The sequence below is a fragment of the Anolis sagrei genome, chromosome 3 (assembly GCF_037176765.1).
Source record: "Anolis sagrei isolate rAnoSag1 chromosome 3, rAnoSag1.mat, whole genome shotgun sequence".
Classification (NCBI taxonomy): domain Eukaryota; kingdom Metazoa; phylum Chordata; class Lepidosauria; order Squamata; family Dactyloidae; genus Anolis; species Anolis sagrei.
In genome coordinates this window covers 78,413,944-78,486,032 of record NC_090023.1, presented here as the reverse complement: position 1 = coordinate 78,486,032, position 72,089 = coordinate 78,413,944, and the positions used below count along the sequence as shown (strand labels likewise).

Below are 72,089 nucleotides of genomic sequence, written 5' to 3'. Positions count from 1 at the left end.
ATGTTGTTGTTCATTCGTTCAGTCGTCTCCGACTCTTTGTGACCTCATGGACCAGCCCACACCAGAGCTCCCTGTCGGCCATCACCACCCCCAGCTCCTTCAAGGTCAGTCCAAGTTTTATTACTTAGTTTTATAAGTATAGTTTGAAGTTTTCTATTTGGTTGGTTATTATTTGAAGGGGTTTTAGGCATTGAATGTTTGCCGATGCTTTGTTGTACACAGCCCTGAGTCCCTTTTGGGAGATAAGGGCAGTATAGAAATAAAGATGATGATGATGATGATGATGATGATGATGACAATTCCAGTTCAGGGAAATATGTCATTAAAGTCATGGTGGCTAGAGAATTCCGGGAACTGTATTTCTCCAAAATTTGGTGGGAATTATTTTGTTGGAATTAACTTTCTCCAAGATCTGACTATAATTCTAATCACCCACAAGAAGAATGTGCATAGTAATTGTAGACCCACACACCTGGAGGGCAGCAGGTTGGGGAAAAGTAAACTGACAGGAGAGTGGATTGGTGCAACTTTAAAAGGCTGCTGCCCCACTTTGGGAGCCTTTCTGCTGCCCTTCCCTCAAGGTCTTCTCTCACTGGCTGAATTCTCTGATGTTGAGCTTGAAGTTAAAATAAAACCAGGAAAAACTCTTTACATACACATATTCTCCAATTGCTCTTCTCAAACTACGGAAGAAAATTAAAGCTATGATTAGAGAGCCAGAAAAGAGTTTTATAGCATGTAAAAGCCCTTAGCAGAGATGATTTCAGCGCCATTCCAACAAAAGAGTATGGGGGAGTATGGGCGGAATTTACAACGAAAACAAGCAATGCAAGCATTGCATATTATTTCCCTAGGCTTCTAGATAGAGAAGCAGCACCAACTGACTTCCCCACCCACACACTGTGCATTTCCATAAAACCATTCTTGTGGGATGGCCAGGGGGACTGACTCCTGCTTAATTGTGCGTCATCATTACACCGCAAGAACTCATTGAGTCGGGAAGTTTGATTATTGGTTTTTTAATCCTGATGCCGTTTTTCATCCTGATGGCTCTTTTGCCTGACACTAAACTACCTTCCTGCAAATTAAATACAATAAAATTGCTAATAAGCCTATTAGAATATGCTGACGGTGGCGAATATGTTAGCTGGAGAATAGTACCCGCCCCTCAGTGCCTTTTTTTTTTTTTTGCACTAAACCTGCAGAAACATCAAGTGAATCCAAATGTCTCTCTTGTTTATAAATGCTGTGAGCACACCTGTAGACAAACAAAAACAGATCACCCACTTTGCCCCACTGTCACTTCATGTCATATGGTCTGCAGTTGATGGTGGTTGGTGATGGAAGGGTTAATGTGAGTATTAGTTCTAGAGAGTTTGGTGATCTGTAAGTGGGAGTTCATGGGTGAAAGCAATTAGAGGTGGAGGTGTGCACGAGATGGGTTGCAGCTGGGTGTTACTGGATTTAAGGAGCTAACCTTGGGACTGATCTTTGAGAGAAAAGTATTTGTTGCATTTTGGTGGTGGATGTTGCTGGTTCCCCCCCCCCCCCCAAGTCTGTTGGATTTTTCGGTGTCCTGACCTGTCTCCTGTAATCTTGGAATCCTGGAACCTTGAACCTTTGGACTGGCTTTTGACTACGGTATAGACTCTTGATCCCTGGACTTTGTTTATTTAACTCTCGGCATTTGACCATTGGACTGGACCCTTTTGACTATGAAGTTATTTTTGCTATCAGTTTTTGTTTATTCTGTGGCTGTGTGCTATCTTTGTGTTTTATATTTTGGGCTATAAAACAGCCAGCAAGTAAGTACTCTTTTAATTAAACTGTTTGTTAAGACTGGGAGTTTCGATTCATCTCTACCTAAACAAGGTAGAGCCCTGGTGACGTGACACTTCACATGGAGTGTACAGTCGTCCCTCCACAGTTTCAATTTTAATTTTTGTGGATTTGATTTTAAAATGTTCTCTCTAGGAATCTCTAGGTCATAAAATCATAGACTCACAGAGCTGGAAGAGACCATAAGGGCCATCCAGTCCAACCCCCTACCATGCAGGAATACACAATCAAAGCACTTCCAACAGATGGCAAAACCTCCAAAAAAGGAGACTCCACCATGCTTCAAGGCAGCATATTCCACTGCAAAACATAATGGTCATAAATCTAACAGATAAGTGAATTTTAATATATATTGAATATTTGATAATTACCATGAGTCCCTGAGAAATGAAAAATTATTAATGTTACTAATATTGAATATTACAGAAATCGATCCTCTTTTGTTGTTTCCTTTTATTTATTTTATTTTGGGAATGCTTTTTCCCTCTTTGGCAATGAGTATTGGCACCTTAACTGCTCTGTGTGTATGCCAAGCAGTCTTACTTGCCTAACTCTGCCACTGCTGAAGATGAGACTTCAATTGAAGCAAACACTCCCCAGCAGTCTGTGCAAGCCACTCTAGAGGAAGCTGAAGCAAGCATGTCCAAGCAAACTCTAGAACATTGGATAGAGCAAGCTAAGTATTGCAGATCTCGGAGATTAGCTGAAAAATGCTTCTTAATCAAGCAACAGCCTAGATCTTAAGTTATAAAGCCCTTAGTGTGGTGACTCTTTTGCAACTGACAACATTGTTATCTGACTTGAGTCTAATGCCCGTTTGTTCCTGATCTGACTCTTGCTTTACCAGCTTGACTTCAAGGAATTCTGACTTTGGCTACGTGGACTTTGGATCTTGGCCCTGGCTCAAGCATCTCTGCTTGTGGTTTGTACTTGTGCTGCTGACCTCGGATTCCCGAATTTGTCATCTCTGACATCGGACTCTTGATTTTTCCCGTCGTTTGTTTAAACAAAGCTTCCAATAACATGGCCGTGTTTACAACATGGGGAAAATAGCAATTTCTTTATTTACCTTTTTTTTACTTTCAAAAGAGTTCTGTATCCTAAGCTCAGCATATGTGAGCTTATATATATTGTATATATTTTCCTTAGTTGGTAGACTGCCTAGTATTCTGTTGCTCTGGATTTTAAAATAGCATTTTCATACAATCCAATCTTTCACATATGAAAATTGGAATATGTGTTGGCCAACATCTGAGTGTAGTCAAAATGGCAGAAATTAATGAGAAATTAATGAGCAAGCTAGGTCAAGCTTCAACAAACATCACACTTTTATCTGACCCCACAAGAAAGGGCAAGATCCCACCTGTTCATCCTCTCCTTTCCTTCTTTCTGAATTAAATTGAGCACAAACTACTTTTACACTTCAAACTCAGTTTGTAGCAACTGAAGAAAGCTGAAGACAAAGGAGGAAAGTGAGAGGAACACAGGGAAATTGGGAGATTTTTTAAAATAGCTGGAAAAGTGGGAAAGAGAATGAATCAGCACTGTCCCTATGAAACTAAGACAGTTGGAGTCTTTGCATACTTTATTTGGGACTTGATGTGTCATGCTTAAAGATATCACCAGGGCTGCCCTTTGTAACACCACCAGAACTTGTCCTTAAAGGGACAATTTCGCCGTGCCTCATGGAGAAAGACAACAATGGATTTCTAGAGAGTTCAGGTTTTCTGGTTAGTGTAGAGAAGTTCCAACATGACTTTGTAGTCATTGATTTGAAAACATCAATTCCCTCCAACAAGGGCCAGTGAAGTTTGCACAAAGGCTGGGAGTGGGTAGGATCTAACTTTGGGCATCCTCTGCCAAGAACTTTCCACCCTTAGAGAGAGAAATCCAATCTATTCCAGATGGGCCTCCCAGAGGCAATAGGATTCCACTGTTATTATTCCATAATGTTTCATGTCTAGCCTCAAATTAAGACAATTCATTAAATTTACTTTCAGAAGATTTTACTATAGTGCAGTGGTTGCCAACCTGTGGTCTGTGGATGGCATATGTTCTGTATCAGAAACTAGAGCTGATGTGGTCTATCCAATGTAATTTTCTGAATCAGCACCTCAAATGACCAAACTGAATCTAAAGTTGAGTAAAAACTGATTCATAACCCTTTTGGTACTACAATGTGTCACCTCTGGTTGAGAAAAGTGGTATACAAATGTGCTAAACAAACAAATAAATAAATGTTCCCTCACTTATTGCGGGTGTTATGTTCCAGGACCACCCACGATAAGTGAAAATCCGCAAAGAAGGGACTATATATATATATATATATACATATAATCTCAAGCTTGACACCTCTCCTGCCTTTCTTTCCCTGCACACTTGGTCCCCCCTCCCTTCCAACTCCCGCACACACTCTCCTTCACTCGTGGCCTTCCTCTTCCAGGCCAAGCTCCTCCAGAGGCAGGGCAGAGTACAGGGGCAGCGGCAGCAGAGGGGTCGCTGAGACAGGGCCATGGGTATATCACCTTGCTCCTCAGGCCCAGCACTGCTATGGCAGTAGTAGCAGCAGCAGCAGCAGGGAAGCATGCTTGACCCGGACGCGGAAGCCTGGGCCTGGGGCAACACGTTGGAACCCGGCAAGAAGGCCTCCTCCTCTTGCTGCTGCTATTCTCCTCTGAGGCGCCATAGAGAAATGTGGGATAAGCAAGGCCTCGTCAGGGAAGGAGGAGGAGAAGGAAGAGGAGGAGGCAGCATCTGTACTAGACAAACAACAGGTATACAGTGTTCCCTCGCTACTTGTATATTTTAATTTTAAAAAAAATCATGAAACAACGAGTCCGCGGAAAGTGAACCACAAAGTAGTGAGGGAACACCGTAATGTTGGAGAGTGGTCCCTGGTCAAAGTGGTCCCTGGTCAAGAGTCCCTGGTCAAAAAAAGGTTGGGAACCACTGCTATAGTGATTGCTTCCTTTGTTTTTAGCCACACATCTTAACTGTGGACTAACAACATTTAACAATTCCTTAGCTATTGAAAAAGTTAATGAACTGGGAATGTAAAACTGAGCCTTCTGTTTAACTTGCAAAGCAAGGAGTCTCCGTGGTAATCAGAGGAAGGCAATATATGTGCCTTTCTCACTTCCGTAAGGACAAGCTAATTGAAAAACAATAATTTTTGTAGTGGAAAAAAACCCTCTATCAAGAATAGCCAGAGATATAATCCTCTTATATAACAGATTGAATAATAATGTACAATAAAGGTGCTTAACTTCATTTGTAAAATTTCCCTCCATAAATGACATTTTAATTACATTATTAGATGCAGATCTAAGGAACTTATTCCAAACTACATGTCATTAATATTCCTAAAATAACAGGATGAGAGAATGGAAGTAGTAAATAATATTTCACTAAGCATCTTCGCTACTCCGATGTCTCAAAGGATACTTACTTGAGTATCATTGCTAGGTATGCATAATTATTTTCAATATTGTTCTAAATGACAGGATGGGAGAATATTAACACAAGGAAATCACCAATTCAGTTATTTTTATATCATGGCCACAGTCCAATTCAGGCTTTAGTGTGTTTTTCCCAATTGGAATTAATGGGCTTTAACTCTCTATTATCTATGACCCATGCCTTTTGACATTTCTGTAAGCTGATACAGCTTGCAAACATAAGAATCTGAACTTACTTAAAGTCTTGGCTATTTGACAACTTGGCCTCCTGTGAACATAATCTTTAGTACTTCTGTATTTCTGAGCACCAGGCTTCCCCAGACTGCCCAACATCTTTGAGAACTATCAGGGATCCCCTTTTGGGATTTTACCCTTGTAACAGTTACTCCTGTTCCTCCATCTATTTGTACCCTAGGGGTTTGTCCCTGATTTGTTGCTGGTTGTAGTGATTTTAGTGCTATTCCCAGTCAGCACATTCCTGTTCAGTCTCTCTTATCTTTCCCTTGAGGTACAGTTGAGGGATGATATGGGTATGGCTTCCCATCATCTCCCCCTTTTGATGAACCCAATGCCCGTCCCAATGCTCATTTGGCATCTTGCTCATTATATTTATTTTCTATTTCTTATTTTCCATTCACTTATTTATTTATTTATTTATTATTTACTTTACTTATATACCGCTGTTCTCAGCCCGAAGGCGACTCACAGCGGTTCACAACCAATAAGGACAGCAAAAATTCAATGCAACAGTATAAAAACAGTTAACAACTTAACACATTACACAATTAATAAACAATTACTACAATAACCAATCACTAAGAAATCATTTATTTCTTTATTACATTTTGTAGTAGTCTAAAGTGATTGAATTCCATAGAAGGAATGATGGAAGCAAGAAGCAGCAATGTAAAGCAATTAGTGAGAGAGGAGAGTCGGTCTTTTTGTTTTCACCCCTCTTTACGCTATTTTTAGTCTCTGTGCTCAAGCTTTTTTGCTTCTTTCTTGCATCACTTCCATCTTCTCTCAATACTTCTGTTTATCTCTTTGTCCTTTTTATTTTGAAGGGGCATTCATGAGGCTCCAGTCCCAGCAATGGATGTTAGCTCACATTCACACACGAGAAGCAGCATTTGGGGCTCTTCCAGCCCAGTAAAAGCAGTCCCCAAGTTGTATGTAAGTCAGAACAGGTACAATTTTTATGTGCAACTCCAACCAAATATATATGTATGTGTGTGTTCTGGATAGCATAGGAAAGGATTAACACCCCTGAGGTGTTTGTTTTGCCTCCGGCCCCTGTTCAGAAGATTTCACTTTTTGTCCCTGTGGTAACTGGTTTTTGAAAAAATTGGCTTGTTGTGGAAACAAGGATTGGTGATAAAAACTTCAGTGGAGATGCCTCTTCCCCGTGATAACTCTTTCAGGAATGAATTTCCCTTTCGAGAGGTAGATTTCTCTCACTTCCTATTGTCTCACCCCATTCTTAACTAGGCTTGTTCGATTTTAAAAAATGGTTCAAATCTCATTTTGGATGTAGGGAGTGCTGGTGGTTCGATTGCAAAATTAATTCCGATTTTCATAGAAAAAATGTTCTAAACTTTTCGAAACTTCCGAGACTTCCGAATCCTTCCTTAATGATTTGAAAGTGTTATTTCCTGTTTCATTGGTCTTTACTTTGAAAGTAGTTGTTTTACTCCAGAAGCATGGGGGGCGGGGGGGGAAGCAAAGGGAGGAAATTCATCCACTCTGCTTTAAAACACTTCCCAGGCTCCAGACAGAAGCGAGGGGAGAGGAGAGGGAGGAAATTAATCCACTCTGGTTTAAAATGGCTCCCCAGGCTTGAGCCGATGCCAGGGACCAGAAGCGGGGAAACGCTGAATCATTTCCAACTCACTTACTGCTTTGTAACAGAAATGGCGGAAAAAGCTTCAGAAGGGCAAAGGGACTTCCGGTTTCTTTAAAACTTTGAAATCATTTCAAAAAGCAAATCTTTCCAAATTTATTCTGAATTATGAAGATTCCGATCGAACCTAATCATGCCTATTCTTAACTATGCGTCATTTGTAAGTTGCATGTTTGTAACTTGGGGGCTGCCTATATAGATCAACTTCTTTTGCCTGTCTCCTTTCTTTTTATAACATGGATTTCCTGAGACAACAAACATAATTTCTTTGTTTTTATCTTACAAGGACAACCAGGGTTATTTATTCTGTTCCTAGCAGAAGCTCAGGCTGCACCCTATTCAGTATGGATACCAAATATTCCTATAGGTAAACCACTAAAACTCTGAACCTTTGCTAGCTAGCTAGTCAAAGAGGGGTTGGTTCTGGCCCTACTTACCTCTCCGAATGCATCTCCTCCTATGAACCGACTAGGACACTAAGATCATTTGGGGAGGCCCTGCTCTCTGTCCCACCTGCATCACAGGTGCACTTGGCAGGGACAAGAGACAGGGCCTTCTCAGTGGTGGCCCCTCAGCTCCAATCCAATGAGCCTTTATTGGCATTTAATGGCCCCTCAGCTGTGGAATGCCCTGCCTGCAGATATCAGATTGGCCCGCTCCCTGCTGGCGTTTCAGAGGAAAGTGAAGACCTGTCTGTTTGAACAAGCATTTGATTAAACCGTGTAATTGAACATAGGAATACAGAATAATGGATGATGAGACTGGATTCTGATTTTACTGTTGAGGCGCTAATGATTGTTATACTGATGTTTAATGATTTATGTTACAATTGTTTTTAATTGCCCTATACTTGTCTCGTGATGTTTTGTATCGATGTTGTTCACCGCTTTGAGTCGCCTGAGGGCTGAGAAAAGCGGTATATAAATAAAGTAAATAAATAAATAATAAATACCCAATAGGAAGTAAATCTGTTTGGCAATTAGTGTGGGGTAGAATGGAAAGGAGAGAATAAGGGCTGTAGTGCATGGAAATGCTGGGTGATAAATTAAAAAATCAGTAAATTCCCCAAACGCTACAGGCAAAAAAAGTGGACAGCATTGTACTGGATAGTTAGAAACAGGAAACCATGGGCATAGCTGCACTGATAAAATTAGTATAGAAGGAAGTGGTTTTACTGTAAAGATTATTGCATTGCAAGTCAAGGAACTGGTATGCGGGCAGGATGTTGCTTACACACACTGCAGAGACTGGACTCAAAGAAGTTACAGGAGCTGCAGGAGCTGCCACTGCCAAACCAGATAATGTGTGCCTGTTTGAAATTCCCCCACCATAATGTGCATGTTTGACTCAACGAAGTGTTTGCACAGCAATTCACATTCTGCGGGTTCCCTTTTGCCATGCAATGTGGTTCATGCTAGAGCATGCTGATGCACTTTAAGGGCTCTGTTTTGGAGTATTCCTGATTCTTCTTATCCTGATTAAAGGTCTTAAATTGTGCTGAAGCACATGTTTACAGTGTGTGTTACATAACCACCAAACTGTCAAGCTGCCTTTAAATGCAATAAATGTTATTGCATTGGGTATTTATTATTTATTTAAGTGCAGATGTGCCCCAAGAGGGATGCATTTATGAGAGCTTCATATTCATATCCCTTCATTTAGGACAGTGTTTCTCAAACTGTCCTACTCCAGGTGTTTTGGACTTTAGCTCCCACAATTCCTAACAGCTGTTAGCTGGCTGGGATTTCTGGGAGGTGAAGTCCAAAACACCTAGAGGAGCACAGTTTGAGAAACACTGATTTAGGTGATACAGTGAGTCCTTGCTGGGGTTTGGTTCCAGAAATGAATACACACGCACTGGATACCAAAATACATGGGTGCAAAGAGTCATTATATACAATGGGATAGTATAATTTTACATAGGGACCATGAAAGTCCCCTAACCTCTACTTACTGACCTGCAGTCCCTATGATTAACTGTAGTCTCATGTCATTTAGGGTTCCTGACACAAGCCTACAGTGATTGGGAGGAAGCGAGAACATCAAGTAGTCAGTTACTACCTTTTTTATGTATTTATTTATTTGCGATATTTGTATACCGCCCTTCTCAACCCTGAAGGTGACTGAGGGCAGTTCAGAGTGTTGGCAACAATTCAATGCCATCGATAAAACCAGTATAAAACATTAAAATTGACCCTCCCCTAATAAAATATTAATAATTATATTTTATTATAACACATCACATGAAATAACAACACCTATCACACAGAGACATAGCCATTGTCATAAACACTTTCAACTTTCATGAGTCACTGCACTTTCAACTTTCACTTTCACTTTAAATATTCCTATGATGGGCCGAACAATTGGTTCCGCAGCCAGGTCTTTAGCTGTCTCCTAAAGATCAGGAGGGAGGGGGCCAACCTTATCTCACTCGGGTGGGAGTTCCACAGCTGTTGGGCCACCACCGAGAAGGCCCTGTGAGGCCAGTGGAGCCGGGAGTAAGACCTCCCCGGAAGATCTTAATCTACAAATTGGTTCATAGAGGGAGATACATTCACACAGGTAAGTTGTACCAGAGCCATTTAGGGCTTTATAGGCTTAAGCCAGCACTTTGAAATGTGATCGGTAGCTAATAGGCAGCCAATGGAGTTGCCACAACAGGGGGCTTGTATGCTCCCTGTGCAATGCCCGAGTTAACAAACAGCCCAATGGCTGCAGTGCATTGGACTGTTTGCAGCTTCTGAGAAGTCTTTGAAGGCAACCCCACATAGAGCGTATTGCATTAGTCTAGACAATAGTGTGGACTACCGGGATGTAACAAGAGCATGGACTACCGTGGCCAAGTCAGACTTCCCAAGGTATGGGCGCAGTTGACGCACAAATCTTAGTTGTGTGAATGCCCCCCTGGTCATCACTATTTTATCCGATTACAGCAGAGATCACATCCTGTTACAGCAGAGATCTCTCATGAGGTGGAAATGTTAGTAAACTGCTTCCCAACTGACAGAAGAGAAGCTCATTGGCGGCAGTAGCTGCTGTGGAAGGGGGCAGGGAAGTAAAATCAGGATTCACTATGTGCCTGTGTAACTACTGTGGTTATGTAGCAACACAGTACATAGAGGATTCCAGCCATAATCATCTTTTCTCCTTATGGGGTGGGTCAACTAGCCTCATGCCTTCCAGGGAGATAACTAGTACAGTACTATAATTCTAAGAAGAAAAGACTTTCAGTCTACACCATGCCCACCATTGTCCTATATTGTGCTGGTTACCAAAATGTATAACTGGAGAGACCTCTTGGGGTCATGTCACAGCCATTTATATCAATGCACTCTGCAACTGGGAGAGCACTGGAGTTGTCATTTCCCACTGCTCCAAAATGCCGCAACATGAAAAACCTTTAGTCGGGGTGTTGCCAGGCTTAAGAAGTAGCTTTTTGTGGTTTTATTAACAACTGTAAACATGACTACCAAAAGCTACAAGTTTGCAACCTAATGCATACTGAACATGATGTCAAGTCAGGAATAATTGCAATCACAGAATCAAAGAGCTGGAAGAACCTACAGGCCATCCAGTTCAAGTCTCTGCCATGGAGAAAAAACACAATTAAAGCAACCCCAACAGATGGCTGTCCAACCTCTATTTAAAAGCCTCCAAAGAAAGAGCTTCACCACACTATAAGGAAGTGAATTCCACTATGGGCTCTTTCAGGTTGATCTAAAAAAACACAAGTTCTCTTTGATTTTTCCAGTTGTTGTCACCACAGTGTGTCTTCATTCTTTTGGAGAGCTATTTATAGGAATTTCTTGCATTTGCATTAGGGCTCTTCCAAAGATTTTTTTTAAAGGGGCTTTATGATTTCCTTAAGTGGACCTACAATTTCAAAGGCATTTTTCTTCTTCCTTTTAATGCTATAATGCAAAAGTAACATTTCACCGGAGCCCCTGGTGGTGCAGCAGGTTAAACTGCTGAGCTGCTAAACTTGCTGACCAAAAGGTTGGTGGTTCAAATCCACAGAGCACGGTGAGCTCCCACTGTTAGCCCCAGCTTCTGCCAAACTAGCAGTTCGAAAACATGGAAATCTGAGGTACCTCTCTGGTGGGAAGGTAATGGTGCTCCATGCAGTCATGCTAGCCACATGACCTTGGAGACCATGCAGTCATGCCAGCCACATGACCTTGGAGGCATCTACAGACAATGCCAGTTCTTCAGCTTAGAAATGGAGGTCAGCATCACCACCCCCCAGAGTCGAACACAACTAGACTTAATGTCAAGGGGAAACCTTTACCTTTTAACATTTCACGAATGCACTATAGCACTACTCTATAACTTGGATTTTTTAAAATGAGGGGAAGGGCTACAATCCTTTTTTGTTCTCATATGTCTCAGAATTAAAAAGAAATCCACTTGGGATGGACATAAAATATTACACCTGTGGTGCTGGGAATTGCCAGCATAAATGTCAACCCAGAATACTACATTAAAAGAAATGCCACAAACTCGTGACACATTTGCTGCACCTATAAGAATGCTATAACAAATTAAAAGCTTACATTTGAAGTGTATTCAACTTTGTCAATAAAGCATTGTGTGTGTATATATGCCATCAACTCAGCTGTTAACTTATGGTGACTTCATGAATTTCATAGGATTTTTAAAGGCAAGGAATACTCAGAGTTGGTTTGCAAGTTCTTTCCTCTGGAATTTAGCCTACAGTACCTGGCATTCATTGGTGACCTCCCATCCAAGAACTAACCCGGGCTGATCCTGCTTAATTTCCAAGGTCAGACAGAATCTGGTATATTTACAGGCAATTATTTCTGAAAGGTACACACAGAACTACACTGTCCATGCATTCATCAACACAGCCATTCCATAAGGCAGGCTGGATTGGCAAAGATAAACTCACTTGGGCAGCCCGAGTGAAAAATAAGATAAATTGCCTGGGCAACCAGGGTGCTCTGCGGGTGAATTGGAAATAGCTTCCATGTAATGGAAATAACCTACATTTAATCCTGGCATTCTAGCCACTGCACCACACTTGTATTGAGTTGTAAGACCCTGACTGGGTATTCATTCATGGCACAACACATAGAAAACACCTCCAACATTTAAAATGAAACCATCTCCAACCATCAAAGTAGAATGTATTACATATATAATGCGTAAAGTACAATGCTTGAATGTCTTACTATCTAACAATTGAGGAACGCAGGAATCTCTGCAGATTTCATATTGTTAGAACTGTTTTAAAGGGGATTTTCCTCACATTCAAAGACCAACTACAGATAATTCCCCATTCATAACTCCTCTGATCTCATTAAGTATCAGGCACCCCTCCTGGTCTAATGTGATTTGCTTAAAAAACAAAAACAAGCTGGAATGTGTCCAGAGGAGGGCAACTAAAATGATCAAGGGTCTGGAGAATAAGCGCTATGAGTAGTGGCTTAAAGAGCCTGCAGAAGGGAAAGCTGAGAGGAGACATGATGAGAGCCATGTATAAATATGTGAGAGGAAGTCATAGGGAAGATGGTGCAAGCTTGTTTTCTGTAGTCCTGGAAACTAGAATGTGGAACAATGGCTTCAAACTACAGGAAAGAAGATTCCACTTGAACATTAGGAGAGCTGTTCAGCAGTGGAACTCTTTGCCTTGGAGTGTGGTGGAGGCTCCTTTTTTTGAGGCTTTTAAACAGAAGCTGGATGGCCATCTGTCAGGGGTGCTTTGAATGCGATTTTCCTGCTTCTTGGCAGGGGGTTGGACTGGATGGCCGACGAAGTTGCGTCCAACTCTATGATTCTATGATTCTAAGTATGTGCACTGGATGCAAAATGTCATTCAATATTAGGTGCACTTTCACCTTATTCTTTTTCAGAAAAAGTTGTAAGTACATTTTGCTTTACTAGGTTTTACCAGAATTTTGCAGATAATGCCTATGATTTACCTGCACTTTGCATGTGCCTTGAGTCCTTGACTACTATTTTAAATCTTATTAACTGTAAATGCGCTTTTAAAATTATGCAATGCCATTTCATTGTGCTGGCTTGTACTGGCAACTGTCAGCAGTTTACAGACTTGTGAAAGTGCTTTTTCTAAAAACAAAAACAAAAAAAACCCCTGTTCTGGTAAGTAATGTTTGGCTAGATTCAACTGTTAGCTAGCGGCTGACCAAAATGCAGTAATTCCACTGGAGCCTCACATTCTAATGATAGCTTGTTTCAGGGAAAGTGTTATAATTATTACTTGAAACGTTGTTTTCTGCTATTAATGGCTCCATTTTGCCATATGCCTCACAATTTGCTGCCAGCTATTATTCGTCAACAGAACCTGGAAATAAATCTTTTCCAATACAGTGACATTGGCAAGACAAATTTGGAGCACAAGAGAACACTAGAGTAACAAAAACTCAAGTTCTACGTCAGAAAAAGAATAGCTGCTGTATAACTTAAATGCTTAGAAAAGATCACCCATACTTTAATATACCAGGGCTTTTCTTACATTGTTTTTACTTTTCCTATGTTTTTTATTAGAGAGTATAGAGAGGAGTCTAAGTTCTGGATAGAGAGCTGGGTTTCAAAGCTGGGGGAAAAATTATCACATCAGAAAGGGACCAAGGGTACAGTTGTAATGTACTTAAAAAACACCAATTTTTAAAACTTGGCATTATATTGACCAGTAGCTGGCCACTTGGAGTGCCTCTGGTGTTGCTATAAGAAGGTCCTCCATTGTGCATGTGGCAGGGCTCAGGCTGCATCTGGGGTTTGCTCTTCTTCACACTCGCATGTCATAAACTCCACTTTGTGGTCCCATTTCTTAAGGTTGGCTCTGCATGTCGTGGTGCCAGGGCGCAGTCTGTTCAGCGCCTTCCAAGTCACACAGTCTTCTGTGTGCCCGGGGGAGTCTCTCATTTGGTATCAGCCATTAGTTGAGGTTCTGGGTTTTAACCTGCCACTTTTGGACTTTCGCTTGCTGAGGTGTTTCTGCGAGTATCTTTGTAGAACTTAGAAAAAAATGATATGTGTTCTTACTTTTCAAGCACACACCCAAGGGCCCATTAAATGGAGAACCACTTGCAAAAGAAAACAGTGGATACTTCCTTAGTTCCACAAGCCCTATTGAAATGAAGGGACTTAAGGACCAAGAATACTATAAAGTTGCACTGGAGGACCTAGAGAATATCTAGAAGACATATTTTGTTGGATATGGGTAAATGAAACTGTGAACACCGGTTCCTCAGATACAGGAATCAGGCTGTAACTATCGTTGGTTTCATCCCTGGACTGCACAAGTCTCTTAGGTTAGCAAGTTTCCAGACCTCAATGAGTAGCTAGACTAGAGATAGGATTAGGCTGAGGGATTCCTACCCCCCACATTCCTATGCATGTTTCCCAAAAATGCTTTGTCTTTACTCTTCCTCCTTGCCACTGTCTCCTCCCATATGATGTAGTAATGGAATTCTGTGAGGGAACTTCCTTTTTTAAAAGGTATTTTTATGGCCCTGGGATGGCCATGTGGCCATTCGCCATTTTCCCTTCCTTCCATTAAGAACACATTTTACCTCTCTCTGGGCAAAATGTAGCTGCATGGACCTTTTTTGACTTTTTACCTTTTACCTTTCTTAGACGATGAGATTTAGTACTCTAGTAAGCTCCAAAACTTTTTCTATCAAGAATGTATTTCTTTTACTTCAATAAATACTTTTGAACCTAAAGTTCTGACTCTGCAATCCTGTATCATCCTTAGGAATAGAAGTTGATCCTAGTGCATTGCATGTAAGTTTCTACTGGTTATGAAGTTTACTTCTGGTACCCTGCTATATTTATGGTGGAATCACCCCAACTGAGGGTTATTTTTGAGCCTAATGGCTCAGATTCTCCAACACTGTGATGCTTACATACTTGTAATACCTCAAAGGGATTCTCAAGGCTTGGGGTTCTATAATTGTGATGGGACTGAAATATTTTCAGCTTACCTCATAGGGTTGCTCTGGACATAGACAGCCTAAAACCTACCATAGATTTAAAAAAACTGATAGTGCTTTAAAAAATAAAGGTGACTCAGATTTTATTTGCATCCAGAATAAAAACTTGTTTGCCAAGAATCAAGCCAATAAACTTTCAAGCTGCGGAGATATTAAATGCACCAAACAGAATGCATAATAGAAATGCTGGCAGGTTTTTAATTATTACAGGATGTGTGTGGCACTAATATAATTTCAGGAGGAAAGTTCTGCCTTGCCTTTTTCCCTAATAGATTGATGCAAGCTCCATGGAGGAAATGTCCTTTCTTGTCCTTCTCCCCCTCCTCTCCTTCCCTCCCTCTCTTGCATTTTGATTTGACCAAGAATGAAAAGATTGCCCACTCTCTCTGTGCCCTGCTTCTTCTATTACTAAGCTTTAAAAAAACAGGATCTAGTTCAAATTGTGGATTTAATAACATTCGTATTTAAGCCTGTGGTTGCTTTCTGTTTATTGTAGAGCGTGAATTGAATTGCATTCAAAGTTTTTCCCCCCTAAAACAATTGTGGGGGATTATTGATTTTGCAGTCACCCAGTCTTCTCTGTGTACCGGTAAGAAGATTCCTCATTAGGAAGAGCAAGGCTGAAGCAGTGCTGCAGGCTTCCCTACAGCACTGCCTTTGATAGAGCCCGGTTGCTGTCCCAACAGAGGCTCTTTCTGAGCAGGGCGCAGATGTTCCCATTTTCCATGGCCAGATGCTCTGGAGACAGATACCAGGCACAATATTACCCCCCCCCCTTCCCCGCCCCACCAATTCTCTTCATTTTTGAGTGACATGAGCGAGATCAGAAACTGGGACCTCTTTGTTTCATATGGGTGATGAGGAGAAGGAAGATAATTGCCCGGGATAATTTCTGCCATTCAGTTGTTTTTATGCAGGATAAGCTCAGCAGCTGAAGTTAAACAGGATCTGCAGAATGGCTGACCCCACTGTCTCTGGGCCACTGAAAACAAGGAGCTTGTCAAAGGCATGTATTTAATTGGACTCCTGGCTGGCAGATTGACATGTCAACACTTGCTCCCGGCAGCTATTCTACTGCAGGAAATGCCTCTGCCTCCATTTGCTATTCTATTATATCTTTATGTCCAAAGTTACTGACTTGCCACTGCTGCTTGAAGGCTGATGAAATTGTTCCCAACTTCTACTGCACCCCATGCACCCATTCTTCTAATCAATGCCGTATGGTTGCTTTAAAAAATGAAGAAGAAAAAGAAAAATATTGTACCATTGAATCCAACTTGCTATTCAGACTGCCCATTCTTGTTAATAAATGCTACCTCGGTGGAATATTGGTGTTCACATTCAATTCACACAACACAAGGCATTGTGATGGTAAAACTCCGGATAGGACATTGATGCAGGAGTGTTGCTAACTCAGCCCACACTCTTTTGGGTAGAGCGGTATTGTAGTAGCATAGAACATTTCTGTCACTGACCTGAAAAGAATAAGGAGAGGTGTGAGCATGGATAAGCGTATGGGGGACCATTTGTGTCAAGGTTGTGGGATGTGTGGCCCTTCAGAGGTTGGACTTCTATGTTCGTGGTTCCTCACAATAAACCGTATGCTAGCTAGGGCTGATGACAGTTACAACCCTGTAAGGACAGGGCACACATTCAGCATTCCAGATTTACATCCTACAAAGGAAGTAAATTCTTAATGGATGCAATGTATTATTTCTGAACCAGCTAGTCCTGATTAAGCCATTCCAACAATTGGATTAATTTGCGTGTTGAATCACCAACAATAGATTGATTGGGTTGTTGTAGGTTTTTTTGGGCTGTAAGGCCATGTTCTAGAAGCATTCTCTCTTGATGTTTCACCTACATCTATGGCAGGCATCCTCAAAGGTTGTGAGGTCTGTTGGAAACTAGGAAAATTGGGTTTATTTATCTGTGGAAAATCCAGGGTGGGAGAAAGAACTCTTGTCTCTTGCAGGCAGGTGTGGATGTTTTAATTGGCCACCTTGATTAGCATTTGATGCAGGCCCGTAGCCAGGATTTCACTTCGGGAGGGGGAGGCTGAGTTTTTTTCAGGGAGGGTTTCGGGGGGGCTGAGTTTTGGGGGGGGGGCTGAGTTTGAGTGAAAGAGGGTCTACTCTAGCAAACCTTTTGTATCATTACGCCAATACCCCCATGCATATGGGATATATTGAGTATGGTGATCAGAACATGATATGAATAAACATAACAGTTTAAATAATGCACCAGTAAGGCCTTTTCGCGAACCACTATGAGAATTTGGGGGGGGGCTGAAGCCCCTCAAGCCCCCCCCCCCCGGCTACATGCCTGATTTGATGGCCTGACAGTTTTTAGGTGTGGCTTGTTACTGCCTGAAGGAATCCTTTGTTGAGAGGTGATTAGCTGCCCCTGATTGTTTCTTGTCTGGAGTTCCCCTGTGTTTGAGTGTTGTTTTTGATTTACTGTTATAATTTTAGAGTTTTAATTTTAGGTTGATTGAGTCTAATTTGGGACTAATCAAAAGAATTCTAATCAATGTTTCTGTAACTATGGTGGCAGCCATCAATACTGCAACATGATTTTTGATATTGTTGTGTGCCTTCAAGTCATTTCCAACTTATGGCAACCTTACCCCAGAGTTTTCTTGGCAAGATTTGTTCAGGGAGTTTTCCATTGCCTTCCTCTGAAGTTAAAACAGTGTGACTTGGTAAAGTTACCCAGTAAGTTTCCATGGCTGAGCAGGGAATTGCATCCTGGTCACCAGAGTCCTATTTAACAGGCAAACCACTATACTATGCTGGTTCCACTTCAATACTAGTGGATAGGAACACATTGTTTTAGTCACAGTTGTCCAATTATGGCTTTTACCCTGGCTGTGGAACACCATTGTTTCACTCAACCTTTTCTACACCGTGCTAACATGCAAGCAGAATGTCTTGACTGTTTAAATTAAGGAACACCCCTATGAGCATCAATAGTACATTTATTATCCAATAGAATATACTGGAATCTATATGCCAATAGCATATACAGTCAACCCTCAACTTTCACAGAGGTTAGGAGCATAGATCCCTAAGAAATTGGGGATTGCGTTGGAGGATCCATACATGCCTAATGTTCTCTCTAGAATAAGCCTGCCCTTGCCTTCCAGTGTGTATAGTAATTAATGATTTCACTGATTTTGATCCATTATCCCTGAGTTCCAGTTCTCACTCTCTTGGTTCAATGTTGCCTCAGAGGAAGAAAGTTTAGTTTTTGAAGTAAAATCTCACTGAAGCCTGTTCTGCATGGCTCCTTGAAAAGACTACATAGAAAACAATGGGATCACAAAAGTAAACAAAAAGAATGCCACAAAGTAGGGAGAAACTGTACTGCAATGACCATTTAAGATAGAATAGGGATGAAGAGGGGTTTGAATTGTTTGTCTTCTGGGCTGCCTTTGACCAGTTCTAAATACACTCAATACCTTCCATTTTTTTCCAGCTGAATAATGTGTGAAACACTCCCTGGAGACGATTCTACTCTAAAATACACAAAAGGGGGTCTATATATACTTATGTATAGGTCTAAACATTTTAGTCAAAAAAATCAACCCAAAAAACACAAGACGATTTATCCAGGGGACAATGTGAATACTGGATATATATACACACATACACACACGTGTGTGTGTGTGTGTGTGTGTGTGTGTCTGTCTGTGTCTGTATGTATGGTACCATCTCCTTTTCTGAGTAGAAGAGATAAAAGCAAAAGCTTAGTCCATCCTGGGAGGACCTAAAAGAAGTACTTACCCCTTCTCCATTCTCAGCCATAGACCTGTTTTTGGGCAGGGAAATGGCAGCAGTGGTCTGGGAGAACTGGCCCTCTGAGGCTGCATTGGGGCCTCCCCCTCCCTGTAGCTTATGCATGAGCCATAATAATATCCCAAATTTTGGCCCCAAAACCTGCCCACAAATTATACCTGAGGTCAATTTATACGTGAGCATTTTTTCCATGTCAGGAGTGACTTGAGAAACTGCAAGTCATTTCTGGTGTGAGAGAATGGGCCTTCTGCAAGGACGTTGGCCAGGAGATCCCTGGATGTTTAACCATCCTATGGGAGGCTTCTCTCATGTCCCTGCATGAGAAGCTCGAGCTGACAGACAGGAGCTCACCCCGCTCCCTGGATATGAACCACTGACATTTCAATCAGCAGTCCTGCCGATGCTGTGCCACCGAGGGCTCCAGTTAAAGTGGTGTCAAATTGCATCAATTATACAGTGTAGATGAATTCTTAGTCATGAAACTAGTATGAATATATGGCACATATACACAATGGTATTTATTTCAAAATGAACAAGAAAGGGCAAAGCAATCTTGTGGCACCTTTAAACCAACCAATTTATTTCAGCATACACTCTGCTTAGACTGGATACAGCTTAGCTAGAAGGAGCAGACATTTAGGTGCATTTTGAAATCTTGTAGCTGAATCAAATTTTAAAAAATTATCTTCCCTTTTAAAACTCAGTGGGGTAGGAAAAAAGAAAACACAAGTTGGGGGCTTTTAAAGAGTCTATGAATTCTTTAATATTGAAAACCAACTGTTCAATGATTAAAGGCCAGGTATGCGTCATGTGGGATTTTCTTAAACTTCCTGTGACATTTATTTTTTGGTGAAATATTAATATTTAATGTCATGCTGATTAGCTTCCCTCTAGTTGCTAAGCAATGCAATGTATTTGAACGAGACTGAGGAATACATTCATATGAGCTTTTCTGTAAACAATGCCACACCTTTCTTTTCAGGAATGCAACACAAACATTGGCCTCTGGAGAAATCTATCACATCAACCCCTGTGATGCAGCGTATCTACTCCAAGAGATGACATGCCGAGAAAGCCAGAAAAGAGCTTCCTCTGATGTCTATGAACAGAGACAGGGCAATTCAAGGAGTCTTGCAGGAGAGTGCCAAAAGACAAAGGCTCATTTCTGCCTCAAATGACCTATAGCTCACACCGTTCAGGTGGAAGAAATTAATAAAACTTTAGATGGCAGAAAGAAGATACAAGTATCAAGATTTTCAGAATTCCTGCATTAGGAGATATTAAAGGTGTTTCTTAAAAGTGGATGCTTCTTTATATTAGGTAATCCTCTAGATTAATCAAACATACATCTTTTTATTTCTTTTTAAAAGAATAACCAGCAGTAGAGAATGGAATGGCTAAATGGCTAGTAGAGGTAGTTAAAGTATATGAATAGAAATAGTGGCTGGTGTGGTTTTCAGGGCCATTGATGAACTCACCAGAGATTTTTGCAACAGAGATTGGAATGAATATACCAATACAAGTTTATATTCATTGAGCTTTTATATTTAAAAATGTCTGGAAGGTGGGAGCCACATCAGCAAGCAGTAAAGCAACGAGCAGCAAAGAATAGTAAGAGCAGGGAGAAGCACAAAGAGGATGTCTGCAGTACACTGCCTTATGTTGAAGTACATAGTGTGTAAAGGAGGTAGATGCGGACAAGGAGATTTGAGAGAGATGCAGCAAGAAGGGGAGGAAGGAAAAGTAGCAGAAGAAAGAGACAGATATATGGGAGGTGGTAGAGGGAAAGAACAAAGAATAAATTCACAACAATGGACATGAACCACGTGCCTAAGGCATGCAGAATTGCTCCTAGCAAATAGGCCACCAAAATGGCATCTACATAGGCCTTGCTGAAAAAATGAGAAATGCAGAAAACTTTGAAAAAGTTGAGAAGATCATAAAATATTTATTTATTTATTGTGGCAGAAGTGAACCAAGGGTACAGTTGTAATGTATTTAAAACACAAACAAAGTTTTAAAAACACAAAAGATGAAATTGAGAGAAAGAGGAAGAAGATGGGGATATGAGGAAAAACCAATATGACCCATAAAAATAGGTATTATTGTGGAATTTTCAACATTTATAGCAAGTGCATCTTTGGACAGAAATAAAGAATGCACAGAAATAACTTGGCAGTTTAAAAAAAGAATGGTATATTTCCCTAAGGAACACTAATATAACAAATGTCTCATCCAGAAAGGGAACAGGTCTAAGGATCAAGAGTTTCCAGTTGTTTTTGTTTTGATTTTACTTGCATATTCCCAGATCTGCATCCAATTTTTTTCTTGAAATATCTTGGATTTCCTTCTCTCCCAATTCCCAAAAGTGACCATAAATGACTTACACACACAGTGTATCACATGTTATGACTGAGTGTGCCAAAAATGGCACTGTGACCTCAGTATATGCCTGTCAGCATCTTCTTGGTTTCAGGTTTTTTCTATTTTCTGGAATGGAACGATAAATAAATTTTTATGATCTTCTTATCATCATCATCATCACCATCATCATCACTTTATTTCTTAATTAGTTGTTCTCCACCAAGGTGCTCCGAGCGACTTACAATTTAAAACAGTTTATACACAATATAAAACTTTCTCAACTCTTTCAAAGTTTTCTGCATTCTCATATTTTCAGCAATGCCTATGTAGATGCCATTTTGGTGGCCTATTTTCTAGGAGCAATTCTAGAGATCAATTAGGGGTTTTTGATACACAAAACAGGGATTAGGTAACCAGGGCTATACTTAAAAAGATGAGGATAAAAAAAGACAGGATACTATGGGTCTGTACATTGAAAGCTTCAAGTCTCAGAAAGGTCTTCTAGTGTTCTGTTACAGTAGATCAACACTTGACATGCATGTACTCAGTTAAGTGTTTTGAATTCCTACCAAAGTACTAGATGATGGGATATGATAGTCTGAGGTTTAGTCACCATAATCTCCAAGAAGGACTGGAAATGGATCGTGCCTGGAGAGCCAAGGCCAATGACTATTGGAAATACTAGGTTACCTGTAACAATGGTTAGACTCATTTTAAAGCAGCTTCCTAAGTTGCAGTTCATATTGCATTCACATTTTCTGCAGAGTATATTGAATGTTTATTAATAACTTTCAGAGTAAAATGTTGAATGGTACAAAAAGCACAATTCTATTTGGTTGGCAATGGGGAGGTATGAATCAGGGTCAAGTCTTAACTCTTTGGGACTTAGAGAAGACCTGTCCTATTTCATAGAGTGAAATTTCATAAAGTGGAGCTGGTGATACTGTGAAACTGAAGTTTCAAGGCTTTAACACCATTGGGACATCTGAAAAGGGTTTGAAATATCACACTTAACTGAATGAAAATAAATAAATAAACATCTCCATTATAATGAGAGCCTCTGGTGTGCATGTGATTTAACATTTGAGAGGGAGAATTCAAGTTAATGTGATCCCAGAGAAGGAAATTTGGCCACTGTGAAATAACACAAGCCACAGCCTTTTTAAAAATAACCCATTCTCCATGATCTATTTTTTAAACATAAAATGGAAATAATGATGTTTCCCCTCTTCTATATTCAGCAGTTCTGTTTTCATGCAGGAAATCAATAATGACAAGGTTGAAACAGAATGCAAAACAGGCATGGCAAAACATCATTGACTTTTCTAGATCTTGCACTTTCAGAGTTAATAAGAGTTTAGAGTCTGATACCAAACATAGCAGAATTTACCCCTTCATAATATATGCAGTGCCAGTGTCTAAGCACTCCACTAACATACAAAGTTAAAACATAAACTTAAAAAAATTGAAATACAAAAAAGTGAGGAAATGCAAAGCTGAGTAATTTTAGACTTTTTGGTCATAATACTAGAGCACAACTAAACTATGTGAACCTAAAATACAGGTGACCCTCAACTTTTGCAGGCATTAGGGCACAAGATCCCAACAAAAGTGGAAAAGTCATGAATATAAATAAAAATCTAGAATTCTGTGTTTTCCAGCTGAGAGAACATTTTTCTAGGCATTTCTAGATCCTCCAATTCTTCTCTCACTATGAGTAGGTGGTAGAACTTAAAGATGGGCTTTTATGAATTTCCCTTAGAATTCTAATGAAAAAGGGAAATATGGTCCTCCAAATAGTCTGGAGACAAGCTGCACAGGGCTTCATAAGTTATCACCAGGACTTTGAGTTGTGCCTGAAAATAGACCGGCTCCACTCCCAATGTTGTTGTTTATTCGTTCAGTTGCTTCCAACTCTTCGTGACCTCATGGACCAGCCCATGCCAGAGCTCCCTGTCAGCCATCACCACCCCCAGCTCCTTCAGAGTCAAGCCTAGTCGCTTCAAGGATACCATCCATCCATCTTGCCCTTGGTTGGCCCCTCTTTTTCCTTCCATTTTCCCCAGCATCATTGTCTTGTCCAAGCTTTCCTATTTTCTCATGATGTGGCCAAAGTACTTCATTCTTGCCTTTAATATCCTTTCCTCCAACGAGCAGTTGGACTTTATTTCCTGAAGTATGGACTGGCTGGCTCTTCTTGTGGTGGTTGGGTCTTCTCGCAGTCCACTCCTAATAGCTAGCCCCAAACAGCAATCTGGCTGCAGCTCCTGGGCTAATTGAAGTTTCTGAGCACTTTTCAAAGGCAGCGCCACTTAGAATGCATTACAGATATTGGTGTTTGGCACAAGGGATATTGTTGAGTGATAATTAAGCAACCTTCCATTAAAACAATTTTATCGCATATTATATGATGAGTAGTCAGCAGCATTTTAGACTTTAGCTTGTGAAAATCTCTGGCTTTATAAATACTATCAGCATGTTTTTAGCTCTGTACATACTGTTTGTGACATATCACTTCAACTCATCGGTTGCAGTGACCTCCTAAAGAGTAGGAATCATGTATTGATGGAATATGCATTAAGGCTAGTGACATGTCAGCTTCACATACACCCACATAACTCAATATGGAATAAGGATTTTCTAATGGTAGTCAATCATTCAGAAAGACACATGGTTTGGACCGATTACGATATTGAGAATTTTCTGCTAGAGAGATCGCGTGCCTCAGAAAACTTTAAATCCCAGGATTTTGTAGGATACAGCCATAGCTATTAAAGTGGTATAACTGGGCAGTGTGAAAAGAAGCTATGTCCCTGTGTGTGAATAACAAAATGCAAAACAGAATAATTTAGTACACTATCTTGTTCATTACCTCATTGTTGTTTATTCTACTAGGATAACCCCACTGCTGTCACCTCTGGCCAGATCTTACCTCCTAAACTGACTAGAGGTTCTGCCATAACTTCAGCCTAAGGTAGTAAACAACATACTGTGTAAATGGCAAAATAGAAGATATTTTATTTTTAATGGTTACAAACAGTGTTTATATAATCTAGCTGTAGCTTTCCCCTACTTGACACCTTCCAGATGTTTTGAATTACATCTTCAGAGCCTCAGCCATCTTGATCATTGGTCAATAACCAGTCTAATTGGGATTGTAGTCCAAAACATCTGTAGGGGAAGATGCCCTACTGCATGCAAAAGATTTGTGTACGTTACTAAAGGTATACTGAGCTTCTTCAAGGTTCCTCCAATTAATTTTAGAGCCTAATTCAATGGAACAGATCAAGCCACATTTTTATGTGGATTAATTTGGACTGATCTGGTCCAGACAGCCAGCTAGATTCCTAAATTGCTTTTAGCACTGGTAATGGGTATTTCAAGAAAGCTGTGAGACAAACAGGCAGAACAATAAATGTTTTAAAGAATACTAATTAATAGTATGTTCTTTTCTTGTTTTTGTGCAGGGTAAATGGGGCAAAGTGAATGGAATAAGTTCTAGAAACCATTCAAGATGTATGGATCGCTAATTATCTAATTAGTAATATCTATTACAAATCAATTTCAGATCACTTTTAAAATGTAAAGTGACTTGCAGTCTTTTATTTCTCATCTTTACAACAAACCTGCAGATAAATGATAGCTTCTCCTTTACCAATCCAGAAGCAATGAAGCTTAGAGACAGTAACCTGCCCAAGGCCGCCAAGCAAATCTATGACTGACCAGGGATTAATTTCATTCTTGGCACGGTTAGTCAATATCACTGTTCAAAGCTCAAGTATTATAAATCTTGCAATCATTTTTTTCTCTTCCATGCCTGCTGACTAGATGCTTCTAGGCAGATTATCCTAAAAAATCTGAAAGTTGGTGCACAACCTAGAAACAAAGCTTGAGGCACAGGTTTAGTGAAAATAGTTATTAAAAGCTTTAGGTTTTCTGTTTGTGTTGAAGATTCGGGATATTTTATAAATAAAACAAAGGATGCATAGCCTTAACAATTGTATTCCATAAGTACACTATGCCTTATCATAGCATTTCTCATCCTGGGGTTTGGGACCCCTGGGGGGGGGGGGGGGGGCGCGAGGTGGTGTTAGAGGTCATGGGGGTTCTGTGTGGGAAGTTTGGCCCAATTCTATCACTTTTGGGGTTCAGAATGCTCTTTGATTGTAGGTGAACTATATATCCCAGCAACTACAACTCTCAAATGTCAAGGTCTATTTTCCCCAAACCCCACCAGTGTTCACATTTGGGCATATTGAGTATTCGTGCCAAGTTTGGTCCAGATCCATCATTGTTTGAGTCCACAGTGCTCTCTGAATGTAGGTGAACTACAACTCCAAAACTCAAGGTCAATGCCCACCAAACCCTTCCAGTATTTTCTGTTGGTCATGGGAGTTCTGTGCACCAAGTTTGGTTCAATTCCATCATTGGTGAACTATAATCCCAGCAACTACAACTCCCAAATGACAAAATCAATAGGATGTTTATGCCAAATTTGGTCCAGTGAATGAAAATACATCCCACATATCAGATCACTTTCAAAGTGATGGTACTTACTTTTAAGGCCTTGCATGGTCTGGGGCCGATGTACCTGAGGGACCGCCTCACCCCCTACCAACCCCAGAGATCCCTCCGTTCTGAGGATCAAGATCTATTGGAAATTCCCAGTGTCAAGACCTTGCGTCTAACAGCAACCAGACGCAGAGCCTTTACAGCAGTGGCACCATCACTCTGGAATACTCTGCCACCTGAAGTCCGTGCCTTGCGGAACTTATCAGCTTTCCCCAGGGCATGTAAGACATATCTGTTTCGACAGGCCTTTGATCTTTGATATTGCTGTTTTTAAATTGTTTTAAGTTGTTTTTAGATTGTGCTAGATTTTAGCCTGTTCTTGTAAGCTGCTCCAAGCCCCAGGGGAGTGGCGGGATATAAGTTTGAATAATAAATAAATAAATAAAATATTCACATTATAATTCATAACAGTAGCAAAATTACAGTTAAGTAGCAACAAAAATAATTTTACGGTTGGGGGTCACCACAACATGAGGAACTGTATTAAGGGGCTGTGGCATTAGGAAGGCTGAGAAACACTGCATTATCAGGGTCTGGACCACCCAGTAGTCAAAAGTCATTTAAGTAATCCATATATGTGACTTGTTATGGTATTTAAGAAGGGAATTTTATGAATTTATGAATTGCAGGCAAGGGAAATTGTGATTTCTAAAAAAAAGTAATACAGAATAAAAATCCTTCCAAAGGCAAACAACCTCTTACTCCAATATACTCCCAAAAATGTAATTCATTAATGCTTTAATTCAGTGCTTGAAAGGTTATTATTCTGGGTGACTCCCAGAGCCCCCAGAAAGCATGGTCACTGGTAAAGCTACCTGCATATTTTGCAGGTTGTCCATAAGGGAACTTTTGTAATTCTACTCTTCCCATATTTTATCTTGATTACATGCCTTCTTTAGAAAGCATAATTATTTCAGTATTCAAGTTGCCAACAGTTACAACAGTACAAATTTTCCTGGGCTGATTTGTGTTGCACAAAATGACAAAAGATGATGCCCCCCCCCCCCCCATCTACCTTAGCCTTTGATTGAGCGTCCAACTTGCCACTGCTTTGAATTGATGTGCACTGAAGTATTAAAATGACTGCTTTAAGGACGCCTCCAAGGTATGTGTTCCTGTGTATAATAAGCTTTATTTAACCAAGAAAAACAAAGGAATAAATCTGGTGCATTGTTGTTTTCTGGAACGACTTTGAAAACATTCACTCTTCATGAAAGATTCCATTGCATGCTCACTTGCACCCCAAATTCCAATTTGTGATTGAACTGCTGCCATATATTTAGGCATGAAAATTTTATCTTCCATGTCTGACTGCAATTCCAGCATGAATTCCCAACATCACAGGTATTTTATCTGTACAGACACCTTCCAGATGCTCATGCTAGAAATATTACCTAATTCACATCTCTGATTTTTTTTTCCAGCATCAATAGTGCTTTTCATGCAAAAAATAAATAAATATTATTATGTATTATAAAAAGTGGCTGGCAGTTCCAAGAAAGATTGGGAAAGATCTCTGAAACCTGGAAGTGCTACTACTGCCAACCAGTGGGATGGTCAAAATATCTGACTAGATATAGACAGCTTTCAGTGATCTTAAATTGCAAAACTTTGCAAAACTAGTCTGAAAAACCATGAACAACATTAAAAAGACACACCATGAGAGATAGAAATTGAAGCTGATCATGGGACTCTAGGATCTAGTCCTGTCCCCTGCCTCATCAATAGGGACAGTTGCAATGCAAAGCAACTGAGGGAAAAGGGAAGATCCCTACAGGGCATTTGGGGGGCACATTCCCCCTTCTTCCTTATCTCTCAACACAGCACTCCAGCCCATTCAACAAGGCCACCCATTCCCTGTGAAGGGATTTCAGGGTATTGTCACTGAAGCCCTTGGAACCCCAAAGCTGCACCAGTTTGCATAAAGAGAAGTCACATGGTACTAGGCACAACGCCCCCTCCCTTTTTTTGGAAGAGTATTTATATTTTTGTTCAGTGTTTGGCATACCGTTCCATATAAGGTTATTGTTCTGCTAACCAGACAATGCTCCATTATCTTTCATACTTCTAATTGACTAATGTCATATATCCTATGTAAATGCATGAGGTTTTTTATATGCGTAATCACTGCCTGTTTCCTGCCAGGTGTTTTCCTACATGTTCTTGGTCTTTGTGTCTTTCTTTCTTTCTTTAGACAGAGGAGGCATACTTGGCCAGACAAGAGAGTTGTACTTAGCACAGATCAGAGGATTTGACTTTTTGTTTACAACAAAATATATCTACAGCCATTCCCTCTTTTGATGATTGCAATAACTTATCTAACAGTGTCTGCTAACTTTGTATGTCTAACTGATCACTCTCATTATTTAATAATTAAAATATTAATGCTGTCCTGTATCAAAAGATTTCTTGGTGTCTAACTTGGCCACAGTGGTCCATGCTCTGGTTACATCCCAAATAGACTACTGCAACACACTCTACATGGGGTTGCCTCTGAAGACTGCTCGGAAGCTTCAGCTAGTCCAATGCTCAGCATCCAGGTTGCTCACGGGAGCCGGGTACAGGGAGTGTACACCTCCCTTGCTACACCAGCGCCACTGGCTACCAATTAGCTTCTGGGCTCGATTCAAAGTGCTGGTGTTAATCTATAACGTCCTAAATGACTCCGGCCCAGTTTACCTGTCCAAACGCATCTACCTTTACGAACCATCTAGGACCTTAAGATCATCCAGGGAGGATCCTACCACCATCGCAGTCGCGTCTGATGAGGACGAGAGACAGGGCCTTCTCCATGGTGCCCCCTCAGCTTTGGAATTTCCTCCCTAGTGAAGTTAGATCCGCCCCCTACCTTCTGACCTTCCAAAAGAATCTCAAATCCTAGTTATGGGATCAAGCACTCATGGTTTTGCTGGGGAAAACAAGATTTTATTGGACCGTACTTGGACTGATTTGGATGATGATTTTAATCTGAGATTGTAATCTGGTGAACTGGTTCTAACATATATTTTAACTATTTTAATGTGAATCAATGTATTTATTATGTTTTACTATGTTTTGACATTGAATTGTTGCCTGTTTGGAAGCCTTTCTGAGTCCCTCCTCGGAGGCTGAGAAGGACGGGGTATAAATGCTTTAAATAAATAAATAAATAAATAAATAAATAACCTATTAGTGTGGTGGCTCTAGAGCAGTGGTTCTCAACCTTTTTTTGACCAGGGACCACTTGACCAGGGACCACTCTCCAATATTAACACCCAAAAGGGCTATGAATCAGTTTTTGGTCAACTTTAGATTTGGTTTGGTTCTTTGGGGTGCTGACTCAGAAAAGTGAATTGGATAGACCACATCAGGTCTAGTTTCTGAATCAGAACATATACCATCCAGTAATCACCATCCGCTCTCCCACAAAAAACCATCTATATAAATAAAAATGTAATGTTCGTTTGTGGGATTAACAGAACTCAAAAACCACTGGGTGAATTGACACCAAATTTGGACACAAGACACCTAACAACCCAATGTAGGTCCTTCACTCAAAAAAATTGATTTTGTCATTTGGGAGTTGTAGTTGCTGGGATTTATAGTTCACCTCCAATCAAAGAACATTCTGAACCCCACCAACGATGGAATTGAACCAAACTTGGAACACAGTTCTCCCATGATCTACAGAAAATACTGGAAGGGTTTGATGGGCAGTGTCCTTTGGTTTTGGAATTGTAGTTCACCTACATCCAGAGATCACTGTGTACTCAAACAATGATGGATCTGGACCAAACTCTACAGGAATACTCAATATGTCCAAATGTGAACACTGGTGGAGTTTGGGGAAAACAGAATCTTGACATTTGAGAGTTGTAGGTGCTGGGATGTATAGTTCACCTACAATCACAGAGCATTCTGAACCCCACCAATGATAGAATTGGGCCAAACCTCCCACACAGAACCCCCATGTGGGCCACAGCAACGCGTGGCAGGGGATGGCTAGTATTTAATAATCTAGAGCAGATGTGGTCTATCCAAGGGGATGGGGCTAGTCAGCGACAGGGAAGGAGTGGCAGGTGGCACGAAAGGAGTGGAAACAAAATAAACAAAATAAAATATAATAAAGGGGAAGAAGGCTCACGGACCAGATAGTTTTAACGTTCCTAACGTTAGATTTTGAACTCTAACAGACTCAAGCTCCAACATTTTGACAAGGTCAAGGCTCAACTTTTTTTTTCTCGTGTTAGGAGCAACTTGAGAAACTGAAAGTTGCTTCTGGTATGAGAGAACTGGCAGTCTGCAAGGAGGTTGCCCAGGGGACGCCGGGTGTTTTGATATTTTACCATCCTTGTGGGAGGCTCATGTCTCTGCATGGGGAGCTGGAGCTGACAAAGGGAGCTCATTTGTAATCTCCCCAGATTCAAACCTCCGACATGTCGGTCTTCAGTCCTGGGGGAACATGGGTTTAACCCAATTGTGCCACTGGGGGCTCCTTAAGGCTCGACTGACATTCCCTAACTGTCATCCTCTTTAAAACTGAACATTCTAAACTGTCACTGAGTCAGTCACATGACCTGCAGCCCCTCCCACTGCTTTAGGTATATAGAGATAAGGAAACTGCAAATCAAATAAGGCATATACTTCCGGTTATAAAACGACACATCACTAAACAGACAAAAATCATATATAGAGGAGGCTTGAGCAGGTTGCTTCCTCCAACAGTGAGAGCCTTTCAAATGGCCAGAGGCAAGTCATTCACAAATATTCTCATATAAATGCACCGCCCTCCACTTCTCGTTCTTCTGGGACTTATAGTGCGGAAAAGCGATACTTCAAACCCTGGCCGTCACACAGCAGCTCCCATTGTATGCCAGTTCCGACTGCCTCCTCTCAGCAATCTGAACATGAGGAACTTCCTGACTGTGAGAGCCGTTCAGCAGTGGAACTCTCTGCCCCGGAGTGTGGTAGAGGCTCCTTCTTTGGAGGTTTTTAAACAGAGGCTAGATGGCCATCTGTCAGGGGTGCTCTGAATGCAATATTCCTGCTTCTTGGCAGAATGGGGTTGGACTGGATGGCCCATGAGGTCTCTTCCAACTCTATGATTCTATGATTCTATCTCATTGGCCTTGGTCGCCTTCGGGATCCTTCAGGCTTTCATTGGCCAACCGCCCTGTCAATCCCATCGGGAAACTTCCGCCTCTAATTCTAAGTGGTTAGATTTCCTGTCACTCAATGGAGATAGACCCGCCCTTCGGACGTCGAGCGCCCTCACATTTTGTGCACGCCCTCCGTTTTCCTATAGGTATAGTTTGGAGGAAGAGCCGAATCGTGAATGGCTAATGTTGCTGTCACTCAAGCTGAAGCTTCACCCTAAAGTCCCGTGGTATCCCGTGATCCCCAGAAGGAAAGTCGATGGGCGGGTTTTTATTTAGTGCTTTTCTATTGGTCACTCGGCTTTGTCATTCACACCATAACTCCACCTGGTTTCGAGATGTACGCTTTTGATTGGCTAAGAGTGCAGTCAGTTAGTGTCAGAAGTGGGCGTTGGCTTGGGCCTCGGGACCAGCTGGTTGATACTTCCTCTTTCTGAGGTCTCGAGTTCATTGAGGAAGCGACGACTGGGAAGGATGGGGCGGCAGTGGAGCAGCCTGGGCCTATGGCTGGTCTCGGCGCTTGTGGCAGGTAAGGCTTCGGGAGTCTGCCTCGCTGAATGGCCCGCTGCCGGAGAGGAGGAGGTTGCTCCAAGGCATTCTGGGGCCTAGGCCACACGGAGGGCTCCCACCGGCCTTGGGACCCATGCGAGAGGAAGCAAACTTGGGGAGGTGTTTTCGAAGGACATTGGGAATTAATGAACTGTCAGGTGTTATCTTCCCCTGACTTGTCCGCAGGTAGTTAATGTAAGAGCTTTTGGATAGGAAAGAACTGCTTTCCCTCTCATTTCTCCATTTAATAATGATGATAATAATAACAACAATAATATCCCAGATGACAGCAGGATTGAAGAGAAACAACTGGAAAAGCTGATATGAGGATTTAAAGATCGAACTGCAAAGACTCTGGTACAAGCCAGTCAAGGTGGTGCCAGTGGTGATTGGCACACTGGGTGCAGTGCCTAAAGACCTTGGCCTGCACTTAAACACAATCAGTGCTGACAAGATTACCATCTGCCAGCTGCAGAAGGCCACGTTACTAGGATCTGCACACATTATTCGCCGATACATCACACAGTCCTAGATACTTAGGAAGTAGGAGCCCATGGTGGCGCAGTGGGTTAAACCCCTGTGCCGGCAGGACTGAAGACCAACAGGTTGCAGGTTCAAATCCGGGGAGAGGTGGATGAGCTCCCTCTATCAACTCCAGCTCCTCATGTGGGGACATGAGAGATGCCTCCCACAAGGATGATAAAAAGCACCAAATCATCCAGGCGTCCCCTGGGCAACGTCCTTACAGATGGCCAATTCTCTCACACCAGAAGCGACTTGCAGTTTCTCAAGTCGCTCCTGATACAACAAAAAACAAACAAACTTGGGAAGTGTCCGACATGTGATCCAATACAACAGCCAGCAGAGTGTCTGCTGTGGACTCATCAGGATGTGTTTCAAAATAATAATAATAATAATAATAATAATAATAACATTTTATTTATACCCCACCACCATCTCTCCAAGGGGACACGGCGGCTTACACGAGGCCAAGCCCAACAATACAGCAAATATACAACATAAGATGCAAACAGTAAAATACAATGAAAATAAAAACAAAAACAATATAAATGAACACACCAAACAATATAAAACCACAGTAATTGAGCAGGACGGATTAAAAGATTAAAACACTGGGTAAGCAGGCCATGTAATGTATCAAGACAGAGGAACAGAGGGACAAAAGTAAGGTTTAATTGCACTAGAAGATAGAGTAAAGTGCTTCTGAGGATATTTTATGCAGGGTTTGGTCAAGATCAAAGACTGAAGGCACACTGGAATAGCCAAGTTTTCAGACTCTTCCTAAAGACAGCCAGGGTGGGGGCTTGCCTAATTTCTCTGGGGAGTGAGTTCCAGTGCCAAGGGGCCACCACGTAGAAGGCCCTCTCCCTCGTCCTCACAAGTCGCACTTGCAATGAGGGCGGGAGTGAGAGAAGGGCCTCTCCGGAAGATCGAAGGGATCATGTAGGTTCGTAAAAGGAGATGCGGTCATTTCCAAAGAGCCTCCAGTAAACAAACCCTGATTGGAATGTCCAAGGTGTGCAACAGCAGATACTACCAAAGTCTTATGGCCACTTCACAACTTAATACAATTATATTACATGGCATGATATTTTATAGGGAGCACAATTAAGTTTTTACATAGGATTTTCTTTAGCTGGTGTCTGCAACCAACCTCATACACTCTAAAGACATTTCCCTCATATCTGTTAACTCTGCATTCATATTCTCTGTTCCTCTTCCAGTATAAGATGTTGCAAAGGATAGGTTAAGTTCCTGATCAGCCAAGTTGTTGCAAAAGTGGGATATATAGAAGTGTTAGTTCCTCAGGTAAACCCCCACCCACCCCAGGCAAAACAGCTACTGAAAGCTTGAATGCCTATTGAAATCCTACCCTTCCTTGTTCTTGTGTGTTTGTGTTTTTCCTCTGCCTTCACAGAGGCAACAATGCGGATACCTCTTCTAGTGGAAAATCAGAACTTAACAGTGTGGTAGAGTTGTTGAAGGCTTTCATGGCTGGAATCACTGTGTTGCTGTGAGTTTTCCAGGCTGTGTGGCCATGTTCCAGAAGCTTTCCCTCCTGATGTTTCACCCACATCTATGGCAGACATACTCAGAGGTTGTGGGGTCTGTTGGATACTAGGCAAGTGAGGTTTATGTATCTTTGGAATGTCCAAGATGGGAGAAAAAAACTTGTCTGTTTGAGGCAAGTGTGAATGTTGCAATTGGCCACCTTGCCTTGGATTTAATAGCCAAGCCGCTTCAAAGCCTGGCTGGTTGCTGCCTGGGGGGATCCTTTTTTGTGAGGTGTTAGCTGGCCCTGATGGCTCTGTCTGGAATTCTCCTGTTTTTTGCATGTGGACAATTTCAACAGAAAGGAGGAAACCATGAAATTGAACAAAATCTGGCTACCAGTATTATTATTTTTTTAAAAAACCTCTAAAATCAGGACAGTAAATAAAAAGCAACACTCAAAAACAGGGGAATTCCAGACAAGAATCAATCAGGGCCAGCTAACACCTCCCATCAAAGAAGTCCCCCAGGCTGCAACCAGCCAGGCTTTGGAGCTGCAAGGCCATTTGATGCTAATCATTGTGGCATTCACACTTGCCTCAAACAGAGAAGAGTTCTTTTTCCCACTCTGGACATGCCACAGATAGATAAACCTCACTTGCCTAGTTTCCAACAGACCTGACACCTCTGAGGATGCCTGCCATAGATGTGGGCGAAATGTTAGGAGAGAATGCTTCTGGAACATGGCCATACAGTCCGGAAAACTCACACCAACCCAGTGTGGAAGAGGTTTCTTCTTTTTTCCTTGCAGCGGTGCCTGCGCTTAAACAGCCAGTATATCTGCTGCTTCTAAGCTGAAAGCACCAACTTCCAAACTCTGGTCTTCCTGGTATTTTCAACTTCAGTTCCCAGAATACCCGAAGCTTCTAGGAGTTGAAATACAAAAATCTAGAAGTCTGGAGTTTGGAGATAACTTCTTTAAAGACTCGGGTTTTTACTGTTTTACTTTTCCTTTGGCCTCCAGGTTCCCTGTTTAGATTAAAGCCTGCCAAATGAAACCCTTGTCAGTTCCCTTTACACAACAGAACATGATCTCTTAGTCATCCCTCTATGATATTTTTTTCTAATGGTTCCACTCGCATAACTGTATTTCAGTACATATACATTGCTAATTCTGAATTTGTATAAACTCAAAAAGTCAAGCGATTTTGCCTTGCGTGAGATGAGGTTAGTTCATAACACCTTGTGACTTGATGCTCTTTATTTGTGTTGTTGGGATAAACCAACAGCCATTGTTCTGTTCAATCTTGTACATGCAACACAGTTTGGTTGTGCCCAGTTCAGGGTGGTTATGAATCTACAGGAAGTATTCAGTAAATCACTTTTACCTCTAATTCTTGCTGCTCTACGTGTTGTAAATGTGTAGATGAATTTGGTTTCATTCTCATTTAAGGGTAGCTCAAGCAGTTGCTGGCTTCTAAAGAGTATCATCTGACCATGAATTAGAAGGCTTTCAAGCACATACTTTTCAATCTTGCCTTTAAAAGAAAGAGACAGGAGATTCTCTCATTTCAGACAATAAGTCAGCATAAGTAAGATAGCAATTGCCTTAAACACTTGTTTCGTGAATTAAAATACTCCCTCCGGATGTAGCAGAAGGCAGTGCCATTAACGTGTATTACTTAGTCTGAATAATTTGCCTCAAGTTTAGTAATGGGAAATCAAGGTAGCCTGAGGATTTCCCCAATGATACATTGTGTTGATGAATTTCCATTGCCAACTTGAATGGAATTGTTTTGAGAATGTGAAAAGAAGACTGAACAGTGGCAGGATTGCTCTGTTTCGATACCTCCAGGGCTGTCGCAAAGAGAAGGGGACAGGTTTCTTCTTTTCTGCCCAGAGAATAGAATCAGGTCTAATGATTTGAAGTTACAGTAGTGTAGATTTCGATTAAATATTAGAAAAAAAATCTTAACAGTTAGAGTGACTCGTCATTCATTGCCTAGAAAGGTGGTAGGGTCTCCTCTTTTGGATGTCTCCAAAAAGAGGCTGGACAGCTCCCTGGTGGGAATGCTTTAGCTCAGGCCTCTTCAACCTGCAGCCCTCCAGGTGTTTTGGACTTCAACTCCCAGAACTTGTCCATTAAACAAGATGGCTAGGACATCTGGCAGTTGGGAGTCCCAAACACCTGGAGGGCCACAGGTTGAAGAGGCCTGCTTTAGGTAGAGATCCTTCATTGAGAAGGTGATTGGACTCAGTGGCCCATGAGCCCCCCTCCAGCTCTAGAATGCAATGCCTGTGCCTATGGTGTCCTTTCCAGCTGTGATTCTATGTATATATGATTTGAGTATGCTGTATAATGTACTTGGAACTGTTCATATTTGTAGATTCTGCTCTTTAAGAGTCTAGCAGTCAGAATTTGTATTCTGGTGAATCTTGATTTTTGTAACAAAAAATTTCTTGTTATGCTTTAGTATGTATACACAAAAATACATAGACTATGCTGTTTGAATATGTTTTTGGGATAAAATGTGCACTATGTCATTTATCCTTCACTCATATAGTAGTCATATTTGTCTCCTGTCCTCACACAAGAGAGTAATATGTAAAAAGACTGTGAAAATCATAAAATGTACGCCAATCAACTTCCATTTTTAAAATACAAAAATTATACTTGCCACACAAACACAAATATAGGTATTCTCTTGTCTAAATGAGTAAAAGATTTGACAAATCCACTGTGGCTAGAGCTGAAAATCTAGAGATTTTTCTAGAGAATGGCTGGAGAAAAATAGTTCCACAATTCAAATTTATGAGCAAACATGGTGACTGGGAATCATCAGTTGTATGACAAATGCTTGCTATTATAAACAGCAAGAAAAGGAAAGAGGAATCTGGGTTTCAAATATACTACATACATTTAGATCAGTGTTTCTCAAACACTGATCTGAGTTTTGGATTTCAGCTCTCATAGTTTCTAATAGGTGACAAACTGACTGGGACTTCTGGAAGCTGAAGTCCAAAATATCTAAAGGAGCAGAGTTTGAGAAATGCTGGTTTACATACTTTTGTGCATCTCTGAGTAGGCAACATAGCAAATGCCCATTCCAAAGAAATAAGATTTTTCCATATTTTCTCCTGAAGGAATTTTTTTACTCTTTTTAAGAGTTTTAATGTTCACTATAATATTGAAAATATTTTCTTTGAAAATATCAAACTTTAAACTAGTTTTGAGACTACTGAAGAGCAAATAGCCTTCTCCAACGGTTAATGTGACTGAGTAATAATAAACTGAAAGTGATTTGGAGAAGGAAAGCTTATTTTCAAAAAGATTCTAGGATTTTTAAAGTCCCAAAACCTTGAATCACTCTTTTACCCTGTGTCACACAACCTGTCAGGTAGACAATGTTTACAGATACATTTATGTTGGTGTAAACCTAGTTTTATAGGCTGGAACATATTTACTGTCAATACTCAGGGTATTTACACATAACTTTGAATACATCTTAAAACTTGCTCCAAGGTTAGAAAGGTCAGAATAATTGAATTACAATAATGTAGTTGAAGGATTATGCCTGCAGGACTGTTTTGTATGCTTGTATCACACTGCCTGGTTTTAGTACAGCCCTCAAAAGTGAATAGACTAGGATTAAATAACTAGAGGCATTGAGACCAATGTAGGTCTGTTAAATGGTGCTAATGTAGCCCCCAAATGTAAATTCTGCATATTTCAAAAGATGTTTTACACTAGGTTTCTGCTCTCTACTCTTTGAAAGTGTTTCCAGAATTTTGAACAAGGGTATTTCTGAATTCTGACATCAATATTAGTGGAGGCTGAAGACCTGCATTTAAATGTGTCTCTGTAATTAAGCTATGAACCCTCTCTAGTAACATTTTTGGCTATTACAGTCACAGAGTGCTTCAAAAGGCTGGGATTGGGTGGTAACCCATTACCTCTCACCTGTAAAGCTCAAGGAATACCAAATCAAGCAATCCTGGTTTTAGAAAGAAGAGAGAGCTTTTCATATGACTACACCCACTAAGTATATTCAACAGTTGTGCATAATGTTTGTAAGCTGGAATTCTCTGTATAGGTGAATCTTGCACCTTGGTAGAATTAATTGTACGATTTCAGAGTTTAGGTAGAGGCTATACTGGCTAGTACTCCTCTCTGTGTATTTCAGACAGGAATCCTACAGATACAAAGAAGCCCAGCAAGTAGAACTTCAGGGTTGCTTCTGACTTATAGCAACCCTGAAGCAACCATTCATTAGATTTTCTCAGCAACATCTATTCTGAGATTTGCCTGTAGTAGACCCATTGAATAAATTACCAAGTGGTAAATCAAGATGCAAAGCCCTTTTGCTAATTGTAACTACCTTTTAAACTACGCTCTGGCCTATAGCCTTCCTGTTGTGCATACATTTTGCTTCCATTTATCAAACCTGGTCTATTTTTTGCTTCATTTCTGCTATATGTCTCCTCAACCAAAGGTTTCCCTAAAACATTGTTTGAAGGAGTAACTTGAGTACCTTTGTCTTCCTATTTCAGGAATTTCTGCTAATAAATTCAGTGTGTTAAGATCTCCTGAATCCGTTGTTTTTCGTGAAGGAAACTGGCCAATACCTGGAGAACGGATTCCAGATGTTGCAGCATTATCGATGGGATTCTCCATTGAGGATGTAGGTAGTCAGTGGATCTTTCAAATCACAGTGCCGATTAACCTGTTTGAAAATCCCTCTAGGTCTAGCCTCTGTTACTTGGTTTTTGGTATTTCAAGCACAACTATGGCATAATTTCCTTTTTTGCGGGGAGGGTGCTAAGGCAAGTGTATTATTAAAAATGATGAAATGACAGACAACACTACATTACTTCAACAATATCCATGTTCTTTTTACCAGAATTCCCTAATTTGATACACTCCAACGTCCACAATTATCCACACCAGTGCCTGAGATAGTGACACTTTTACTTTCTGATGGTTCAGTTTTCACAAACTTTTCTTCATGCACCAAATTATTTTTAATAATAATAATAATAATAATAATAGTAACAACAACAACTTTATTTATCTCCCAAAAGGGACTTGGGGCGGCTTACATATCAGCACATGGTAGTGCCATAAAAACATATAAAATGTTGTGTTTTGTGTATAAAATTACTTTCAGGCTATTTAAGATATCTATGAAACAAATGAATTACGAGTTTAGGCTTGGGTCTCATCTCTAAGTATCTCATTATATATGTATATGCAAATGCCTATATTCCACAATTTTAAAAAAATCCCAAATTCCCTGATTCCAGGCATTTTCAATGAGGTAAATTCAACCTGTGTAAATATCCAATGTAGTATGCCACCTTCATAAGACAAGAAACACTTTCTACCTTGTGTCTCAAAATAGAGTAAATACTACTTTGTATGTGAGCTTAGCTTTTTTTATTTTGTAACTAAATGCTCCCACTGCCCTCCAATTGCAGGATCTCTCTTGGCCTGGACTAGCAGTTGGGGATCTCTTCCGGCGTCCTCGAGCTACAGTTCTAGTCACAGTGACAGGGACAGACAAGTTAATATTGCCTAAGAGTGGTATCTCCTATCCAGTTGAAAATGTAAGTACTGTCATATTTTAATTTCAGATAGCTGCTCCAGGGACCACAATTTTTAGTTAGGAAAATGTGAGTTCTGTTTTTTTACTGCTTACATTTTGTGTGCTTCTCTGTGAAACTACACATATGAATTGCAAGCTTTGGTAGACAAATGGAAGCCCTGTCTTTTAAAGGAAATCTGTGCCTATTCAATTTAATAATTGTTGAGATTACAGTGGGACATTTCTGTTTTTAGTAGATGGTGTTCATGCTTAGGATCAGTATAGACTACTAGGGTTGAGAATGCATTGAACTTTCCTTTTTGTGGCACCGGTTAGAACAGTGGTTCTCAACCTGTGGTTCTCCAGATGTTTTGACCTTCAATTCACAGGAATCCTAACAGCTAGTAAATTGGCTGGGATTTCTGGGAGTTATAGGCCAAAACACCTGGGGACCCACAGATTGAGAACCACTGGGCTAGAAGAACCCAGAAAGTTTTTTTTCTTTTTACCTGATTGTGGGATATCTTTTGTTTCCTATTATTTTCTTGTTTGAGGAGGATTTCCATTGCCTCCATAGTCATATAGATCACATAGATCCTCATTCTGCTTCTCCAGCGATTGTCTAATTTTTCTTCTTTTTCTGTGACGAATGATGTTTGTTCTGGAACGTGAGGAAAGGATTGGATGGACAAATGGGAAGTGTTTGCTGGCCTTGGGTCTTGCCTAATGGATATTTTTCAAGGGTGATACAGCAACCACACTTTGTCAAGCTAATGGGAAACAGCAATTTAAGGATGTGTAGTATTGTTGGAATGGGTCATCCCCTGTGTATTGATTGAAAAACCTCTAAGGAATACTAATATAAAATAGCAGAAGTGTAAAAGTGTAAAATTAAATTCATCTTGGTATATAATAAAACAGAGCCAGCATGATGTAGGGGTTTGTGTGTTGGACTAGGCCTCTGGGGGAGCAAGGCATGAATCCCCAGTCACACTAGGCAGTGAGAAACACCTTCTGAAATAATCTTACTAAGAAAACCAAGTGAGAAATCCACTTTAAGATCCCCACAGTTACAAAATGACTTGAAGTCGCATAGCAGTAAATGGGGTCAAATCAAAAAGAATAAACTAGATTTGAAAGTATATGTAGAGTTGTGAGGGGCAACCCGGTATCAGTCTTTATCATATCATAGAAGGATGCTAGCTTATTCAAAATGTTATTTTAAGTTAGAATTGACTTATGCATTACTTGGACTAGTGATCTGACTCAGTATATGTCAACTTACCATGTTTCTCTATGCAGTTACCCATGTTAGAATGAACTGCTTGAAGACTCCTGATGGGCACATAAGTAGATCAGATGTACCTGATTCTTGCTGCAAAGGATTGTAACTTAATGCTGCTTATATTGCTTAGGTGCCATGCAGTAGATCTTTTGTCTTGTGTTTTTTGTGGATGCTAAAAATATTTAAATATTTCTGGCAACAATGCATAAATGGTACCGTATACTTTGTACTTTTCCATAAATTTGAGGCAAAATGTCTAGCATTATTTTTTTGTCCTAGGCGGTTCCTTTCAGCCTGGATGGTGTTGCAAATGCAATTCATACTTTGTTTTCTGAGGAAACTCCTGTAGTTGTACAGCTGGCTCCTAGTGAAGAGGTAAGTGCCAATTCCATTAAAAAAATACTGAAATCATAATTTGAAATAGTTATCATAGTCCTCTTGGGTTTCCGCACACCCAGCATCACATTTTATGCTGATAAGGTGCCTTGATGATACTTACAGTTGATTTATAAAGAGGACAGAGAAAAGAGAGGGTGTGTTGGAAAATTATCTTGAAAGAACACAAAAATGAACAGCTGAGCTCATATTCTTCTGCGTCGTCCCCTGTGAAATGCACACATATAGGTTTTCCTGCACAGTAGTTTCAGAACTTTATAGAAGCTCTAAGATACATTTTGACATAAGCCCCACCCACTCTCCCCTTGATACTATATATATAGCCAGTGGGAGGGGCTAGCATCTCAGTTCCTTTTTTCCGCCATAAGTGTAATATTAGGAACATCTCTCCTGCTCGTTGGACTTGCTACTGACTTGAATTCGATTTAAATCCTAATTTTGACTTGATCCTTGGCGTTCTTTGACCACGCTTGCTCTCCAAGATTTGGACTGGTTCCTTCTTTTTCCTTTCGGCTGACTCCCGACTGCTTAACCGTTCCTTCCCTCAGGCCAGTTGCCTTTTCTGGCTGTTTTAGGTTGGCAATATGTCCGCCTTCATTTAAAAAATGTTCCCAGTACGGGGGAAAGTTACCGCCCCAGTTCCTTAGCCACAAAGTAACAGCCTAAGATATTAAGGCATGACATCCAGTGGGGAGGATGGGCGGGGATATGTGGATTTCACAGGTGACTACTCGAAGAAACTTGGTTACAGGTAAGCAACCCATTCTTTTATGTTTATTCTAACAATTGAGTGTTAAAATGGGTTTGTGACTAGTTGCACCCGTTACAGCAACTATTTTGTGATGGCATCTTTCATACTTCCTAAATTTTTCAATGTGCCTCCCAGCCTTCATTAGGTCACTCGCTGTACATGCTTCCAGATAGAATTAGTGTAAAAACTTTCATGTTAGAAAACAGTTGCCTGTTCAGTAAATATGTCTTAGGAAAATAACTCACTGTTAATTTGTTCTCATGATGTACAATGGTGATTGTTTCAGAGAGTATATATGGTTGGAAAGGCAAACTCCGTATTTGAGGATCTTTCTGTCACACTCCGACAGCTTCGGAATAGATTATTCCAAGAGAATTCTATTCTTGCTTCCCTTCCCCTCAACTCGCTGAGCCGAAATAGTGAGGTAAGTCAAAATTAGATACAAATATTAAAGTCTCATCTTCCACTCGTATCCCACTCAGTTTAGTAAAGAGAAGTGTTCTAGGTTGGCAGTGGTGTGTGTATATTGTTTATTCAAGCAGTAGTTTTAGAGCAGGGTTTTTAAAACTTTTTCCACTTCTTTCTACCCAAGAAATGTTTACATGATCCCAAGTATATAAGTATATAAAATAAGTATAAAAACCAAACATTTACTGCTAATAAATCAGCATTTGCATGGCCTTCTGCTGCTGCCCCAAAACTTTTCATGACTGTAACATTGAACTAAGGGGTCCCGATTTGGAGTTTGGGCCCACAGTTTTAAAAGCAGTGAGATTCAAACGTTAGGCTCTTGCTGAAATGCTAGCTGCTTGCATTTTAATTAAGGAAAAGTAGTGATGCACAAAATTCATCTCTGATGCTCATCATTGGCAAGATTTGACCATAGATGAAATCCATTTGGGAGTCCCTTGTACATTGCCTGATTAGTTAGAAGTGTTTTGAATGAATTTCACATTTGCCATCTGTGGTGATAACATGATTTCTAAATTGGCTTTGAGTGTCTTAAGTGTAGATAAAATACTCAGTTCTCGTGACTCTTCTTTCCTTAGGTTGATCTGCTATTCCTGTCCGAATTACAAGTTTTGCATGATATCACAAGCTTGGTAAGCCCAGACTTTGTAAACAAATGCTTGCTTCTACTTGCAATTGGCAACCAATGATCCATTGGCAGAAACTGGACCAAAGATAGTTGCCATTTGGCACCGGGCACAGTAGCAGCAGCCACATGTAATTTTCTGGTCATGTAATTCTCTTCAGCTGGTTGGATCCCAATTGCCTAAGGAAGCCTCAAACTAAAAATAAAAAGTGTGTGTGGGGGGGAGAGAAAATGCTTGTAGTTGCTAGGCTTCCTTGCAAATGGCTGAGGGAACAGAACAGAAAAATGGTTCTGGCCAGCTTTTCTTTAAAACAAGGTAGCAGAAAATGCTATGTTTGTAAACGGAAAGTAACTATGAGCTGTCATCATTTTTTATTATTTTTGATCTCTCTGCCTTTTTCAAAGCTCTCCAGGCACAAACATTTAGCCAAGGATCACTCACCAGACCTATATTCCCTAGAGCTTTCTGGTTTGGAAGAAATTGGCAAGCGCTATGGAGAGGATTCACAACAGTTCAAAGATGCCTCTCAAATTCTTGCAGACTCCTTACAAAAGGTACCATGAGCAGCAATCCTGTTGTATAATTTAATGCAAATTTACTAGTCTACGTAAAGGGAATACCTAATAACAAGATGGTGCAGTGTTTTTTTTTCCTCTTAAGAGTTATATGATGTGCTGCCACAGTGATGGTTTTTGGATTTTTTCAACTGAAAAATTAATGGTTGGCTATATTTGATGGCCAAGTTAGTGAATAATACTGCTGATTATTAATAAGATAGATGTTAAGGCATTTAGAAAAAAAACAAGCAGTGATAGGAAATTGAACAGATGAAATGATATTGGATATTGTTTGCAGTTGTACAAATCAAGTATTCTTTTTGGTTAACAAATATAGTTGTAAATGGTTTGAATAACCTGATCTTTGTAAAATTCTCCACTTTTTGTGTGAGTAGTTAGCTACATAATATTTATGTCCAGATGCTGTGGGAAGAATGCTAAAAGAGTGCAACTGAGTTTTGTGAAATGTTTTCATCCAAATATACTATAGCTGGCATAGGTGGTTGTTGATATTAGAAATTTGTAAAATTGGGACCAGGTCTACAATCCATTTATCCTTTATGCAGAACTAGGTGGCATTTCATTTTCTTTTCATATCACAATCTCATGCTAACTTGCTGGAAAATGCTGCTGAAAATTTGTTCCACCATCCCATTTTTAAGGGATTCTAGGCATTTCTGAAGACTAGTTCATATTACTATAAGGATTGTGATTTAAGAAATATGCAAGCCTAAGTATAGAATGTGAGGTTAAAGACTCGTCAAAGATCAGTACCCTGATTCAAAATAGGTAAAGGTACAGGTTTCCCCTTGACATGAAGTCTAGTCATGTCCGACTCTGGGGGGTGGTGCTCATCCCCATTTCTAAGCCAAAGAGCCGGTGTTGTCCGTAGATGCCTCCAAGGTAATGTGGCTGCCATGACTGCATGGAGCACCATTACCTCCCCACTGAAGGTAACAGCGCTCCAATATCAGATCCCTGATATTGATCTCACATTTACATGTTTTGAACTACTAGCTTGGCAGAAGCTGGGGCTAACAGCAGGAGCTCACCCCGCTCCCTGGATTCAAACCACTGACCTTTTGGTCAGCAAGTTCAGCAGCTCAGCAGTTTAACCCGCTACACAACTGGGGGGGGGGGGGATTCAAATTACAGTACCTAAAAGTATTTCCATTAAAATTCTGTGACCTTAATTTGCAAATGATTTGGAGAGATAAAGCTTTCACATTAAATCCCATTGGGCACTTGTGCTTTTCTCTGTTTAGTTAACATTCAGGTTGTACACATCTCACAAGATGCACCCTTGGAAGTACAATTCATGCCAACATAGACCTCTTTTCAGTACCAAATTAAAACCTGGCTGTTCATGCAGACTTCTTGCGCCCATGACCTTGAATCTGGCCTGATGGGGTGTGGGTGTTAACTTCTGTTTAATGTGCTTTTTGTTTAAAAGTTTTCTTTATTGACTGTGTTTCCCCGAGACTGCCAGATATAGGGCAAAACAAATGTAATAAGATTTCTGTACCTCACTATGCCAATACTTTCTAAATGAGTTTAAATTTTCAGTTTGCAGATGAGATGTACAGCCTATATGGTGGGAATGCAGTGGTAGAGGTGGTGACTGTGAAGACGTTTGACACTCCTTTTGTGAGGAAGTCGCGATCCATCCTGCAGTCAACTTCACAGGTTGTACAAGCTCTCCTTAAAACAATCAAGGAAACTTAGTATTTTAGAATTAGAAATTAGGGGGATGTGATGCACTTGTTTGGTTTAATGTCAGATGTTATCTAAATATTTTAATTAAAAATTCGGAGGACTCAATTCAGCATCAAATTGAAACCTATTTGTACAAATTTTGAGGCCTATGATTTTGATACTTGGCTGATGTATTGTGGGTTTTATCTTCTGTTCATTTTGTTGTTTACTGCATTTTTGTACATATCGTATATTGACAAAAAGCCAAATCTTAAAATACCAGTGAGTTGTGTCTTTATTATGAACTGTTAACATTGTTCTGTATTTAGAAAACATTAGTTCTTTATGAATGCTCATTTCTTTATCCTTCCTTTGTTAAGAATACCTTTTTCTCTTCTCACAGAGCAAGCCTGAAAATCCATTTAACCTAGCATATTCGTACAACTTTGACTACGCAGTTGTCTTCAACATAGTGTTTTGGTTCATGATAGCCATGGCTATAGCGGTGATTGTCATCTCCTACAATCTCTGGAATATGGATCCAGGCTATGACAGTATCATTTATAGGATGACCAACCAGAAGATCAGGATGGATTGAGCTTCAGATTCAAGCCTGAAAGGAGTAAGGCTTCTTCCATTGATCTGGCATCGTTCAGTATGGACAGTACAACGATTTCTGTGACGCATCCTCTTGTGTTTCCCTGGCAGATATATTTAAAAATTAAGCAGTGGCTGTGCTCAAGTTGCAGAGCTGAACTATGAAATCATGAGTCAATGCCTACTGACTATATGTGTAAATGATTCCATTTTGTGGTTGTGCAATATTCCTTGAGTTCTAGAGTTGCTCTTCTGTATTGTGTGTAACCATGTGAAACAAATGCACTGAGAATACACTGGAAATGTAGGGTTGTTTCCTGAGACTTTGTTGTAAATCATCAGTTAGTTTATGTAAATATCTCAAATTGCTGTTTATGGGGATTTATTTCTGCTTATGCCGAACTTTCAGTATAATATATTTTAACTAGACCTGTTCTGCTAAAATATGACTTACCCTGCAAACAGCCTGGGCAAATTCTCAGGGACCTGGGAACCAATTTTGCCCTCTTCTGGACTTTCCTGTTTAGTGTTATGTATGATTCCTCCTACGTACCCCAGTACTGCTCCTGTAGTCAAGTCACATTGGAATAAATAGGAAATGATTAGCTTCTCTAGACATGATTGGCTGTCTTGGGGGTATTTTTTTTTCTTGGAAGACAATCATACTCAGCCACAAGTGACAGCCGATGATGATGATGATGAATAATAAATGTTTACTCTAAAGTTACACAAGGACATGACCTGGAACAAGAGAAGAAGAATGTTGGTATATCAATAAATGATCTTGTCATTATGTTACTGAATTTGACCAAAAACAGCGTAACAAATTTATTGTGTTCTGTTAAAGATTCAATCTTTAAACATTGGTCCACTGTAAACTGGAAATAGCACATAGTTTTCTCTAATCTTTGGTCACTCTAATGTTTTACAGGCACATCTTGTAAATTGTAATTACATTCTCAACAGGCATACTGTGGATCAGATTTTATTCCCATAAGTTGGCTTTTCGAATCTGCCACGGGAGGACTGAAAATGGTATAAATAATAGGCTTTGAATCAAAAAAATAAATAAACCCCACTGACCTTAGTCTAGAAGCAGTAAGAACTGGGGGAAAATCTTGTAGCTTGTGGAATGCTTTCTGTATTAAACATTAAGAGATTCTCTAGTGAGATTGTAGTGACTGTCTATATACCACAAGTTATTCAGCTTTCCCATAATACCGATATTTAGCTGTCTTCTGTCATCTCTACCAGATTGGATGTGGAGCATGGTCAGAATATGGTTCAGTATTTAATGGATATTCTGGTTATAGTATATATGAGTCATGTGTTAAGCATAGTGGACCAGTAAACAAGTTCATATAAAACTAATTACTTTGCCTAGTTGGATGTGTTGTGCTAAGCTTGTGATTTGGTAAAGTGGTCTGCAAGATTAGTGAACAACTTAAACATACAGCTGGATAGATAAAGGAGCATAGACTTCACTCCTGATCTCTGCAATAACAGGTACCACCATGCTACCAAAATAAAATTATTGTGGCGTTTCACTTAAAGCATGGTAAAAGAGAGGGGGGATGTTCATAGTGTGTATTAGCATTCTATTCAGATAAATAAATAGTGAAAATCCCATATATTTATAAATAAACTGAAAATACTTGAATTCTAATGGGAACAAACTATTCATCTCTAGCAATAGGTTATTTTTTTCCTGTTTTTATTTCACAGTATTTTTTCATGTGGATATAGACTGAAAACTTATTTTGATTTTAGCTAATGCCTTGCTGGCTTAGCAAAAACCTCAAAGAAACCTTCCTCACACAGGTGGGTTAGTGCATACATAGGGAAATATAGGAAACCTAAAATGATTTTAAAAGACACAGTACTGAAGACAAGTTGATAAAGATTATGTCTAATCCTAAAACAAGCAACTGATTCCCTAAGTGTGGACATGATTTAACCTAGTTAAACATACATAATTCCATTGATTTTAATAAGTTGTGTCCCCTGTTTAAACACTTGATCAAAACTCAAGGCTTTGACTTGAGTTGGTGTCTGTAGATTAGGCTCTGAGAAAGAGGAAGTTAAGTCTTCAAGCCCCGTTGGAATAAATGCCCAAATTCATCACCACTAGATCTGAATGTGGCTGATTATGGCCTTGTTGTTGAAGGAGACTTTGGAAATTTCAGTACAAAAGATAATACAGAGATAGCTGAAAGAGGAACAGATTTGCTTTGACACCATGCGGGCTGCTTTATTAAACAAAAGAAGTAGGAATAAGGAATGAAACCAGATTTCTCCAAATTAGGTGGTGTTGCACAGTTTCAGTATCAGAGTTGACAATTCATTTCACTAATCCTGAATTTACTAAATTTTAAACTCAATTCTCAAATTCCAGTCCTTTGCTTTCTAAATCTTAGCCCTCTAGCTATCCTAACAAAAAAAATATTAAAAATTCAATGTCTCATCATAAAAAAGCATGCATGAATTACAGGACTATTGTTTGACAATTTTTGTTGAATAAAAAATGTTTGACATTACCAAGAAAATGTGTTTCCCAAATCTTTTGCTTTTTCTTCCCACTGCCATTCCCAAGCAAGATAAGAGCATTTTAGAAAATTATTATTTATTTATTTACCATATTTCTATACCGCCTCTCTCAGCCTGAAGGCGACTCGACGCGGTTTACAATCGGCAATTAATGCCACCAACAACATAAAATATAATTAAAACATTAACATATAATATAGATCATATAAAAGCAGTAGAAACAATAAAAGCCATGGTTGAACTCACTCCTATTTTATTTTCATAAATCTCGAACAGAGCAATCACATGCATTATGGATTCAGTAGTTCCACAATGTTGATTGGGATTTGCACAGGATTTTATCGCTAATGATCTTCCCTCAGACATTCCTACAAAATTTTACGTCTCTTAATAAAGCAAGTTACTTTCCCATCTACCTTACATTAAAGACAACAGTTGGTTACAAGTAAGGCATTTGGCATATTGGAACAGTAACCTGGAATAAGAGATTAGGCTTTTGTAAACAGCTAAAAGTAAAACTTTCCCCTGACATTAAGTCTAGTCGTCTCCAACTCTGGGCAGTGGTGCTCATCTCTCATTTCTAAGCCGAAGTGCCAATGTTGTCCATAGACGCCTCCAAGGTTATGTGGCCAGCATGACTGCGCGGAGCGCTGTTACCTTCCTGCCAAGATGGTACCTATTGATCTTCTCACATTTGTATGTCTTCAAACTGCTAGGTTGGCAGAAGCTGGGTCTAACCGCGAGAGCTCATCCCACTCCCAAGATTCAAACCAACTCTTCAGCAGCTCAGCAGTTTAACCCGCTGCACCACCAGGGAGCCTATGAACAGCTACAGAGGATGAATATATCTTTTTTTACTATATGAAGAACCAAACAAAATAAGGATTCATAGTTGGTGTAAGATTTATATGGTTCATTATTTCATTTTTTGCATATTCACTGAGCAAAATGATGCACATTTTATTTTTGATTGAAGTTATTTTGGTTCAGCAACATTAATAACTTATTGCCTCAGTGTTGTCTGTTCTTTCCCAATTCAGCACCAGGCTGAAAAAATTCCATCCTGGTGCAGCTTTCAGCACATAAAGTGAATCTTCACAGATCTTTTTACCGAGTCAAAACAATACAGACTGAATATTCTTTAAGAATTCCAAAATAGTCTCCATGAGTGGCTGACCTTTGCTTTCTGATAGCTCTGTGTACACAAACTACGCTTCATGTGCAACATTATGTTTAAAATTTTTATATACATTTATTTATTTATTATTAATTTCCTGTATTTGTAACCTGCCCTTCTCACCCCCGAGGGGGGACTCAGGGCGGCCTCACAGCAAGCACCATTTGGTGCTGTCACAATTAAACATTCAACTATAATATCTCATCCCTCTTAAAAATTATTTTCTTAATTTCTAAGAATTGTTTATGTTAAAAAGTGAACTCTTGAATAGTTCTCTTGATGATAAATGCATTGTCTTTCCACAGTAACAAGTCTTCATACTGTACGCTTCCTTTTTTCTGAAAGACAACCTAAAATGAAACAAAAATACAGATAAATCAATATCAAGCAGGAGTCTTATTCCCTGCTACCTTGAGATGAATGTGAAGAAAATATAAAACCTTAAGTTTCAAACTTTCAATGGAATCTAAGTAAGGAAAATGAACTCAGATAAGGAATCTGAGATGACAATGAATCTGAACTAAAAACTGAGAGGAAGGTGAGTTGCAAACAATGCTTCAGGGAAAAAGGCTGGAATTTAGTATGGGGCTTATTGCTGTATAAATGGACTCATACCTGTGAGAAAAAGAATTATGTTTTTGAAATTTTATACTCCGCAAGTAATTTTGGAAAATAGATACTCAGCTGCTGTGACGTTACTAATGAGCCAATGAAGTGACCACTGTGCATTGAAACTGATGTGCAGTGGGACACCCCGAGATGCACTATTGCAATTCACTAGAAGGCTTCCTCAGTGCCTCTGCTGTGTAGCTAGTATGTGTTATTCAAAGTAATGCAACATCAACTGCGATATAAAATCACAGCCATTGAAAGGGGATTTTTTATGCCCAAGATAAAGAGCTGGAAGCTTGGGAAATGGCTCAAGAGAGTTGACCTGAAATATAATACAGTTAATGCTCAGTTAACAAGCACCCATGGAGATGTAGATGCTGGATAAATGTAGTTGCTATAAAAAAGGGTCTAATTAATACTATACAATACTATAAACTCTGTATTGACTTACATGGTATGGTATGGTATATTACAGTGTATAGTACTACATTAATACAGTAATTAAAAGCAAATACAAGTAAAGACAAGCTTAGCTTAATTTACACAGGTTTATTGTATTATAAAAACAGCTTTGGGAATGCAGTATTGTTTCTTTACTTTTTTTTACTGGTTCCTTGAAAGTTCTGGTTGTTTGCATTCCAATTAATGGAGTCTACTGAATATCACATAATAGATCATAGTTTAAAAATGAGGAACCCAAGGAAATTGTGACAGTTGAAGAAAAGAGATTTCAATAATAATGCTAATTGGGGTGATACAGCTTGTCAAGAAGTGTAGTTTGGACAGGTAAGGTGAAGGGTTGAGCACCATAGCATTAAAAAAATATTGAAGCCTTCCACAATCATTTACTCAATGTATTGAATCAACATGAAACGAGGAGAGTACACTGGACTCTAGATGCAGACTCTAAATTCTGTGATTCTCTACACATAGAGATTAATGAGTTAAAGCAGGACCACTTCCCCAACTTATGGAGCTTTCTCTGTGACTTGCAAACCTGGTCATGCAGAGAAGGGAGACTGTCCTGCTCAGACTTTTACTCCCCATTATTAAAGCAATAATTGAATTGGAGGGAAGCTAGTAAATGTCCCTCTCTGCATGCTGATTAGACATGCTTAAGCAAATAGTGATATAGAATTACAGAGTTTAAACCACCGGTGGAGAATCTCAAACCCTGGGACCAAATTCAGTCCCCTGAGTTTCTCAAAAGGCCAGCCCTCCCCCCCCCCCCCCATAAGATGACTGTTGTATGGTTTATCAGCTGTTGTTGTGCTGGCTTTCTCAATTTCAAAAAAGGATTCAAGAAAAGTGTATTACAATTTTTAGTTTCACCCACCATCTGAATGTGGCCCCTTAGAACATCCCCAGAATTGCATTTGGGCTGAAAGAGTTTTCATCCCCTCAGTCCAGATTCTAGAGCAGCCTAAGAGAGGACCTGACAGTTGTAATTTCCACAGTAACATTGAGGCCAAACATTCCTAAGGAAGCAAACAAGTAGAAATCAAGGCTGTGTATAATTAGTATGTCCATGAAAACCAGCAGTTCCCAACCTTTTTTTGACCAGGGACCACTTGACCAGAGACCACTTTGATTGAGGACCACTCTCCAACATTAGTACCAAAAAGGTTACGAATCAGTTTTTAGTCAACTTTAGATTCGTTTTGGTTATTTGAGGTGTCGATTCAGAAAATCGCATTGGATATACCACACCAGCCCTAGTTTCTGATGCAGAACATATGCCATCCAATAGCTGCCATCTGCTCACCCACTGAAAATCATATTTAATAATCTAGAACTGATGTGGCATTAATTCTATGGTATAGATGCATTCTTAGTCACTAAACCCACACTGTGACACTGGTCTAATGCTTTCCCCTTTACCCCTGCAATTTTCTGAATCAGTACCCCAAATCACCCCAGGAACAGACCTAAAAATGAAGACACCCAGGCGCTCCCGCTTCCAGGAGCCACATGGAATGGCTCCGATTGGGGGAGGGAGGAGGAGAAGCAGTAATCATCAGGCTTCTTGTTGCACCTTTTGTGGGTAGTCAGCCTCTCCCCTCTTGACATCCCCATTATCTCGGAACTATAAGAGGTTTTGTGAGACCAGTCGTTCTCGTTGCAATGGTGTAGTAACGGTGAGGCCGCGGACCATATTTTAGTTCTTAAGGGGACCACTGGTGGTCCATAAACCACACGTTGGGAACCAACTAGGGAAATGCTGATTGAATTATGCTTTTTGTATGATGGTATTCATACCTGCTATCTGCTCAAATGCTGTGAATGGGGTAAATGTAAACTTTAATATGCATGCACTTGCCTTCATCACTTTTTTGTTCACACCGTATTTCTTCTGTCTCTTTTGCCAGTTGTTCTTGACTGTTCAGTTTTTGTACTAGGTCTTCTAAGTTCTGCATTTCTTCCTGCAAATTTCTCTGAAGGTCATGATTGCTGTGTATGAAATCCCTTACTGCTTGTATTCTGTTGAAATCCTGAAAAGAAAATACACTGGAAGTTTTAAAAAGTAAAACGTGTCTTTTGAAGGAGCGCACACTAGAATTTGACGGCAGTTTTGTGTGTGTGTGTGTGTGTGTGTCAGGAGGGACTTGAGAAACTGCAAGTCTTTTCCGGTGTGAGAGGATTGGCTGTCTGCAAGAACGTTGCCCAGGGGATGCCTGGATGTTTTATCATCCTATGAGAGGTTTCTCTCATGTCCCCGCATGGGAAGATGGAGCTGACAGACAGGAGCTCACTCTGTTCCCCGTATTCGAACCGCTGACCTTTCAGTCAGCAGTCCTGCTGGCGCAAGGGTTTAACCCATTGCACCACTGGAGGCTCCAGTTAAAGTGGTGTCAAACTGCATTAATTCTATGGTATACATGCATCCTTAGTCACTAAACCCATACTGTGAGACACTGGTCTAATGCTTTCCCCTTTACCCCTGCAACATTTCTTAAAATATCATTGGATTATAAACTTCCATAAATTAATAGAAAAGTGTTTGATTTCCTGGTCAGTTGTGTTGAGCATAGTATTACAACAGGAGTGAGCCTTGGGATAGGCTGTAGCTCTCATTCTTTTTACTTTTGACTATACAGGCTAGAAGTGACAGCAGTTGCATCCAACAACATCTGGAAGACTGTAAATTGCCTGATCCAATCTAAACAGAAAACAATAATGGCAATATTTCATTAAAACCAAGCTAGTTTTTATGTTTCTTACCTCTTTTGAGATTGTTCCTTGCTCCTCCATGCAAAGCCTGATTTCACGAAGTCTCTCTTTGATCAGCTCTGCCTCTATTTCAGTCATCTGGCTTGGGCTCAGTTCACCTTCCAGTCCATCAAGCTGATCTTCCCCTGGTACATGAACAGCCCAATCAGATTTCAGGAGCTATTTGATTGGTTAAAAGATGGACAATCAGAAAACTACTCTATTAAAAGCTATTTGGCTTGGTAAGGAAGTCATGACTGAAAAGACTAGACTTTAATGTCAGGACTATAAGTAATATCAGTATCATAGTTTATAAATAGAGATTCTATTATTTCAGGTGACGACAAACATGTAGCACTTTGGATACTGTTGGATGGTAACTTGCATCAGCCTTGACTAGCACAGCCAATGATAGGAGACAATGGAAGCTGCAGTCCAACAACATCCAGAGGAAAGCATGTCTCTCCATGCCTAATATAGTATATTCCTATTCTTTGGAATGTGATTCTGAAGATGTACTTATCAATCAGGTCCAAAGATCCAAGGCTTCACAGGTATCTTCATCCTATATATCTTTGAGCAGAAACTGTGTGACCTATCATGAACTGCTAATGAAATTCTAAATGTTTGGTAGTAGACCTAGGAAACTACTGTTTGAGAAACAAGAAACAGAACTTGTAATGTAGTTCAGGGTAATTTGTAACAAAGCCCTTGGTGGTGCAGTGGGTTAAACTGCTGAGCTGCTGAACTTGCTGATCGAAAGGTCGGTGGTTTGAATCTGGGGAGTGGGGTGAGCTCCTGCTGTTAGCCCCAGCTTCGGTCAACCTAGCAGTTCAGAAACATAAAAATGTGAAATCAATAGGTACCACTCTGGTGGGAAGGTAACAGTGCTCCATGCAGTCATGCCAGCCACATGACCTTGGAGGTGTCTACAGAAAACAGATGACCCCCCAGAGTCAGCCATGTCAAGGGGTCAGCCATGTCAAGGAGAAACTTTTATCTTAGATATGTTTAATATCAAATATCATTCCACCAAGGTATGCTAATCAGTTTGTAATATTCCCGTGAAGCTATTGAATTCATTTATATTTGAGATGGGGGCTCTGGCTTGCATTCTGCTTGGAACATATGCCAGTGTCCTCCATTTTGTGACTATGTATGTTTTTTGGTCATTTCAGAGGATGGTGTACTCTTCCACCTTCCATAATAACCAAAGCACACACACACCTCAAGAACTCATGGTTTTGATGCATTAATGCCCTTAAAGAATCATGTGTGTCAGAGAGATGTAGTGATTGGTGTTTTTTCCCTCTCTCTGAAACTTTAGAAGAGATGGGTGTTAAGAGTAGCTCAGACCCAGTTCTTGGCAATTAAGAAATGCAGTTATTTCTTAATATTGTAAATAAACCTTTTGTGATTTTTAAGATTGGACTCTGTATCCTTGCCTGCCTAAGCTCTAAATTCTTTACAGCCACAACCATTGGCACGTCACACTCTGTTTGCTAATGAGCTAAATGCTCAACTTTTAGTATCCTGTTCTATTTTTGGGTGCTCTGCTATATTTAAGGGTAGTTTTCCCTAACAGATTGTTCATTATACACCAGAAGAGTGATCAAAGTCATTCAGAAATCTGTCAACTGCAACTTCCAGCATTGTTTAATGTTATTTAATGTTGGCTATGCTGAATAGGGGCTAACGAAAGGTGCAGTGCAATATTATCAGAAAGGTTGCCCATTCCTATACAAAGATGACACATCTGACAAAGTTAATTCCAATACATTTATTTATTTATTTAAAACTTTTATATCCCGATCTTCTCAGCCTCTGTAGAGGGACTCAGACCGGCTTATGGGAAGCTTATGCTATATATATAAAAAATCAGTCTTGAAGGTGCCATTTGATTCTTTGTTATTTTGTATTCACGACTTTAACAAAAACCAGTTGCAATAGTTATACTAAACACTATTAACCTACACAGAACCCTGCCCCTCTTTGTTGATCCATACAAATGCTTTTTACAATGCATAGGTGTTATAATGCATAACCAAGGAATAATTATGATGACGAGTAACACAAGCCAGATTTGAAGAAGTAAACACTTAACCTTTTCTATACTTGTAGCAGCCGTTTGGACCTCAGGAACATGCTGAAACTCAGCTAGCAAATTTTGAACATGGTTTCCAAACTGCTTCAGCCAGGAAGAGGAGACTTTCATATCTGAAGAGTGCATTAGTTCATTGCGGCACTTAATCACCTAGAGATGTAAACGTAAAGAAAAACAGGTGGACTCTAAACCCAGCAGGGGCCATGGAAAGCAATTACTAAGTTATAGCCTTGCGCTGTGGGAGGTGGCAGGGGAATGAGGCCTAAATGAGTGATATATTTCTACCCCAGGGCCACACGCTGCTGTCAATTGCAAAGGGATGGAAATACTCCATGTAGTGCAAACCATGCAGATTACTAAAGGCATCAATGCTTCTAATAGCTTTCAAAATCAGCCTTAAACTTATTATATTTTACCACATCTATCTGTCTATCTGTGGGTATACATAATCTACTATAATGAATAGTCTCTTGTGTCCCAATTTTGAGGAAAAGGTGGGCCAGAAATAATGCAATAGCAATGAAACTAGAAACTGGAGAGGCCTCTGAACCTGTAATGTTTGTATAGATGAGGGTATTGCAGCAGGTGTTGTTTGCTACCTGGTTGCATGAAAGCAACATCTGTGTGAATTCCTGCTTATACACAACAATTAAAGATGCAGGAACCTCTCCAGATTTCACAGGAAACCCTAGTAATAATACTCTGAAATCACCTTATTTTAATGAAGATAAGCGACCTCCCACAGGCTGCATGGATAGACTTCACGGCATTAGTAATGGCATCATGTCACTTCAATTTACCGTTTTCACCTGGCTTGTAGTCTAAAAACCAGGACTGAAGTCTGGGGTAAACATGGGTAAAAGTATGATAGCTGGGGCCCAGTGCTGGTAGCGCTACACTGGTTGCGCAACGTGGCTCTCACGAGACAGAGTACTGAGTGAGAGACACAGCTGCAGCAGGATACCAATGAAGTAATGTAACACAGGTGGGACAGGATAACAGTGAAGTAATGTAACAGTTACTGCATTTGATTCATTTTTCCCCACTGCTTGTATTTCTCCCCTCCTTTTTATCCTTCCTTCCAATGCAACTACGTTTTTGAACGTGTTTGCCTAGGATCTCCAGATAGCCTACATCACTGTGCTTCCCTGTTTCCACTTCCCCTTTCTACTGAACTACCTTGTTGATTCTGTCACAGGTGCGTCTCTCACTGCATCTGATATCTCACGCACGTGGTGCTGTGTCTTGCGCACGTGTTCCCTTCTCCGATTCAGAGCTGTGTTACGCAACCAGCGTAGCACTACCAACACTGGGTCCCAGCTATCATACTTTCAACTAAACATGTAGCTTTTGTGTGTTTTTTATGAGTTTGGGGCAAAAAAAAAGGATCACCTACAATCATTTCAAAATTGAACTTTTAGGGGAGTCTGAGGGACTTCTGGGGCCATGGGCCAGACTTTCTCTGCTGAATCTTGAAAGAGTTCCTCTACAAGGGATGGAAATTACTTCTTCCCTCTCCCTAATTTGTCCATAAGCAACAGAGACTTCAGGAGAAAGAGGAAATGCTGGTTTCCTGGACTTTTCCAAGTGAGATCCTGCTTCTGGATAAGCTATGATTCCTTGTACAGAGAACTCATGGGAGCAACACCATGCAAAGTTAGAGTGTTTGCTAGAATAGGAGGGAGAACACTGGTAGGAAACTGGTAAAAACACATTTGAAAAACATATTCAGAACGAATGAGGGAAAGATGTCAATATCAGCCTTCAAATTACCTCTCTGACCTTCTTTTGATCAATGTCGCTGAAGTAATCACAGAAGGTAAAAAGGTTTAAGAGTCCTGATGCATCACACTTGTCAGGACCACAACTATCAGCTTTCCCAGGAGGCATGTAAGCCTAAGCAATGAAGACGAACACGAACAGTCAATGGGGCATGTCTGCATCTCACACCAAGCCTTCAATAACCTTCAATTCAATAGCTTTCTACAATGACATACTTAAGAATTTACTGGATCATCTCAAACACCAACTACCAACCTGTGATCTATAGCACACTTAAGTCAACACTGGGTTGTTCGTTTCAAAATAAAAATAGATACCAATAAAATTAGATTAATTGGGGCATCAGTAGGTTAGATGTTTTTGAATATTTACATAAAACTGTAGTTTAAGATAAGACTGTCCAACTCTGATTAAACCATTATTCTAACTTTCTTCAATGTAAATGTGCTTACGTATTCTTCAAATAATAATAGAGTAAAATAATGGAAATGTAATAATAACAGTAATAATAGAGTAAAATAATAAGTGTAATAATAATAATAAGTAGAGTAAAATAATAAGTGTAATAATAATAAGTAGAGTAAAATAAAAATACATCAAAATAAAAATAATAAATAAATAATAATAGAGTAAAAATAAATTTAATAATAATAAGTAGGGTAAAATATATTAATAATAATATAATAAATAATAATAAATAGAGTAAAATACATGTAATAATATTAAATAGAGTAAAATAATAAATGTAATAAATGTATTATTTATTTTATTTACAGTATTTATATACCACTTTTCTCACCCCTGGGGGGAATCAAAGCGGTTTTTTATTCCTCCTCATGTAATTCATACAAGTGATGGGAAAATTGTAGCACTGGAACTTTGTAATATATATGAAAGTATAAGCTGAGTTTTTCAGCCTTTTTTAAAGCTAACCCCCCCCCCCCTCATGGCTTACATTATAAAAATAATAGAGTAAAATAATGTAAATGTAATAATAACAATAATAATAGAGTAAAATAATAACAACAGAGTAAAATAATAAATAAATTTGACTCTAGTATAAGCTTTGTATGAATTACACGAGGAGGAATAAAAAACAATGTTGTCACCATGCCTGTAAAAAGGAAGAACCATGAAGCATTACCTTTGCAATTTCCCAAGAGTCAGAAGGCCAGAGCCAAGGTCTGCAGTTTCCCCAGTTCACCTCCCCATTCCTGTGTGTGTGATGCTTCAAAATCTCATTTTTCCATTCTTTACAAAGGGTACAGGCAGGCTGAAACTACAAATTAAAAAAAATATCAATGTACAGTCAGCTCACTGTATCCATGGGTTTCACACCCGCAATTTCAACCAACCATGGTTTTAAAATATTAAAAAGAAATCCCAAAGGATTTTGCTGTGTGCTATCACTATGCTGATGTGTAAGCACACCCTGTCAACTTACAGTGACCCAACTAATATCATAGGATTTTCTTAAGCAAGGAATATTCAGAGGTGATTTTGACAGTTCCTTCTTCTGAAATATAGCCTACAGCATCTGATATCCGTTGGCAGCCTCCGTTCAAATACTAACCAGGGCAATGTAATTTGCGGGCTCCCTGTTGTTTAATGTTTTCCAAGCATCGTACTTATTGCTAAAAATATTACAATTTTAAAAGCTTGTGACAAGCAGAAATTCAACAAGCATTGGTGTTGGTGTGTGCCTTCAAGTCATTTCTGATGTTTACAACCTTGAGGCAAACCTATCATGAGATCAATTTCTTGGCAGAATTTATTCTAAAAGGGTTTGCTTTGGCTTCCCTTTGAGTGTGTTGAAATGATACCAGAGTTGATCTCCATCAGGCCAACTTTGGTATCAAAGGGAGGCCATTCCAAAGACTAATCTTTTTCCCATGTCCCACGTATTACCCCTAGCAATGGGACACAGAGAAGGCCTGCTGCAATAGGTTTCAGTTGTTGAGTAGGCATATATACTTAACGTAACTGATTCCAATACACCGCAAACCTCATATATCATCTTTGTTATTAAGGAATGTTTTCCTCACCACAACATTGCTACCAGTTCAGAGGAGTTCTGAAGTGATCTTTATGTTGTAAAATAGTTTTTGCTTTTCAAAGAACATGTCTGAACCATTGTGTCAAATATGTGGGGATTTGTAAAAAGGCACCATGATGTAATGGGTTGACTGGAAAGGTATGTGTCGGCAGTTGATTGGCTGAGCATGCTAGGAGCCAGAATTCTGATTGGCTACTGTCTCTAGCTTGCCGCTGAGACAAATGGTTTTAACTGCCACTTTCACCTCGGAAAGTGAAAAGAGTGCTGAATGGAAACAGCTAGGAAGAAAATGGCTGCCAACTCTCTGAAGCCTGAAGGGAATAAACAGTCCTTTTAAAGTAGGCATGAAGCATATTTTAAAAACTGCTTTAAAAGGACTGTTTATTCCCTCTGTTCCCTGTAAGAATTCAGAGAGACTGCTGTATATATTGTTACTCTGTTTGACATTTTGAACTGAAGTAAAGTTACTGTTACTCGTTAAACAATTCTGAGTGACACATTATTATACTGTAGAGCAGGGGTCCTCAAACATTTTAAGCAGAGGGCCCCAGGTCACAGTCCCTCAAACTGTTGGAAGGCCAGATTATAATTTGAAAAAAAAAAACATTAATGAATTCCTATGCACACTGTACATATCTTATTTGTAGTGCAAAATCAATACAATAATTAAAATGAAGCACAATTTAAAAAAATATAAACTTATTAGTATTTCAGTGAGAATTGTGGGTCTGCTTTTGGCTGACGAGATAGGATTGTTGTTGTTGTTGTTGTTGTGTGCTTTCAAGTCATGTCAGACTTAGGTTGACCCTGAGTGAGGGCCAGTTAAATTACCTTGGAGGGCCGTATCTGGCCCAAAGGCCTTAGTTTGAGAACCCCTGCTGTAGAGTATATTTTGGTTCAGAAACAGTGGTAAAGCTTCTATTTATTTATATCTACAACCTCTAACAAATACCTCTGCAGCTTGGCAAAATACCTATGCAGTTTGGCACGTGTGTAGTTGGCAAGCAACTACACACGTGGCAAAAGGAAATCTAACTCTGTTCAGGCTGCTCCAGATGGGAAGACATTTTTTATGCAATGTGGTTGCTTCCAGTGGTGATATCAGATAATTCCAGAACAATTTCTCCCTCCCATCCCATTTTTCTGGGTGCGTCCACTCAACATTTCATACCCCCAAGCTGCAAGGGTGGCATGCAGTATTATTTCACAGCAGTTTGTTTATAATGTCCTAGTATGTATTTCTGGCATGTACGAATCATGGAACCCCCAGTGACACAATGGGTTAAAACCTTGTGTTGGCAAGACTGCTAACCAAAAGGTTAGTGGTCCAAATCTGGGGAATGGGGTGAGCTCCCATTTGTCAGCTCCAGCTTCTCATGCGGGGACAAGAAAGAAGCCTCCCACAGGATGGTAAAACATCCCTTACAGTTAGTGGGCCAAAGTATGTGTCATCCTGAGGAGTGTGAGGTAAACCTCTGTGTGAGAGATGTCTCAGTGAGAAAGCTCCAGTGTGAAGGCTGCTGCATGTAAAGCTACTATGTATTTGCTTATTTGTGTTATGGAATTTTTTTTTAATAGTGCAACCATATTATTTTGCTATAAAGAAAATCCTCCTATGAAAGAGATAACATTGGTCTGTGTGTTTTTGTTCTTTTTATCACTTTGGGCTATCACGTCGCTGCTGATAAGGTTGCCCTGCTGTGCATTTATGAGGAGGGTAACATCCATCTAAAATATTTGATGCTTTCTTTATAATTCGAGTGAGGCTTATCACCAATATGAATGATGCCATTTTGGCACCAGTGAGTAAATTTTAAATTGCCACCATGAAACAGAGTCCGTATGAGCACAGGTCGGTTGCAGAACTTCAATTACTTAATTAACTATGAAGTACCTCCCGCCCAACCTCTTTTGACAAATTCCGTGCAGTTACATGATGTGAAGCAATCATTTGAGTGATGGCACCTTGGCACCCTCGAGCTATCAATATTGATGATGACTGCCAAATTAGTTTGGCAGCTCAGCAAAGAACCAGGAAATGCTGCCCACCAAACGCATTTTGAGTGTTTCTTGTCAATGTCTCTTCTAACCCTCTCACGCTACTTATTTTCAAAGATTTGAAATAACCAACATGCCACGCAACTCTTGCTCTCAGTTCCAAATATAGACCTCTCTATGAGGGAGAAATCACAACTTGGAATCATAACAAGAAATGTAAAGCCTGTAATAAAGCAGTCAGAATGAGCTGTTCTTTTCACTGCTTAGAAAAATAAATCATTTTTCTCGCCATGAGTGTATTCCATTTCCAGAAATGTTTCAAAGCAGTGATTTTCCCTGTCTACAAATGCATTTCTGTAAATCAATCTCATTTCATTTTTGACCAGACGTGTTCTTCTATCCAATTTGCATTGCAACTTTCATAATGGTCATGATCATCGGTCTTTTTATCTATCTATCTATCTATCTATCTATCTATCTATCTAAACAAAAATGTGATGTTTGTTTGTGGGACTAACATAACTCAAAAACCACTGGGTGAATTGACACCAAATTTGGACACAAGACACCTATCAGGCCAACGAGTGACCATTTATTTATTTATTTATTTAAAAGTTTTGTATACCGACCTTCTCACCTCTCTTGAGGGACTCAGACCGGTTTCCAACCATAATATCACATACAATCAATAAAACATCATAATACATATTACAGTAAAACATTAAAACAGCAATTACAATCAATAACTATAATGGTCAGTCGTCACACTATAATCGTTGCTCATCATCCTCCATCCATATCTCAGGGTGTTGGCTCACTCGTCGAATGCCTGTCTCCATAACCAAGTCTTCACCTGTTTCCTAAATGTCAGGATAGAAGGGGCGGTTCTGATCTCCAGTGGGAGAGAGTTCCAGAGTCGAGGGGCCACCACCGAGAAGGCCCTGTCCCTCGTCCCCACCAGATGCGCTTGCGAGGCCGGTGGGACCGAGAGCAGGGCCTCTCCAGATGATCTTAATAATCATCACTCATAAAAACACTGAAAAACGCAGCAGAAGAGACTTACAAAGCCAAAACTAAAAAATACATTACAACGCATGCACAAAACCACATATATACACATATACACAAATATACACACACAAACACACATATATATACACACACACACACACACACAAAACCCATATACACAGAGTGGGCCACTGCAATGCATGGCAGCGGACGGCTAGTAAATAAATAAAGATGTAATGATAGTTTGTGGGATTAACAGACCTCAAAAACCACTGGGCGAGTTGACATCAAATTTGGACACTACACCTATCAGGCCAACGAGTGACCATCACTCAATCACTCATAAAAGCACTGAAAAACACAACAGAAGAGACTTAAAAAGCAAAAAAAAAAATTAAAAATACATTACAACACATGTGCAAAACCACATATATACACATATACACAAATATATACATATATACACACACAAAACACATATACACAGACTGGACCACAGCAATGTGGCAGGAGACAGCTAGTAAATGAATAAAAATGTCATATTAGTTTATGGGATTAACATAACTCAAAAACCACTGGACTAATTACTACCAAATTTGGCCAGAAGACACCTACTAACCCAAGGAATGACCATCACTTAAAAAATGATTTTGTCATTTGGGAGTTGTGGTTGCTGGGACTTATAGTTCACCTACAATCAAGGAGCATTCTGAACTCCACAAATGCTGGAACTGAACCAAACTTGGCACACAGAACTCCCATGACCAAGAGAAAATACCAAAACAGTTTGGTGGGTGTTGACCTTGAGTTTTGGAGTTATAGTTCGCCTACATTAAGAGAGCACTGTGGACTCAAAACAATGATGGATCTGGACCAAACTTGGCATGAATAATCAATATGCCCAAATATGAACACTGGTGGAGTTTGAGGGAAATAGACCTTAACAATTGTGAGTTGTTGTGGGATTTATAGTTCACCTACAATCAAAGAGCATTCTGAACCCCACCAAGGATAGAATTGGGCCAAAACTTCCCACACAAGACCCCTATGACCAACAGAAAACACTGATGGTCTTTGGCGACCTCTCTGACACGCCCCCTCGCCTCCCCCCGGGATCCCGACCCCCAGGTTGTGAAGCGCTGGAGTAGACACACCTTTGGTCTGACCCTGGACTACTCTGTTCATTCATAGTTACGATCTGTTTCGGAAACCCACGGCCGGGGCCTCACCTGCTTTCCTCTCGGGAGGCAGTGCCCGGGGCAGCGGCTTCCGGGCGGCGAGGGGAGGCGAGCGGCCAGCTGCTGGTGGAAAGCGTGGGCCTGCTCGCCGGCGAAGCGCTGGAGGGCGGCGCGGAGGAGCAGCAAGCCCTGCCCGGCTTTCAGCCAGTTCTTGTACTCGGAGCAGTTCAGCCGCGCCGCCAGCTCCGCCGCCAGCCCCATGGCCTCGCCACTAACGATGGATCTATAGATGGGCCCCCGGAGGGAGGGAGGGAGGGAGAAACAGAAACAGAAAGAAGGAAGGAAGGAAAGAGGGAGGGAGGGAGGAGTCCTGTCTCCGCCTGGCTGCCCGGAAGCGCCCCAGCTCTTTGTGTTTGCTTACACACCACGGGGCGAGGCATCTTTTCTCCTCTCCTTCGTGACTCAATGCTATTTTATTTATTCCCTATCTAAATCCTCGCATAAATTAGTGTAAAACTGATAAAAATAGAAGAAGCACAAGCGGCTAAGTATCTTTTGACCAAAAACAAGCAACAGCGACTTCATTGTCTGTAGCTTTAAATAATTCTTCCTCTGTGCATGAGGCAGGGCGTTGTGGGCAAGCGTTGTTCATTCGTCCAGTCGCTTCTGACTCTTCGTAACCTCATGGACCAGACCACGCTAGAGCTCCCTGTCGGCCGTCACCACCCCCAGCTCCTTCAAGGTCAATCCAGTCACTTCAAGGATGCCATCCAGGCATGTAGCGGGGGGGGGGGGGGGCTTGAGGGGCTTCAGCCCCCCCCCCCCCCCCGAAATTCTCATGGTAGTCCATGAGAAGGCCTTACTGGTACATTATTTAAACTGTTATGTTTATGTTTATTCATATCAAATCCAGTCACTTCAAGATCTGATCACCATGCTCCATATATCCCATACTTATATACTTACTTATACTTAGGCGATCCCTCGTTGGACGAGTAAGATGGTCTTCCATCATGGGTTTCCCTGTGGGTCCGTATGTGGCTGTGGAGCCCAATTCTTGCTCTGCATCTTCTTCTGCAGTGAGGGCATTGGTTTCCAGGTGGAAGGCGGTCCCGGTCGGGGTTGGCTTGGCGCGCCTTCCTCCTGGCACGTTTCTCTCTTTCACCCTCCACTCGTGCCTCCTCGAATTCTGCAGCGCTGCTGGTCACAGCTGACCTCCAGCTGGAGCGCTCAAGGGTCAGGGCTTCCCAGTGTCTATGCCAGAGTTTTTAAGGTTGGCTTTGAGCCCATCTTTAAATCTCTTTTCCTGTCCACCAACGTTCCGTTTTCCGTTCTTGAGTTCGGAGTAGAGCAACTGCTTTGGGAGACGGTGGTCAGGCATCCGGACAATGTGGCCGGCCCAGCGGAGTTGATGTTGGAGGACCATCGCTTCAATGCTGGTGGTCTTTGCTTCTTCCAGCACACTGACGTTTGTCCGCTTGTCTTCCCAGGAGATTTGCAGGATTTTCCGGAGGCAGCGCTGATGGAATCGTTCCAGGAGCTGCATGTGACGTCTGTAGACAGTCCACGTCTCACAGGCATAGAGCAGGGTTGGGAGGACAATAGCTTTATAGACAAGCACCTTGGTATCCCTACGGATGTCCCGGTCCTCAACACTCTCTGCTTCATTCGGGAAAATGCTGCACTTGCAGAGCTCAGGCGGTGTTGTATTTCGGCGTCGATGTTGACTTTGGTGGAGAGGTGGCTGCCAAGGTAGCGGAAATGGTCGACATTTTCTAATGTTACACCATTAAGCTGTATCTCTGGCATTGGAGAGGGGACGGCTGGTGACTGCTGGAACAGCACTTTGGTTTTCTCGATGTTCAGTGACAGGCCAAGCTTTGTGTATGCTTCTGCAAAGGTGTTGAGAGTGGCTTGTAGATCTTCTTCCGTATGCGCACAGACGACATTGTCATCAGCATACTGGAGTTCTATAACAGATGTTGTTGTGACCTTGGTTTTGGCTTTCAGTCTACTGAGGTTAAATAGCTTGCCGTCTGTCCGATAGATGATTTCCACTCCGGTGGGAAGCTTCCCATCAACAAGGTGAAGTATCATGGCGATGAAGATGGAGAATAGAGTTGGGGCAATAACACATCCCTGTTTGACACCCGATTCCACTTTAAATGGGTCACTTTGGGAGCCATTGCTGTCCAAGACTGTTGCCATCATGTCATCGTGGAGGAGCCGCAGGATGTTCACAAATTTGCTTGGGCACCCGATTTTGTGGAGGATGGTCCAGAGAGCGCTGCGATTCACTGTGTCGAATGCCTTTGCAAGGTCGATGAATGCCATGTACAGAGGTTGGTTTTGTTCCCTGCATTTTTCTTGGAGCTGTCGTGCAGTGAAGATCATGTCCACAGTTCCTCTGGAGGGGCGGAAGCCGTTCTGGGATTCTGGGAGGGTGTCTTCTGAGAGGGGCAGAAGGCGGTTTGCAAGGATTCTTGCGAGGATTTTTCCAGTAGAGGTTAGAAGGGAGATACCTCGATAGTTTCCGCAGTCTGTTCTTTCCCCTTTTTTGAAGAGGTTGATGATGGTGGCATCCTTGAAGTCTGCTGGGATTTTCTCGGTCACCCACACTTTTCCTATGAGCTGGTGGAGTTGGTGTGTCAGCGCAGGTCCTCCCTCTTTAAAGATTTCAGCAGGGATCCCATCCGGTCCGCTGGCTTTGTTGTTCTTTTGTTGGCTGATGGCATTGCTGACTTCTTCCAAACTAGGCAGTGCTGCAAGCTCATCCCTGGTTTGTTGTTGCGGGATTTGTGAGAGGACCTCTTCGGCCACATTGGAGCTGCGGTTTAGGAGGCTTTGGTAGTGTTCTTTCCAACGTAGTGCAATTGACTTTTGATCCTTCAGGAGTTTGGTTCCGTCTGATGAGCGTAGAGGCTGTATGCCATGGTTTCTTGGTCCGTAGATGACCTTTGTGGCTTTGAAAAATCCTTGAGCATTATGGGTATTTGCCAGGTGTTGGATTTCTTCAGCCTTCTTTGTCCACCAGATGTTCTTGAGTTCTCTTGTCCTTCTTTGGACCTCAGCTTTTGCACTAGCGTAGATCTTTTTCTTAGCAGCACAGTTGATGTCTTTCTGCCATGTTTGGAAAGCTTTCCTTTTCTTGTCGATTAGCTGTTGGATCTCGGTGTCATTTTCGTCAAACCAATCTTGATGTTTCTTGGCTTGGTATCCAATAGTTTCTTCGCAGGCTTGGATGATGGAGGTCTTCAGTTTGTTCTAATGGTCCACAACATTTTCGGGGTGTACTGTGGGTAGATGGTCCTTGAGTGCTGTTTGGAGATGGGCTCGCCTGGAGGGCTCCTGAAGGGCTTGGGTGTTCATTTTGCGCCTTGTCTTTCTTCCTTGGAGTCTGCGCTTGGGGGCGATCTTGATAGCCATCGTGGATCGGATTAGCCTGTGGTCGGTCCAGCAGTCGTCAGCACCTGTCATGGCTCTTGTGAGGAGCACGTCACGGCGGTCTCTGGCGCGTGTGATTACATAGTCTAAGAGGTGCCAGTGCTTTGACCGGGGGTGCTTTCATGATGTCTTGAACTTGTTTTTCTGGCGGAAGAGCGTGTTGGTGATGACAAGGTTGTGCTCCGCACATTTGGTGAGAAGCAGGATGCCATTTGAGTTGCTGTTTCCAACCCCGTCTTTTCCGATGGTCCCTGGCCACAGGTCGAAGTCTCGCCCGACTCTTGCATTGAAGTCCCCCAGGAGGATGATTTTGTCCTCCTTAGGTATCCCCGATAGGACGGTGTCCAGCTGACAGTAGAATTTCTCCTTGATGTCTTCATCAGCATCTAGTGTTGGTGCATAGGCACTTATGATGGTTGCCCGTTGGTTTTTGGCAAGATCAATTCGGAGGGTGGAGAGTCGTTCGTTGATGCCAGTGGGTGCTTCGGACAGATGTTTCATCAGATCATTTCTGATGGCGAAGCCAACTCCGTGCATTCTTTGGTCTTTTTCGGGCAGTCCCTTCCAGAAGAAGGTGTAGCCTCCTTTTTCTTCCTTCAGCTGTCCCTCTCCTGCCCTCCGGGTCTCCTGAAGGGCTGCTATGTCGATGTTAAAGCGTCCCAGCTCCCTTGCAATGATGGCAGTTCTGCGTTCGGGGCGTTCACTGTCACTGTTGTCCATCAGTGTCCGTACGTTCCACGTACCGAAGTTCATTTTTCTTTTTTGGCCGCAGGATGGTGACCCCACTGGACGCGGCAGTCCAGTCAGGGATAAGAGAGGCAGACTATGTTTAGGGCACCTTTTCTAGCCCCCTCCCCGTGTGGGGTGAGCAGAGTGGGTCCTAAAAAGGGCTGCTCAGTCGCGGATATAGCTGCCGAACTACTCAACTGCCTCGGACCTTGAGGTAGAACGACTGAGTCCGTACCCACCGCCCATGTGCCAGTCTGTGACTAGGGGCTTCCAGATTTCACAGTCCTGCCCCCGTCGCCACTCGCTGATCGCCATGGGACTTTGGTTGGTTTGTTTTTATTTTCTTTAGAAGACGCCTGTGCGTGGGTTTTTTTAATGTGTGGAGGTCAGTGCACAACTGATCAACACACAGTCTTCACAGATGAGGTTCCACTGGTGATGTAGTTTAACACAATGACCATGGCTTCTCAGTCTGTTGCAGCCTTCTTCCGCCTTCGCAGCCGTTGTAACATGTGCCATGTTATCCTCCGCCTGCTCCGCCGTTGAGGTCTTTGGGTCTTCGGACTGTGCTTGGTCTGGGACCTCCCCCGCGGCCACTCCTGGGAGTGCAGGACTCCAGTTGTTGTGCCCACAGGTTCATCGGAACACGCAAGCCCCCTCACCACGACAAGGTGACAGTCCATCGAGGGGGATATATGCATGGGGGTATTGGAGTAACGATACAAAAGGTTTGCTAGGGTAGAGCCTCTTTCACTCAGACTCACCCCCCCCCCGAATCAAAATCCTGGCTACAGGCCTGATGCCATTCACCCATCTTGCCCTTGGTCAGCCCCTCTTACTTTTTCATTCCATTTTCCTCAGCATCATTATTAAATATGATTTTCTGTGGGAAAGCAGAAGACCGCTTTTGTTGTTGTTCGTTCAGTCGTCTCCGACTCTTCGTGACCTCATGGACCAGCCCACGCCAGAGCTCCCTGTCGGCCGTCACCACCCCCAGCTCCTCTGTGCATGAGGAGACCGCTACTGGATGGCATATCAGAAACTTGAACTGATGTGGTCTATCCAATGCAGTTTTCTGAATCAGCACCCCAAATAACCAAACCAAATCTCAAGTTGACCAAAAACCCTTTTGTTGGAGAGTGGTCTCTAGTCAAAAAAAGGTTGGGAAACCACTGTGCTAGAGCCTCTCTTGTACTGAAAGTCTCGAAAATATGTTGGTGAATGAAACCTTTTCCTCATATTATGTTTTAGTAGGCATGAGATAATTGATTTTAATGTTTATATTTGTTTACAGTTTATGTTCTGGCATTGAATGTTTGCCATATATATGTTGTACTTCACCCTGACTCCACTTTGGGGTGAGAAGGGCAGAATATAAATGTTTTAAATAAGTAAACAGATTTTAAAGACATGGCAAACCTAATAGTGTTCCTCAGAAGTGCCTCCTATTGAATTGAGTGGATTTATTACTCCTAAGGGATTTCAACCTAAAAATCTGCTAGTGAAAAGGGACGCAGGACATAGATGGTGGGATTTGCCTTCAAACAACCATTTCATGCATTGGTTTTGAGACTTTATTTTCAAACATTTTTTAAAAGGGAGGTCACAGAAATTCAAATTCCCAGTGGACGGCCAGTGCATTCCACCCCATTGTAAAACCAATTGATATCACCATTTAGGCCCAGAAAGATCCAGACCAACTGCATGCACAAGGAGGCTGGCCACGACTGCTTCCACCTTGTGATCTGCAGCTCAGGAGTGATCTACATGAGTTAGGTACACAATGCAGCAGTACAGCAGGCATCCAAAACTTTTCCATAGCTCTCAGGCCACAAGTAAAGTGGCCCTTTGTGGAACACATGATTAGGGCCTCATAGCATAGTGTGATGAGGTCCCTAGTTGTAAAAGTATGAACCACACCAAGAACATGCCTTGTGCATTCCTCCCATATGCTTGTGCCCTCCAAGGAGTACTAGAGACCTGACATTTTAGCTTCTGCCTTACCTTAACCATGCCCTGTGAAAAAATACAAATGTTCCATGAAATAATCAAGAAGGAAATGGAGGAGCTATTAGGGATAAATATAGAATGGAAGAAGACTCAATTCTTCACTCAGAAAATGGAAGGTAAAGGGGAATTTAAAGAATGGGAGAAATAATAAAACACATGATGGATGCAATGTCTCAGTTGCCCTAGACTGGAAGGACCACAAGAAATGTGATATAAAAACTTGGTATAAATATCTAGCCAGCTACCTACTCCAAGATTATATTAATGAAAGGAAAAGTTACTATAGGACGGGCCAAATCAGAAGGACATGGGAGGCAAAATGGAAGGGTCTCATTTCCAGAATAAGTGGGATAGATAAATATAAGGAGTTAAATAAGACTATCATGATTGAACAACTGTAATAAGCATAGCAAAAGTAGCAACCGGGGTGGGGGGGGGGTGGGAGATGAGGATGTGGTGGTGGTATTGAGGAAAATACTGGTATTTTGACTATTAATTTTGAAGATTGTATGTTTCTGTGTATGATACAATAATAAAAAAATAAAAAACTATCATACTCAGACCTTGTTAGATCACATTAGCCTATTTAACAACTTTGGCCATACAATCTATGCACACACCTGTGAAATTTCGTGATGTTTTGATATATTAATTCTGTTGTTTTATATTCAAGTTCTATGTCAGTTATAATTTTCAACTGATTATGTTTTATGTATTGTCAAAGGCTTAATACATGCAGGCAAAACATCAGGGGAGAATGTTAGAACATGGCTATATGTTCATGTTAGAACGGCCATGTTAGAACATGGCTATATGGCCATGTTCTAACATGGCCATATAGCCTGAAAAACCTACAACCCAGTGATTATGTTTTATTTAAATTGTAGTTGTTATGCTTAAGTTGATCTTTATGTGGGGTTATTTTGGGCTATTATATCTGTATTTACTGTTATTGAGGCATGGAAAGTTTGCCTTTTTGTTTGTTGGAATCCACCCTGAGTCCACCAGGGGAGATAGGGTGGAATATAAATAAAGTTTTATATTATATTATATTATTTTTTTAAAAACCTTAACCGTGCCCTGGAACCCTTGCTTTGCTCCTTCAAGCAGTTTCTGACTTATTGCAGAAATATAGTTTTCTTGTCAGGATTTCTTCAGAGTGAGTTTACCATTGTCTTCCTCCAAGACAGACAGCATGACTTCCCCAAGATCACCCAGTGGGATTCCATGGCCTAGTGAAGATTCGAACCCTGGTCTCCAGAGTCATAGTCTCATGCTCAAACCACTCTTCTTGAGATCTTAAGGCCCTGCAAGAAGGTACGAGCTCCATAAAAGACAGTGATTGGGGGAAAATGTTTTTGAGGTGTAGATAACAGCAATATTAATGCAAGAGTTCTTTGAGACCTGATGTTACTTCAAGGCTTCCTGCGGGGTAAAAGATTGAAAAATGGCTGCTTTAAACTTTTAATGAAAGTTGGAATTAATTTTATGCAAATTTTCTGGGGGGGGGGGACCAGCTTTAGGAACTCTGGTTTGTTACAACTCACTCTAATAATGCTAAACTATAGGACATGAGACAGCTCTGCACAAAATCAATCATCATTTTGACTTCTCAAGAGCAACCGTGGGCTGTGACTGACATAAAGTCTTTTAAAAAACAGAATAGATGGACCGAGTGGACGACTTTCACAGGACGGAAGATGGGATCAGTGTTGTTAGTAAGTTCAGAAATAATGTCAAAAGTAGAGGAAGCCAAGTTTGATATCCAAATTCTCAGGCTGGTAATGGCTAGAGTCAACATGGGGGAAAATCAAAAAGATCTATTTAAAACGTGTGAGAGAAAACAACAATGATTAAAGTGTCATATAATGTAGATTGTTCAAAAATGTAATTTCACATATTGATTTGGAAGTGATTCAACAGGAAAGTTCCTGGTGTTCTGTGGTGAGTTGCTGAGTGAGAACATGAAGAATGGTAAATTAAGAGTTTGAAAATAAAACTTCCATGCTTTTACCATGTAGAGGTTTTGTTGCCCCACCTCAGAACGGCCATTACATAATATAGCAGGACAGGATTATAAGTGAATTATCTTCAATAATTTATGAATGTTATTAAGCATTATGAATTTCTTTCCATATGCACTGCTTGTGGGAGCCATTTATTACAAATGGGAAATTTGGGGGAAAGGGGAACAAAACCTAGGACACTAAATGGGAAGAGAAGGAACTGGAAACATTGTGTAAAATTGTATTCAAAGGAAGTTGTGCTTTTAGATGATGATCATCCTTCGATATTTTTTTGGCCTACAACATACAGCAGCCTTCATAAAAATAGCCAACACTGAGAAATTATGAGAACTACAGTTCAAATTAGTTGGAGAGTAGAGTTGGGCCTGAATCACAAAAAGATTTGCAGTTTTCGGAGGGCAGTTTTTGTGTAATTTCCAAAAACAGAAAAGGGAAGCGAGAGACGAAAAGGCCAGTGAAACGAATTCAGAGAGACGATATTTTCGGAAAGAGTTAAGTCCACAGAATACCTGAGGCAGGGGGATCTGTGGCAACTTTTTCTTTCCCCAGCAGAAGAAGCCTCCTCCATTTTTTCTTGGAAAGTCCCCTCCTCCTCCGGAGAGGGCCCTTACAACTCACTTTCCCAGTGT

At 40.8% G+C, this 72,089-nt stretch overlaps 2 protein-coding genes across 3 annotated transcripts; one reads left to right on the top strand and one right to left on the bottom strand.

The window, feature by feature from the left end:
- The first annotated feature begins 31,430 nt into the window (after positions 1–31,430).
- On the top strand, positions 31,431–46,390 carry ATP6AP2 (ATPase H+ transporting accessory protein 2). The gene is made up of 9 exons (XM_060770187.2): positions 31,431–31,579; positions 38,164–38,294; positions 39,091–39,219; positions 40,762–40,857; positions 41,916–42,053; positions 42,679–42,732; positions 43,131–43,280; positions 44,850–44,969; positions 45,382–46,390. The coding sequence occupies exons 1-9, from the start codon at positions 31,525–31,527 to the stop codon at positions 45,574–45,576; spliced, it is 1,068 nt and encodes a 355-aa protein (XP_060626170.1). The 5' UTR covers positions 31,431–31,524; the 3' UTR covers positions 45,577–46,390.
- A 1,968-nt stretch (positions 46,391–48,358) lies between these two features.
- Positions 48,359–63,626, bottom strand: C3HXorf38 (chromosome 3 CXorf38 homolog). Of its 2 annotated transcripts, XM_060770188.2 has the most exons (7): positions 63,302–63,623; positions 58,152–58,286; positions 56,999–57,121; positions 55,226–55,375; positions 53,134–53,301; positions 52,232–52,403; positions 48,359–49,649 (listed from the first exon to the last, which is right to left on the bottom strand). In XM_060770188.2, the coding sequence occupies exons 1-7, from the start codon at positions 63,509–63,511 to the stop codon at positions 49,615–49,617; spliced, it is 993 nt and encodes a 330-aa protein (XP_060626171.2). In that variant the 5' UTR covers positions 63,512–63,623; the 3' UTR covers positions 48,359–49,614. The 2 variants fall into 2 exon arrangements, with proteins under 2 accessions (XP_060626171.2, XP_067322846.1); XM_067466745.1 differs by lacking the exon at positions 56,999–57,121 and having other exon boundaries at positions 63,302–63,626.
- Positions 63,627–72,089: the final 8,463 nt, after the last annotated feature.

What these genes read in the sequence shown, in the direction of transcription:
- ATP6AP2 (XM_060770187.2), top strand. Translation starts at nt 31,525, where the DNA reads ATGGGGCGGCAGTGGAGCAGCCTGGGCCTATGGCTGGTCTCGGCGCTT. An exon ending in TGGGATTCTCCATTGAGGAT is followed by an intron (nt 38,295 to 39,090) that starts GTAGGTAGTCAG and finishes CTCCAATTGCAG; the next exon opens with GATCTCTCTTGGCCTGGACT. An exon ending in TCCTGCAGTCAACTTCACAG is followed by an intron (nt 44,970 to 45,381) that starts GTTGTACAAGCT and finishes CTCTTCTCACAG; the next exon opens with AGCAAGCCTGAAAATCCATT.
- C3HXorf38 (XM_060770188.2), bottom strand. Translation starts at nt 63,511, where the DNA reads ATGGGGCTGGCGGCGGAGCTGGCGGCGCGGCTGAACTGCTCCGAGTAC. An exon ending in GCCTCCCGAGAGGAAAGCAG is followed by an intron (nt 58,287 to 63,301) that starts GTGAGGCCCCGG and finishes TTTAATTTGTAG; the next exon opens with TTTCAGCCTGCCTGTACCCT. An exon ending in ATCAAAAGAAGGTCAGAGAG is followed by an intron (nt 55,376 to 56,998) that starts GTAATTTGAAGG and finishes TTACATCTCTAG; the next exon opens with GTGATTAAGTGCCGCAATGA.